Source organism: Onychostoma macrolepis, chromosome 03 (assembly GCF_012432095.1).
Source record: "Onychostoma macrolepis isolate SWU-2019 chromosome 03, ASM1243209v1, whole genome shotgun sequence".
Lineage (NCBI taxonomy): Eukaryota > Metazoa > Chordata > Actinopteri > Cypriniformes > Cyprinidae > Onychostoma > Onychostoma macrolepis.
In genome coordinates, this window is record NC_081157.1 from 1992751 (window position 1) to 2064839 (window position 72089).

A 72089-nucleotide genomic window follows, 5' to 3' on the forward strand; every position below is an offset into this window, starting at 1 on the left:
AAACAGCGCTAGTGTAACAGTGAATTTAGCTAACAATGAATGCAGTGGAATAAAAACAACATGTAGTCTCTTCACTGCAACTTCAAAGGAGGCAAGGCAATGTTGTTGAAACTAGCGCTGGATAACTGATGTAATTTTATGTTTTATGTTACTCTCTTTGCCTTGTAGAGCTTTTTTAGTGTTTTTTAATTTTGTTGATTTTGCATTGATTGCATTAATCTCATTTAAGTATACAACATATAATCTTTCAACATATGTCTGTTGCGTGTAATCATTAACCAGTAATGAAATATACAATAATCAAGATAATGTATAGTCCATAGGGACATTGAGTCCTTTTAGGCTGAAAAACAACATTTAAGAGGAAAATGTGTACCAGGGACAGGCAGTTCTGAAAATAACTAGACATCTACATTAACAGGCAGTACCATGGGACGATGTGCATGTGTTGTGCATGCAACATGTTAAAACATGCATATACTCTTCTTTGACAGCTTAGGTCATTAGGACCTCTCGTGTATATGACCAACTTACAGTTTACTTTATTTTTCATATTTCAAAATATTAAACAAACTTTTGTCTGAAACCTGTAGTAGAATAAAAGTACTTAATATCTGAATGTTTGGGGAAAGTTACTTATTAGAGCTTGGATTTAAACAACCCAGCCTTGAAGAAGTTGCATTTTTCTCTATGTATGTATGTGTCTTATCTGTCTGTGCAGGACCTGTCTCCTGTTTCCTATTTCCTGCCATTATGAATGTGCTACATAAATAAACTTGCCTTGCCTGTGAATTATTAAATAACAGAACTTTTGAACCACAGTTTTTGTCTTTGTTGTATTTTTTGAATACTACAAATTTTTATAGTAAAACCCAGTGAAAGTTACCACAGACAGAGTCTTGTGTGCCCTGATGAAGAATGAATAGAAATTTTCATGTCAACTCTGAAGGAATTTGAATAATGCCTGTATAAATGTTAAGGAATGGTCAGTGCTAAAATGCATTGTGACAGACTTTGCCATTCATTTGCTGTAAAATTCAACAGTAAAACCCAAGGGAAGTTGACACAGATAGAAACATTGTCATTCTGAAAAATAATTTATTGAAATTTTCATGTTAATTTTCATAAAATACTTACAGTATGAATGCTTTATAATTGTGCAGGTTATTACCCCCTTATTCCCCAAACATTGAATATTGTTCCCTTATAGCTATGAGTAGGTACTGTGTAGGTACTCTATAGTTCCAAATAGGTACGCTGTAAATTCTGTTTAATTACGTCGTATATTGCGGGCTGTAATCTAAAGCATTACCGAAAGTGTTACAGAGGTTTCTGTATTAATTTTTCACTAGCATTTTACCTGTATTTTAAATTACACATTGCGTTTTGATAGATAGATAAAGATACATTTTTGAGATCATAAGATCAACAGTGTATGTAATTGATTAACAATGATAGGAACAAACTAACAACTAAGGTGTATCAAAAATGAAAAATTATTATTGAACAAGTGCAACTAACAACTTGATTCACATGTGATGTGTGTGCTGCTAGGCACCTCTCTCCAATTCGCTACCAGTTAGGTTGCTAGGGTAGTCTGAAAAGTTGCTAAATCTAGCAAAATAATTGCTAATTTGGCAACTCTGTTTCTAGGCTGGACTACTGCAATGCCCTTCCGGCTGGACTTTCATCAGGTGCAATCAAACCTCTACAAATGATTCAATATGTAGCAGCACAAATTAAATTCAGTGAGATCAAGAGCGTGCACATCACGGTATTTTTCTGCATTGGCTTCCGGCTGTGGCTCACATCAAGTACAGGACTTTGATGCTTGCTTTCAGCTAAGCAGCCACAGACTCTGCACCATCCTGCTTCTTCTCACTCTTATAAGTCTACATTCTCTACAGGAACCTGAGGTTGGTATGTGAGTGATGCCTTGTGGTACCATCACAGAAAGGCACAAAATCACTTTCCAGAACACTTTCCAAAACATTTCGACAGATAATCATACTTCATTCAAATTAAAAGGGCTTGTGCATTTAACACTCCTCCCTTTTAATAATTATTATTAAAATTATTACATTTTAATAATTTAAGGGTGGGTTGCACCAATAAGGATTAAATTAAGCCAAGATTAGAGCTAATCAAGGATTTGTTGATCTTGGTTTTATTTTAAATCGAGTTGTGTTGCACCACTTAATTTTAAACACAGACAAATCTGCGATTAAAACATTAACCTGTGATTAAAACTTTCACTTGCGATTAATTCTGATTCAGTGTAGCCTCACTAAACTGCAATAATGTTACTTGAGTGACTAAAAAAGGGCTTGTGAAAGTAATGGAACTTTAAATTTTAAAAAATATAAAATAACTGCCGTTATTAACTGCTATCAGATCATTCAAATGGCGCAGCATATTAGAAGTTCAAACTTTACAAGCCATGAAAAAAATTTATTATATCAATTAATGGAGCAATATGGGACAATAATCGAAGAGAAAAAGACAGATAACACGACAATTAAAAAGAAAGAAGACGCCTGGGTCCAGCTAACCGCTGATTTCAATGCTTCTGTGGGGATTAAGGACAAGCACGATGTAAATAGTCTGAAAGCCTGCTGGAAAAACCTCAGAGCAAAAGCGAAAAAAAGATGCAGCACAGGAGAGAAGGGACACATTTCTCACTGGTGGTGGCCCCCCTACTGGAGAAATAGATTCATTGTCACAAAAAATTATCGAGATGATTCCGCAACAGATAACCCTGTTGCCGACATCGTCCCACAAAAGTATGTTAGCTGCATTTCATTTTCACATTTCTTTGCTCTGGACATTGTTGGTTTGATAATGCGGAACTTACAATATTTATCCTAGATGCGAATGATGAAAGGACCGGTTCCTGCATGCCTGCTGCGCCTAATAAACGCGTCAGCGATGGAGCAGCTCAGGCACAAGATCAAGCTCAATGCTCAGAGCCCCCAAAGAGCAAAAGACAAAAAAGTGATTTCAGCGAAAACGTCTCAGGTTACATATGTAACCATGGTTCCCTGAGTAGGGAACGAGACACTGCGTCCTCTAGGGGTCGCTATGGATAGTTGATATCTTTACAGAAATAACAGCCTATTGTTTACTAGTCATATATTTAACAAATAAATAAATAAATTGTTTTTCGTAATGTTTCCTTCATTTTCAATCTATTTCCTTGCTACAACTCACTAAAAACTATTTGTACTTGTTGTAGTTCTGTAGTAAGTTTTTCTTTTTACATCTGTAATACTTCCTTTTGTAAAAGAAGCACCTCTCTCTGTAACTTGGCATTTTCAATTTGAATTACATTCTTTCTTTTCTTTCTCTAATTGTAGTAATTCAAGATGATTCCCTTTCGAGGGAACTTCGAACTGCGTCCTCTAGGGGTCGCTATGGGGGACGCCGTCAGCGTGACCCGTGTCTGAAGCATATATACAAAAACACCACATGTTGGCCGGTGACAGCCTATGACGTCACTACCGGCACGACTGCAGTATAAAGGGGCGCCGGGAAAATACGTCATTCACTTCGTCGTCTGAAGCTTGCGTCCGAAGCATGGCACCGAGCCTAGAGGACGCAGTGTCTCGTTCCCTACTCAGGGAACCATGGTTACATATGTAACCTGAGACGTTCCCGTCCTCTAGGGGTCGCTATGGGGAATGGAATACCCACGCCACCATGCTGAGGGGAGTGCAAGCCAAGCACAAAAAGGCGAGCACTAAGTACCAACTCTACCCGGCTAAGGGAGTTGCCCCTGGGACGGTTCAACGGCTGTCAGTGACATTATCCCCTTCGGCCAAAAACCTGAGCTGCATACCCCAGAACTTACCTGTTAGGGGCCAGGCTCAAAGGCTTGGAATCAGAAGCAGAGATTCCTTTAAGGGGATACGACCAAGCGCCTAGGATAGTAACTAGGTCTTGGCCTGTCACCCAGGGGCTACTGCTTGCTCTGCATGAGTTCGCTGAAGGAATTGCCTCAACAGATCCTTGGTAGAAACACCCTGTTCAAGTCAGTATCACTGGGGATACATAGGTAGAGTGGGGACCAAGGTGAAAACCGGGACCTGACCGACTCAAAGAAAGGGCACAAAGCCGCAGCGCGTAACCCATACCATACAGGATTTTAGAAAGATCGCAAAACACTTGGTTTGCGATCTTACCACAACGTGGCTTTCAGAAAGTGCACAGAGACTAGCGTGTGCACTTACCATAACATGGATTTGAAACACCATTCTGAAGAGCGGAGAACCCAACTCTCAAGGTAACCCTTTATGGTGAGGGGAGCAATGCTAGCTTGACCAACTAACATAGCTCTGGAGAGCGGAGAACCCAACTCTCAGTATGACAGGGAACTCAGACGCTTAGAAGGGAGCGGCTTGCTCATAGGTGACCCTCATGGTGAGGGGAGCAACGCCAGCTTGACCAACAAGGAGAGCATAGGATCACAGAGCTCTGAGGGAGCGGAGAACCCAACTCTCAGCATGAGAGGGAACTCAGACACTAAGAAGGGAGCTGCATGCTTATAGGTGACCCTCTATGATGAGGGGAGCAATGCTAACTCTACCAACAAGGAGAGCAACCCAACAGGGAGGCATAGAGAGGCCTAACAACCTGAGGCTGCTGATGACAGAGCTCTGGAGAGCGGAGAACTCAACTCTCAGCATGAAAGGAATCTCAGACGCTCAGATGGGAGCAGCATGCTCATAGGTGACCCTCTATGGTAAGGGGAGCAATGCTAGCTCGACCAACAACATAGCTCTGAATAGCGGAGAACTCAACTCTCAGCATGAGAGGAATCTCAGACGCTCAGATGGGAGCAGCATGCTCATAGGTGACCCTCTATGGTAAGGGGAGCAATGCTAGATCGACCACTGACTCACAGAACTCTAGGAAGCAGAGTGCTCTGCTCTCAGAATGAGAGGGAACTCAGATGCTCGGAAGGGAGCGGCATGCTCAAAGGTGACCCTCTATGGTGAGAGGAGCCATGCTAGCTCGACCAACCAGGGGGAGGGTTCTATGACAGAGCTCTGGGGAACGGAGAACTCAACTCTCAGAAAGAGAGGGAACTCAGATGCTCAGAAGGGAGCGGCATGCTCAAAGGTGACCCTCTAACGTGAGGGGAGCAAAGCTAGCTCGACCACTGGCCTAAAAAACCAGTAAGCCCTCCAGAGAAGCGGCCACAAAACTTTTGGGCTATATACTTAAACCCTAGCAGGGGAGACGCACACTTTAGGAAAGGGCTCAGGGATATTGCTACTTAAAAACCCTCAGAAGGGGAGCAGTCCCTAAGCTAGCACATAGATATCCTCAGATAGCCATGCACCTTCTCAAACCAAAGAAACCGAAGTAAAAAGACCGGTAACACTTTATTTCGATAGTCCACTTTAGACATTATACTAACAGTAAGTAACTTTGCAACTACATGTCGACTAGCAGTCATTACAGTATTAGTAGACTGTCTGTTTAATATCTTCTAACACTTTATTTTGATGGGTTCACAACATACAACATACTGACTATAAGAAACTTTGCAAGTATATGTCAACTTATTCTACTAACCCTAAACCTACCCTACTGAGAGTTAGTAGACATGTAGTTGCTAATTAATGAGAATTAGTTGACATGTAGTTGACACATAGTTACAAAGTTATTTATGGTTAGTAGAATGTCTAAACTGGACTATCAAAATAAAGTGTAACCAAAAGACCATGAGTTCTGGAACTGCAGTGTTGCAAGAGTGGAACACATAAATACCAGTAAACCGTAGAACTGGATCGTACTCACCCATCCATGGTTCCTGCGCATGAGGATCAGTCCCGGACCATCAGTAAGGTAGTTTCTATGAAACATAGAACTTAACCAAAAAATCATAAGTCCAGCATAGAGACTGCAATGATTTTAAAGCGCAGGTTTCTATCTTGGTCCCCACCCAACCTCGGTCAGGTGGAATAAAACGGTGGTTGCAGGGGAATTAGAGAGGGGAAGATAAGGGCAGATGACAGGCACCCCGAGGAAAGGGAGTAGATGTTCAATCCTTACTCTGATCTCGTTGAGAACGCTTCGTCTGGATCACCTCCCTCAGGTCTTGCCTACCTCTCTTTGACCCGCGCCTCCCTCTAGCCCTACCCGCAGGTGGCGGAGGGGCACGAGTCGCGACACTAGCCTTCTGTGCCCATCTCGACGGAGGTACCGAAAAGCTTGGAAGGCGAGACTGGAGCATCGAGAAGAAAGCCCTTCTCTTTCTTCCCAACATCTGCCAGATTCACCCACAGATGTCTCTCCGTTACCACCATGGCCGCCATAGACCTGCCCATAGCAGTGGCGGCCTGCTTAGTGGCACGGAGAGCCAAATCCGTGGTGCGGTGCAGCGCAGCTCAGCTACTTCATCAGGTGACAAGCCCTGACCCTTATCCAGGTCCTTCAGCAGATCAGCCTGGTATGCCAGAAGCACCGCCATCGTGTGCAACGAAGCGACAGCCTGACCTGCTGCTGCGTATGCCCTGCCATTTAAGCGAGATGTTTCCTGAAGGGGCTTAGATGGCAAGGAGGGAGCCTTGAGAGAGGATGTCTCGCCCACAGAGAGATAGCTGGCCAGCGTCTCTTCCACAGGGGGCATCCCCTCAATGTTAGTATAACTGGTATGCTGAAACCTATGAATGCGAGAGGAAAACGGCTTTTTCCATTCCCTCTCAACCTCCGCATGGAGATCAGGAAGAAATGGAAGGCTCACTCGAGCTGGGGGGCTATGACCAGAAAGATAACGCTCATCGAGACGACCCCGCGGCGCCATCATCTTGGCCCGCTTCCACGGCAAGTCAAGCCTCGCGCGTTCCATAACCTCCAACAGTTCGTCATACGCAGGGCAGGAGGATTGAGAGGGCTCAGTCTCAACTTCTTCGCCCTCAGACATCTCCTGCTTTTCCCGGGCATAACCCAGCAGAGCACTAGCCACTGGATCAGATGATGTCAGAGATCGCATCATCGTCATCCAGCGACTCACTCGTTCGCGGCCGACGGCGTGAGAAGGAAAGCCCCTCTCTAACTCATGAGCCAGCTCTGCCTGCGAGCCCCACGAGCTCATTATCTTCCGTGCCTCAGTAGCAGTGGGTCTTGAGCCGCGGGAAGCAGACAGCTGTCCCTCCTTCCTCGAAAAGAGAGACAGACGAGAGCAGAGATTTCTCATAGAAAAAAGCTCACAGTGAACGCAGATTGCCCCCTCGAGGACATCGCGTGCGTGCTCCTCGCCCAAACAAAAGATGCAAAGATCGTGTGTGTCATCAGGTGTCAAATAACGAGGACACGGATGCACACATCTCTTAAACGCCTTGCTAGTGCTCGGCATAGAAGAAAATAGTTTCTTACCTGTAGAATACACGCTTCAAACAAAACAGTCACTGAAGACGAAGAAGAGGATGACGTATTTTCCCAGCGCCCCTTTATACTGTGGTCATGCCGGTAGTGACGTCATAGGCTGTCACCGGCCAACATGTGGTGTTTTTGTATATATGCTTCAGACACGGGTCACGCTGACGGCGTCCCCCATAGCGACCCCTAGAGGACGCAGTTCGAAGTTCCCTCGAAAGGGAATCATCTTGAATTACTACAATTAGAGAAAGAAAAGAAAGAATGTAATTCAAATTGAAAATGCCAAGTTACAGAGAGAGGTGCTTCTTTTACAAAAGGAAGTATTACAGATGTAAAAAGAAAAACTTACTACAGAACTACAACAAGTACAAATAGTTTTTAGTGAGTTGTAGCAAGGAAATAGATTGAAAATGAAGGAAACATTACGAAAAACAATTTATTTGTTAAATATATGACTAGTAAACAATAGGCTGTTATTTCTGTAAAGATATCAACTATCCATTTATTTATTTATATATTTGTTTGTTTGATTAAATATATAACTTGTAAATTGTTAGTTCTGTAATATCATAAATGCATGTTACTGTCGTATTACTGTAATAAAAGAAAAGGTGAAACTTTTGAAAAGGTGATTTTTTTTTTTAGAAAAAGGGCAGTATTGACTAAATACAAAAAAATGGGTTTTTAATTAATAATTAATGTAAGGTAAGGAATGTGTGCTACATAAAAGTTACCACTTTTAAAGTAGCATACATGCATAAATATATAAACTACATACTATAGACCCTTTTTCTGTTAGTAAACAATGTGACGTTTTCTGTGGGCGGGGCTTAGCTGGAGGCAGAAAGATTCCACTGACCGCTTCACTAACGCTAACTATAAAGTTTGGTTACCTTGTTTTTTAACAATGGCTGGAGAAAATCCGATTTTACCTGCATATGTAAGGTCACTCACTGTACAGGACCATGACTGTTATTTAAATAAGTTAACTTTAACGGACAAAGTCAGATTGGCCGACCCTATGCTCATGGATGGACGATCTGACAGGATTAAGTTACCTCCGATTGAGTGACTCGAGTCGCATATAACGTTAGAGAAACCTAACGAGTAGTAAAGAGAAACTCATCTAGTCATGAAGATGTACATATATTTAAACTTCAGCAGCTAGGCTATTTTTACAGCTAACATTACGTGAGAGTGAACCGCATGGGCCAAAATACAAAAAGTTAAACATTCAATGTGATGATATTATTTGAAGATGTATGTATCATGGCCAAATATTTATTTTAAAGTATATACATCCTGTAAATTATGTAAGTTAAGTTTACAATACTTTACATACAGTACATTTAAAGGAAGATGTTAATAGTTTCTAGAAATGAAAAATCCAGAAATTAATTTTGAACTTTCTGTATTTCATTATTATTTCTTACTAAGTTCTTAGAAAGACCAGCCACTATCAATCACAACAATTACAGATGATTAAGCATATGCATCGTCAGTTTGTTGTTTTACACACATGCACAGACATTATTTCATAGTTGTGAGATGCATAAGAAATCTTTAGACACGTAACACAAACCATAATAACAACAAAAGACAATACTTTATTTAACCTTTTCTGATAAGAAGTGAGGGGTGCAAACGCGAGCGACGATAGTTTCTGTCCAGTCCGCTTTTTTTTTCTCGTTTAAACACAGCTGTTGTCATTTTTTTTGTCTGGGAGTGGCAGCAGGTATGCGTTAAAATTTCAAATTGGAGCCTGTACTACGTCGATTCTTGCATCCAACCTCACAACAAGATGATATTTTAAGCTCCTTATGTAGCCGAATCTGCGCTGGTTTGAATGGGCCGCCTCCAGTTCTCCCTTTGTTTTGCCTCCAGCTAGTGCGGTGACGTGAACCGCTTTTTCCAAACACCCTCTCGACAAGACCTCTTGCTGCAATGTGACAGGCGTTTCTCAGCTGGCTTTGAAGGGTTCAGGATAGGTGGCAGTAGGTAGGCGCAACAGGGGTATCCATTGTCACCTACTAGGTGGCCCTGAAATGCATGGCTTTCAAGCAGAGTGCAAAGGTGGCTGTTATCAAAGATCCTGCTATCATGTGTAGATCCTGGCCATCGAGCTACAATGTTGGTGATTTGGGCCTTCTCATCACACACAACTTGAACATTGATGGAACAGTAGCCCTTCCTGCTGCGAAACAGCTCTCCATTTCCTCCACCTGGATTTTGAATGGGAATGTGAGTACAGTCAATTGCTCCTATAACTCCTGGAGAACCAGCTCTTCTGTAAAATCCAGCAGATGTTTCTCCTGTTGAGGCAAATCTTATATACTGATTTTTCAAGGCTGCAATTGCCTGTGAGACTCTTCCAACAATTCTGCTCACTGTTGACTTGTGTACTCCAAAAAGGTCCCCATCCACCATTTGGAAACAACCAGTAGCATAAAAGCGCAAGGCTGTTAAAAGCTGGAGCATGGGAGGTATGGCTGCATTTCGGTCATTGCCATGTCTAATTGCAGGTTCAATTTTTTTATTTAATGTCATCACAGATTCCTAGCTGAATCGGTACCGCTTTGAAAATTCATCACCATCATAAATCTCAACAGGATTGAGATGGTCCCTTATTTTTCTGCGAGGAACTCTTTCATTTTCTCCAATCCACCAAATAAGTGCTGCCATTTTGAGAATTTAAACCTCCTCAACAGCAAGTTTAAAGTTAATCCTTAACTGAAATTTAAATCTGAGTTTAAAGTGATGGAGCAACAAGATTATAGTTAATCCAGATTTATTGTGAAATTAAATCCAGGATCAAAATGATGGTTTAAATGTAAGCCTGCTTATTTTTAAACAAGGTTTACAGTTTGGTGCAACGGAATTATTAGATAAACCTTGATTTAATCTAGATTTAAGCTTAATCCTTGTTGGTGCAACCCACCCTAACTGGTACCCACTCTTATATTTGATTATATGTGAAAAATAAGAAACTTTCTTATCTTACCTTCAGGTTGCATCATCTCGTAACATGGACAATGACCTGCTTTAAACCCTTTTACTCAACAGCATGTAAAGCTTACTTATTACTCTTCTTCAGTAGAACTACTGCAGGTGTCAGATTTCTGCATCTCTTTGGCTTCACAATTTTCATCAAACGTTCCCTCCTGGTGGAATGATCTGCCCAGCTCAATCTGAGCAGCTGAATCCTTATCCATCTTCAAGAAATGACTAAAACACATCTCTTCCATCTTCATTTGACCCTCTAACACTTGCACTCTCTGTTCTATTTCTATTCTAACTACTTGTTTTCTTTAAAAAAAAAAAAAGCCTCTAACACTAGCATTCTCTATTCTATTGATTATCAACGTTGGAAACAGTTGTGAACCAGTGATACTTTTTTTCAGGATTCTTTGACTAATAAACAGTTAAAAAGAACAGCATTTATTTAAAATAGAAATCTTTTCTAACAATATACACTACTGTTCAAAATTTTGGGGTCACTAATTTTTTTTCCCTTTATTTTTGACCAGAGTCGGCGGGAAATGGGCAAAGATAGGAGTTTTCCTTCAGACAGATGGCAAGGAGATTTTGACATGGCACAGGTGGGACATTCTTGGACATAGTGATGGACATCCTGAGACATACTGGGCCACCAGTGAAGGTTATAGAGGACCAAAAAGGATTTGCTGACTGCCAGGGTGACCAAAGTGTAGGACCTCAACAGACGGACACACCAAAATTAGTGCGAAAACAGCACAGTCCTTAAAAGAAGTCCTCTGTTAGCCATCTGCGGTCATGAGACAAGTTAACGATTAATCTCAGACCACGGTTTGAGCCGTTTCCTGTCAGCGTTTTCTCATCGGTGATAATGACTAGCTTAATCAGGAAAAACAAAGCTCCTTTGTTTTAAAGAACTGCAAGAGTCTTTCTTGCAACCCGTGGAGCAACCGCATGATTCAGTCAAGATATAAAGATCCATACATTTCGAACAGGAAAAGGACCATTAAAGGAACTTAAAGCCCTCAGGCCGTCAAAACCACGAGATCTGTAACATGACTGTCAAATGAATCCCGCGTGCTTTGTCTCCAACTTCTCTTGCAACAAAAGAAACACTAACTTACACAAATTATCTCTAAGGACAATCATTTATTTCCCTTGCCATTGATGCAAGTGTATGAACAAATAACATGTTTGACGTCTTACATATATGCTTTATGCTTACATACATGTTTTATGTTATGCGTGGTGTGCTACATTTCGATCTTTACCTTATAACTTTCTTTTGAATAGATTGCCATGTGTAGTATCATATTAGAGCGTATTTCAAATGCAGGAAGTTGGAATTAATGTTATGTCGATGTTCCGCTTCATATGAAGGGTGAATACTTTTATAACCATTTATTAGAAATATCACTCACATGATGGACGAAGCATTATTTTAATATATGCACGGAAAGAAGCCGTGCGGGGCGTGGCTTCGCCCTGTACAGACAATCTGGTTGGAAGATACCTTTAGTGGATGGACAGAATCTAGCCTGTTAAAACTACGTGACACAAAGCTCACGAGAGCTTCTAAAATGAACTGAGCAAAAAGAACTGTGCTGCTGCTGCTGACAACTGGGCCGCTGGAAGAACTTTGCTGCTGGAAAGCCTACAGCCTTAACATCAGGTCGACCATCCAAGACTTCAACACTATCAACTTCTGACAAAGGAACTTGCAAAGCCTGCAGCATAAGGACTTCAAAGCCTTGCCAGTTGCGCGCGGCCAGGAAGCCACCAATCCAAAAGGATTCCCCCGAGTGATGTCACGCAACAGAGACACCGTAATAGAAAAATCAGCTCCGGGATTCCCTCCAGCAACCATACAGAGAGCCAGCTCAGCCTTCAAGTCAACTTAACGCAAGTAACCAAACAAAAACATCTCTGTTCGCTGAAGCTGATGTGCATTAATCTTTAAGAGTAAAGTCAAAGCCTCTGTTTGTGACTCCATCAGGTCTGAGAACCTTAAACTTTCTTCAAATCGCAACCCTCTTGCCCGAACGTGTGTGTGTGTGTATGTTTTGTGTTAGTATTGTATCATAGAATAGTAAATAAACTCTCGTTTCATTTATGATGAATGGTTTGGTGCTGTGTTTTTCAAAGTTTGAAACTATTTGCCGAAGATCTTGTTACCTGTTGCTCAAAATTACCCAACGAATTCTGTATTATTATCGTGGCCACGAAATAAACAGAATTGCTAAAATATACTGGTTTAATGCTCGCTGGCTCGAGTCGTTAAGAAAGTATAAATTATATGTTTTGATTAATACCAATTAATCAGATCCAGCGAATCTCTATGATTCGATTCCCTAAAGCTAAAATTCAAATTAAAAGCTTCAATAAAGGATAAAACCTTACAAAAGCCTAGGGAAGAGTGTACTGAGTCCATGAGGGACAGGCAGAGGGTGGATGGTATGTAGAGTCATCCCACAAGACCTCACAATGGAGCAGGTTCAGAGCAATTAGCCCTGGCGATTTTGATCATCCGGCGGCTGAATGGGACTGACTATGGTGGCTAGAAGGAGAATGCAATCGGGAATACCTGTGGTGATTTCGGTAGCATGAATAGGAGATAGGGCATTAGCTTTCAGGGCCCGTATTTATCAAGCCTCTAAGAATTACTCTCAACACTGCAAAAAATTGACTTAAGTGTAAAAAAAAATATTGGCTCAAAGCTGCACTTAAAGTTAGTTATCAATCATCTCAGTCGTAATTTAAGCAAAGTGTAGGACTAAATCTTAAGTGTCAGTCTTAGAGATGATTCACGACACTTTGCTGTGCCACAAACGGGATTTTGGATGACAACATACGCATGGACCAATCACTGAATAGATTTCCTTAATGAAGAATATTCTCAGATAAATTCACAGTGAATGGTTAAATTCCTAATAGGAGTTTACATTCAACACACATTTGACAATAAAGAATCTTCAAGAGAATACATTATGGCAAGGAAAACGAAGTGTCATCACAACTCAATTTAGGGTGACGATAGATGATAGTACAGAGTATCAATGATAGTCAAAGATATCGCCTGTTGCTGATGCCTTTGACGACAGCGAGACGATTATTATTATTATTATCCATCAAAAATAGACTAGGTGTCACAAACAGAGTCGGGAACAACAGGTGAGTGAAACAACAGAATGATTTATTGACAGGTAGAATGCAGATCATGAGGAGTGAATAGCAGGTGAGAATCTTGGAGATTTGAACAGTTCAATGGGTCTTAGCTGTCAACTGATGAGAGTATTCTTTTGCAGGATCGAGGGAGAGCAGGAACCAGGAACAAAGGGAATCTTCGAAGGAGTGTCACAGGAGGATCGTAGGAGATCTAAAAGTTAAGTATGCACAGGTAAGTGCACACTGGGTCTGGTGTCAGTTTGGGGTAGTGTACGGTAGACCGAATGATGAGTGTCTGAGTGAAGCATGTATTTGAAGTTGTCAAGTGATTGTGATCTGGTGAATGTTGTGGCCGGTGACTGAGGTGACTGAGGTGACTGTGACTGTGAATCCCTGACACTACCCCCTTCTCCAGGGGCAGCTCCTGGCGGCGACAGGGGCGACCACGGCCTCTGGGTGCGGGACGATCAGGGTGGAAACGATGAAATTCCTCCAGTTGCATGGGATCAAGGATGTCGTCCCGGACCACCCAGGAACGTTCTTCTGGACCACAGCCTTCCCAGGTCACTTTAACGTTCTGGTTTTGTTACATGCTCTGTGAGCAATGTATCAGTAAGGAAATTATTTTTCGTGGCCAGAGAAATAATTTTTCCTTAGAGTCAATAGACGATTAAAACTGTCTGTACTGCGGATGAACAAATCATTTTATTGTAGGCCTACTATTAATGCTACAGTTAATTCCTGAACCCATATTATTAATTATGTTAATCTCACTTTGAGCTAATTTGCTACAGCTCATTAATAATTTTGGTAACACTTTATTTTAAGGTCTCTTAACTAGTTGCTAATTAGCATGCATATTACTAGAATATTAGCCATTTATTAGTAGTAATTAAGCACATATTAATGCCTTATTCTACATGATTTTATTCTACATCCCTAATCCTACCCAATACCTAAATTTAACAACTACCGCACTAACTATTAATAAGCAGCAAATTAGGAATTTATTGAGGGAAAAGTCGTAGTTAATAGTGAATAAGTGTTCCCTATTCTAAAGTGTTACCATAATTTGTATTATATATGGTGGATTAGGGTAATGTGGGACACTTTTTACAATTCTGATTTTTTCGCCATATTTCCATATGAAGCCAAAACAATATATGTATACCTTATATCATTATAAAATCCCCCATATGTTCCCTTATTAAAAGGATGATAGTTTTCATGCTCACACTTTATTTTAAGGTTCAATTCTCCCATTAGCAAACCATTAACTAGGTCTTTTGCCTCAATAAACTCCTAATGTGCTGCTTATCAATAGTTAGTAAGGTAGTTGGTAGGATTAGATATGTAGAATATTATAATGTTGAATAAATGCTTTATAAGTACTAATAAACAGCCAATGTGTTAATTATAGGCATGCTAATAATCAACTAGTTAATAGTGAGATTTGGTCCCTATACTAAAGTGTTACTGTTTTCAAATATCGTATTCAAAGACAAAATGGCACAAATATCAGTGTCCCTTGTGTCGAATCATTTAAGAGTTTGTGGATTTTCTAATCTGGAATATCTACTGCTGAAATCTGGGACAATATTTTTTGTTTTAGAAATAGTTTACTTTTTACAATGAAAACTTATCTGCAAAAAACAAGTCTGGTTAAATGTGCATAACACATGTAATATCAAAATAATTTCATAAAAGTCTTCACTAAGTAGGCAAGCATATATGTGTACAAAAACTTTGAAATGAGACCTGCATGGACAGAAGGCAACAACATGGAATGTCTTTAAAATGAAGTTCACAACGCAGGTTCGGGAGGAGCCTAATCATCCAGTCCTGCCAATCATCGTTTCGACCGTATATAAGCAGCAGTCATTGTTCCATCCAAGCGACTATTCTTCCGGCATTTGTCCCCGCCCTGTCTCGTGAACAGCAGCCCAACCTGATGGCCTCCAGCGAACAATGTTCTGCAAAGACCCTCTTAATCCAGCTCCACTTCCAGCTCATAACAAAGGAAATCAAGCCTGTCAATGACCTCCTGCAGATTTGCCCAAACACCTCCATCGAATGCGCTTCTCGCCTTCTCCCGCCCGGGAACGCAGACATTGAACTGATTGAAGCACGCTTGCCGCTTCAAACATCCGTCCCCACAAAGACAAACAGATATTCTGCTCTGCTCACCTGTGCGCCCAGGCGCTGCTCCGAGCGATTTCCCTTCACATCCCGAAAGCATCTAACGATCCGATGCCTATGCGGTAACGTTATTCCTAAATGTTTAATCCATTTTCTTATTGAATAACAAATCCTGAACTTGATGTTTCCGCATTGTGCGCTTCTACTCTACAGTGTACGGTAAATGCTAGGCATGTCAATCCGAGCGAACGACCCAATCCAAACGCGCTCCATCTGTTAAACAGTGCCATTAAGCCATTGATTAGGAGTGAACAGACACTCCTTGTCTAAAACTTTGCTCCTACTGTTGTTTTACTTTGCCTTGCCCAACACACACCCATCTTCGCTCCGTTCCATTTTTCTCCTCCTTAGTTTTCTCCAAAGTGGCCCCCAGCGTGAGGCTGCCTCTGTAACAAGGAACCGCTCTGGCTGCTCCTTTGCCTACCTCTCTCTTTTCTTCCTGTGACCTTTTTCTCAGAAGTGCCCTAGCGTGAGGCTGCCTCCGCAAAGGTGCCTGCCTCTTCTCTCCCCTTACTAGCTATCCACCACCTACATCAGCCAAACGTCCATCTTGCACCCTCTTTACAGCCACCCAAATAGCAACCCCAACCCACACCGCTGCTATGAAACTTCCGCTGGTCTGGGTGTTTTTTCACACTCCGTCATTTTAAAAAGTCTGAACATGTTCCACTAGATTTGGCCTGTACGTCAGCACCCAAAAAAATATTGTAGATCTTCGTAAACCAAGTCCTTCTTGGGAGGTGGTCTGAGTCTGGTTCGCTTTCAGCTATCAGTATGGTTCCGTAAACTGTGCATTGTGAACAAAAATTGCTCAAGGCTTGCTTAATGTTTGTGAATTTCAATTTAGCTGGTAATCAGATGCTTCTGTTCAATGTGATTTTTCCATGGCTGTTGCTTCCGGCAGATTTCTACAAAGTATATTCACAACAAACATTTTTGTGTTAAGCTCACAACACGATATTTCATGATATTATTAATCCACCGCATGAATATTTATGTGGATGTAAGAATTGCTTTGTCAAAAAAAAGGTATCTATAAAAAATTTGATATCTTTTTCAAACCATAGTAAATTAGCAAGTAAAATCAGTGCTATTGCATCTCTCTCAGATGTTTGCATAGTGGGCCATGCGTATAGTCTACAATGCTATAAAATTCAGATTTTAAAGGAGGATACTTTAAACGGCCTGTATTATCAGTACTTGATATCTCACGTTACTTTACCGCATTACATCACTTCATTACTCCGTTCTACAGCAGCTTTTATGATTAAACCGTGTCACTTAACTGCCGCAGCAGACATTTCTCCCTCTACTCGTCATGCCCACTATCCAGTAATCGGGCCTCCAAAGAATTTTTCTTCCATCGGGACAACTTCACTGTAGTCTGTTGTTTCATCAAATGCAAATCAAGTTCTGCCGATCTAATGCAGTTCCTCAAGTTTTTGTTCTGGTTTTCCATTTGCATTATATTTAAACTTATAACTGGATTTAAAATTCTAATTGCTGTCTTTTCCACTTTCTCCCTTTAGATGATTAACTCCATATGAAATCTGATGTTCCAGTAAATCATTCCAATGTTTCTATAAACTAATCTTCGCTCAACGTTGCCCTGCTATTAACTTAACATCCAAAAACCTCTACCCAGTCGTCTAAATTCTCATTTGCCATTCCCCAGCAATAGCAGGATTTCCACCCTGCAGCTCATATCGTGTCAGTGCTGAGAGCCTTCCACCCAGCAAGGGATTTCCCTCAGGCAACTGTACGTCTTGGACCCCCTCCTCCTTTTTGTAAGGTCTGCCACACAGCAAAACTTCAGTATGTCACTGCTGCAGCAGTAACATTTTTACACTGTTCTCAAATTGGCAATGTTATTTCTTACTGCCACAGCAGTGAAAAGGATTAAATTCTTTTAAATTTCTCTACCACCAAATTGTTTGCAATCGGTCGCCAGCTTGCTGTCTTTTATAAGCCTTTTTTGGGGGGTTCTTACTCAGAGCTCGAGCCGAGCCTCGGGTTCGAGCCTCCTTCGCAGACAGCAAGCCAAGTTTGTTTACCATTATCTGGTAGGGCTGAATGGGCAGGCGAACTCGTGAAATGAAGTTCACAACGCAGGTTCGGGAGGAGCCTAATCATCCAGTCCTGCCAATCATCGTTTCGACCGTATATAAGCAGCAGTCATTGTGCCATCCAAGCGACTATTCTTCCGGCATCCCTCCACCACCCCTTCTCCTCCATTAAATCCCTTCTCTTTCATCCACACCGTATCACATTTTTTGCTCGGTCTCTGTATCCTTTAAAAATACTGGAATTGTTTAAACTCATTGGTTAAATTCCAAGTTGGAGGCTTGTCCCTTAGTGGCTGGTGGTGGGTCACTCCCTCACTGGCAACGTAACAAGACTTTTGAATGACACTGTTTCTGGTTGGAGTGCAAAAGGTGGTGGGGTTACAAATGGCGCTTTTCCACTGTGTGGTACGACTCATCTCGGCACGGCTCAGAACGGGACAGCCCAGCTCGGTTTGCGTTTCCACTGCAGTTTAGTACCGCTTTAGAGTGGGCAGGATTATACACATGTGGTTATAGTTGCGCCACCTCTACTGCTGTGACTCCTGAAAAACTTTTTAATTCTGCGTCTCTCTATCAAGCTCTCGCTGGATCCACTCCTTGGCTATCAACGAGAGGAATGTCTGTACTTCCTCAACAGACAACGAAACAGACATTTTTTGGTTATTAAAAGAAAGGTGCACTCATTCAAAACAGTCGCGTTCGATCCTTCGCTGGCTGTGCTGATTTAAATCTAACGGGTCTGTTCTGTTTCGTGCCGCAAGTTCAATGACGCAGGCAGTGACTATTTTCTCCGGCCAATCAGTGATCAGCAGAGTTTACACGTCACATTTTGATAACGGTACGGCTCGCTTGGAACCTCAACCGAGGTGGTACTGAAGTAGTAGCAGGTACCAGGCACTGTACCCAGTGGAAAACCCCTCAAAGTGAATCGTACCGAATTGTACCGTACCATGCAGTGGACAAGTGCCAAAAGTGGGAGAACAGAGGCCTGGGTGGAATTTAATAAGGAGGTGGAAATACTGGCTGAACGGATGGGGGGAGATCTCCACAAAACCTGCTTTGGGTGGAAGCCCAAATGGTGAGAAGTTGATGCTGCAGGGAACAGTGTGTCTTCTTCCAGGTGCTCTGTCGTCTGCTGGAGGGGTTGTCTCACTAGGAGCAAAGAGGCTCGCCTTGATCTGTGGTGGATTGAATGGAAAAATGCCACATCTTGGGCATTTGATGGTGTCACTGATTTTTCCCAGGCCTTGGAGAACAAAGGCATAAATGCCCGTTTCAATCTTTTGCTTCCACTCTGCCTGCACTGTTAAAATTGAATGTGCAGTGGTTGCTTTAAGAAGGTATTTCAACCTGATTCTACCTATAAATTCTAGTTTTGTTGTTGTAACCTACCTCAATCAGATTTATGCAACATAAAACCAGGGAATACTGTTTTAACTTATGTGTGTTACATTGACCCAACATACAATTTCCAATAAAGCTCAGTATGTTAACATTTGACACATGTGCACCTGATCCTTGTTGATAAACAAATTTTGCCTCAGTGAAAAATTGTGATTTGGGGTCATTATTAGGGTTGGGTACTGAACTCAGTACTTTTAAGGGTACGGACCGAATTGCGTCGGTACTACAGAGTATCGATTCACATTAAATCATTCGGTACCTGAGAACGCATTTGGGCGCATATGAGAGAGAGAGAGAGAGACCCTGTGACTCTTTAAAACACAACACACAGGGCAAACCGAAATATTCAAGTGTGCTTACATTTCTAGGGTCATATGGTTTCCGCGAAGACGCGGACAGGATGGTGGAGACCATTCATATAAATGGAATTTACTCTATAGCGCGGAATGCTATGGAATTCGTCAAGTTTTGGATGAATAAAAGAAGGTCTGTCACTTAATTCGAATCGCGATATGAACTAGTGTATGTGAATATTAAAACGCAAAAAGACGGTTTAAATATGAATCCTGCATGTTCAGTTACCTTCAGTATGTTTGAATGGTGGAGACGCGGTTTTGTTTACTACACAAATACTGAAGCACACGTGAACTCGCGGTGATTTTCAGACTCTGCATCTCACAACATGAACACATGAACTTACGAGCCTGTCCTCCAACAAAAAACGACCCTATAGGTCGTTTCTGCAAGCCCTTATTACGACCTATATTTACGTTTTAAAGTTAAGCGCCCTCTAGCACGCGTGAAAATAATGACAGTCTCGTGTTGCGTCTGTCGTCATGAAATGACGTATGACTGTCATTACCAATCAAAATGTGTGTTTATTTAAATGCAATATGTGTACTTTTTACACCGATCTCACAGTATTCGTACATATTTTACTAGGTGGCTAATTCTTACGAATGACCACACCTAACCCTACCCCTGAACCTACCCCTTACAGGAATCATGCAAAATCATGATTTTTAGTGCACATTTTATGAGCGCGTGCGTTCTCTGGGATCGAACCCATGATCGCGTAATTACATATCGTCGTATAACGCAATGCTCTACCAACCGAGCTACACGAAACCCGAACTATGACCCAGATAAAAGAATACAAAACATTAATACGAAAATGTCCTGTTGCTGATAGGGGCAATTGTAGCATACGCTCTGATGGGTCGTATTTCAGGGATTTGGACAAACGACCTATACGGGCGTATTGGTTGGAGGACAGGTTGGAACTTACAGGCTGTGAGAGTCACTTCATGAGAATTGTACCGTTTCATTTGAGAAAACCAGCATCATATCATACTGTATACACAGAAACTTCACGCCAACCTGTCAAAATAAAAGTGCGGTTTAACATGTAACAGAAATATATTACTGTATTTATATATATATATATATATATATATATATATATATTCCATTTACTGACAAATTTAAATAAAACAATTAAATGACTAAAATAATTATTACAACCACATTAACGACTTAATTGTAGAAAAAATACAATTATTATTAAAACTTTTTTAAAGGAATATTCACACAATTTTTCTACCATGTATTAATTTTAACAGTAAACCTGTTTGTTTGCCAAAAAATAAAAGGGTTTCATTTTCATTTGATTAAAAATAAATAAATGTTTCATGCCTTCATTTGATTATCAGAAAAAAATAAAACAAGAATTTCTGGAAGAAAAAAAAAAGATTTTGTAGGGCCCTATTGTTCAAAATGTTGAAATTGAGAGTTTTGGACTTATTTTTTCACTGAAATAAATGTTTTGTTATTACACAGAGAGTAAAGTACCGAAAAAAGGTACCGTTGGGTACCAGTACCGAATTTCAGGTACCGATACCGGTTCAAATGTGAACGGTACCCAACCCTAGTCATTATACACAGCAAAGTGAAAATCACAATAGACAGCACTACTCTTCAGCACAATGGTAATCACAGCTTTTGATAACAGAAACTGCTCTCAATGTTCAACAATGTTCAACCAGCATGCTGACACTAGTGTTTTCTTAGTGGTTCATTATAAATTGTGCATGATGAAGAATTGCACTGTTGACCCAACTAAACTGATTTATTTTGAATAAACAAAATTATGTTGTGTGTAAAATGTCTTCAGTTAAGTAAGGGTAATTAATTATTTGTTGAGTGTATTTACATTAAGATGGAAAAAGACGTTCATCATATAAAAAGATTATATCAAACTTAAGTAATTTTACCAAGCTGGGGAAATCAGGTTACATCTACTGGGAGTTATGCTTAAGGAAAACTTGTTTTTTCAGAATACAGTAGGTTGAATTCAGTTATAATTAGTCAAATTAAATAATTTATTTCATTTCAACAAAAAAAAAATTATTGTAGATTTTACCACATGATGTACATTTTCTAAGTTAAACTGACTATACTTTTTTTTTCAGTGCGTTGATGATCCTCCTCTCTAGCCTGTAGTGATGTTTAAGTCTCTTAAACAGAACTCGGTAACACTTTATTTTAAGGTCTCTTAACTAGCTGCTTATTAACATGCATATTAATAGAATATTAGCCATTTATTAGTAGTAATTAAGCACATATTAATGCCTTATTCTACATGACCTTATTCTACATCTCTAATCCTACCCAACACCTAAACTTAACAACTACCTTACTAACTATTAATAAGCAGCAAATTAGGAATTTATTGAGGGAAAAGTCATAGTTAATAGTTAATAAGTGTTCCCTATTCTAAAGTGTTACCCAGAACTCTCTCTCCTGGCTACAGATAAAGTAATGTGTGGTGTGGGATGGTAGGCTAAAAACAAAGATTCATTGGTCACCTTGTGGGAGATGCAGCAGAAATTCCAGGAACAGATCACTGCTGATCCACCCATTATCTGACATTTTTACTGTTGTGTTTGGTGGTGTCACAGATTCTACCATCACAACCTCTGCACCAGGTCTTATAAGTCCACCCATATGATTCACAATCACCCGAGTATTGATCCGCTCCACCTGTTTACCATCATCATGAACTGGTTAAATACCCACTACTCCCACACTACTTCATCTGGTCTCGTCTTCTCGGATATTGTTCATGCCTGACTACTCACCTTGTGCATCGACCTACCTTTTTCATCTATTTGTGTATTCAGGTATTACACCTGCTACAAGGCTGCCATTAGTTAAATCTGTCCATCTATTATAACATATTGTCCTTATCTTCCCTCACTCCTCATTCTGTGGCATCTACATACCTGTGAATAAATCTGTCTGTCACACTGCAATCCATGGGTCAAACAGAAAATATGCGCTGTGTTAATCGTGCGTTAAAAAAATGAGTGCCGTTAAAATGAATTTGCGTTAACGTGTTATTAACGCATTAACTTTGACAGCACTACTATAAATTACTAAAAGGCTCAAGAGCCCAACTAAAGCAAACACTGACCGCAATTATGGTGGTGTGTGTGGTTTTTTTTTCATTTCCATTTCCATCCAAGGCTATGGCTGAAGTCAGTTGTAGTTCTGGTGTTTCTCTTTTCTTCAATGATGCTGCTTTTTAACAGAAGGTGTTCATCACTAATGCACAATCATCATTTAATTAGTCACTTAATTATGTCATTAACTTTAACTCTTTGAGGACTTGGGATTTGACTTGAGACTTGCTTGTGACTTGAAAGGAATGACTTGGTTCCTCCTCTGGTGAAATCAGCTGCGGAGTTCATGGGTAGAATAAACATATGGCAGGTCTTTTACTTTCTGACCCCTGGACTTTACACTTCTGAGTGGAGGAGGGCTAAACAATTCCACAAACAGCATTACCAGCTTCACTCATTACGGTAACTCTTTACAATAACAGTACATGAATTATCATGTACTAATACCTTAATTAATAATTACTTGACTATGAACTAATGAAGAGTTAAGACATGTATTAATCAAGAACTAACTTAACTACGACATGAGTCATATGAATTACCTCATGAATAACACCACCTTAATTACATGTTAGTTCCTGCATGTTAGTTAATGTATTAATTAACACTTTGGGGTAAACTAAATCAAACATGCTCTAGAAGAAAGATTCATGAAAATGGCACACTGCAAAATTGTTTATAAATGTTCCACCTGCAGCTATGTCACAAACATCAGTGAATGATAGTGGATTTCTTGCAATATTTACGTTTAACCAACTCATCCAACGCACAATGATGCATTCATAATTAAAAACAACTTCATCTCATCCTGTTTGGAGTGATTCCACTGCTGCCCTCCTACAATAACGTATTCATTAAGCAGATGCGATTTTCCAAATTAAAATCAGTGTTAGCATAGAGATGATGGTTATGTTATGGATTGGTTTACTGTCTTTATATCATAATAATGCAATGAAATCAGACGTTTGTCTTGAGTTCTTGCTCTTCTTTTGGGCCACTATTGCTCCTTCAAAATGTTAACCTTCCTCCTACCGTTCAGTTCCTTCTCCATCCAAATGCAGCCACAGGACCTCTGCTCTTCCACTTTCTTACAAACCACCAAAAAACACCAAATATCTGATTTAGATGAGCTGAATATGTATAAAATATGTGTAATTGATAACTTTTTAAAGATGTGCCCCTCCAAGACAAGTCATGACATGATACATTGACAACTCATGAATTCATGTTAAGTTATAAGTAATTAATGATGAGTTAATAATATTGTGCCCCCCCAAGTAAAGTCATGACATTATGATACATTAGCAAGTCATGAATTAATGTTAAGTTAATGATGAGTTAATAATATTGTGCCCCCCCCCCCCCAAGTAAAGTCATGACATTATGATACATTAACAAGTCATGAATTAATGTTAAGTTAATGATGAGTTAGGACGAGTTTTAGACTTTTAGACCTCTTAACCTACCTCCAAACCTAAACCTACCCATTTTATAAACATGCAAGAAAATAACCATTTTAGTAACAATATAGCATTAAAAGTTTTTATAATCGCTAATCCCACTCCTACATCTACACCTAAACATAGCTATTTCTGTACAGTAGAAGAAAAACATGACAGACAGATAAATGCAATTACAATCATTTATTTACAATAGTCTAACCTTGAGGTCATAAACGCATGAATTAGTATTTCTGCATTTGACGTTGAGAGCATAGGTCGCAATTTAGATATGTTTTTGAGATGGAAAAACGCAGTTTTACAGATGCTAGAAACATGGCTGTCAAATGAAAGATTGATATCTTCATTTGAGCAGAATTTATGTTGTTAATCGCTGAAAATATTATCCAGATTATTTTCCTGATCCTCTCCCTCTCAGTGAACTCGTGAAGGCGTGCTGCTAGCATCATTCAAATACACACCTCACCAGAAACACGGCATGTCGCAATCTGTGACGAAGGCAGGCGAGAGCCAATGAGCGTTCGATTATCCTGCCGTAAAACCTGTTGTTTGAAGCGGCAACATCTGAATTTGTAACGAGCGCGTCAGTCAGCGCGGGCTTTGCTGTTTACGGTTGCTGGACTCGCTGCTCGGGATGGAGATGAAGATCGTCGAATAAAGGCTTGGATTTGGGTCTTCCTTGCAGTCGTATGGATTCTGAAGATCTGGATTACAGCGCACGAATAAAATTGTTTCATTTCGTAATTATGTTGCGGTTTTGGTGTTTTTTATAGTTCTATTGTCAGTCACAGCATGTCGGAGAATACGCCTTTTGTGGCCCATGGCAAACAAAGTAAACATTTCATGACAAGTAAAGGTTAAAATGTTATTTATTTTAAGGTTTAAAGTTAAGTCTTGTTTAACTTTTAGTCCTATTATTGGAAATGAGCTGGCAGCAGAAATCACACAATAAAACGAAATCTTATCATTTCATATTAAGTAAACGAGAATTTATATGACAACTAATAATAATTAATTCCGCGATTTCAATATTCATAAGGATTCCTTTTTGTCAATGCGTAAGTATTTGTACATTTAGATGCTGAAAATACGTTAGTATTGTACATTTTAAGTCGTGACATATTGTCAAGTATGGTGACCCATACTCGAAATGTAACCCATCCAAGTGCACACACACAGTGGGCAGCCTTGCTCCAGCGTCCGGGGAGCAATTAGGGGTTAGGTGCCTTAGTCATGGTATCGAAGGTGGAGAGAGTGCTGTTCATTCACAATCCCCACCTTCAATTCCTGCCGGCGCGAGAATCGAACCGGCAACCTTCAGGTTACAAGCCCAAATCCCTAACCATTAGGCCACGACTACCCCTTAGTTTTAGTGCCTGTAAAAACGTAAGTAAATGTACATTTTATAGAACCACATTTTACGTAATATACATATGAATTATCATGAGATCACGTTGGACTTTACTTGACTGTACACATTATTAATAAATCATTAACAACTCATAGACTAACTAACATAAACTCATGCCTTGTTAATGTATCATAATGTCATGACTTTACTTGGGGGGGCACAATATTATTAACTCATCATTAATTACTTATAACTTAACATGAATTCATGAGTTGTCAATGTATCATGTCATGACTTGTCTTGAGGGCACATCTTTAAAAGTTATCAATTACACATGTTTTATACATATTCAGCTCATCTAAATCAGATATTTGTTTTTTTTTGGTGGTTTGTAAAAAAGTGGAGGAGCAGAGGTCATGTGACTGCATTTGGATGGAGAAGGAACTGAACGGTAGGAGGAAGGTTAACATTTTGAAGGAGCAATAGTGGCCCAAAAGAAGAGCAAGAACACAAGACAAACGTCTGATTTCAGTGCATTATTATGATATAAAGACATTAAACCAATCCATAACATAACCATCATCTCTATGCTAACACTGATTTTAATTTGGAAAATCGCATCTGCTTAATGAATACGTTATTGTAGGAGGGCAGCAGTGGAATCACTCCAAACACGATGAGATGAAGTTGTTTTTAATTATGAATGCATCATTGTGCGTTGGATGAGTTGGTTAAACGTAAATATTGCAAGAAATCCACTGTCATTCACTGATGTTTGTGACATAGCTGCAGGTGGAAAATTTATAAACAATTTTGCACTGTGCCATTTTCATGAATCTTTCTTCTAGAGCATGTTTGATTTAGTTTACCCCAAAGTGTTAATTAATACATTAACTAACATGCAGGAACTAACATGTAATTAAGGTGGTGTTATTCATGAGGTAATTCATATGACTCATGTCGTAGTTAAGTTAGTTCTTCATTAGTTCTTGATTAATACATGTCTTAACTCTTCATTAGTTCATAGTCAAGTAATTATTAATTAAGGTATTAGTACATGATAATTCATGTACTGTTATTGTAAAGTGTTACCCTCATTACTAACCACATTAACTTTGAAGTTCTTATTGAGAATTAACAGGTTTAGATATTGAATTTTTATTGAGAAAAATAAAGTTTGATGTTACCATGATGGAGATCAGTGTTTGCTTTAGTTGGGCTCTTGAAGCCTCGACTTTGTATCACAAGTTTGAGCTTTTGCTACTATAACTCTGAAATGTGTTTCTGAAGCACACTAGTTTTGGCAAAAAAAGCAGAAGAAACTCAAGTCATGTAGATCATCATGTAGTGGTTGCTTCATAGTCCAGTCTCTGAGTATTTAATATTAGTTATTAATTCTACACAGCTGTGATGTTTTAAAAAATGTATAATGCCATTATTCAGAAAATCTTTTGGCGGGGTCATTCAGACACAGACATCAGGAATCATCATATCAATGAATCTCAACAATGGTGACAAAATATTCAGATAATCAGATCAACTCTGAATGTCACAAAACAACCTACTAAATTCACAAAAGAAGCTTTTTGTTGATTGTCAGCACTGTTGAGATTAATACACTGATTATTCATGACCCTGTGCATCTAAAACATACAGCTCAAAGCATTTTCTTTATATTGAGTTTACAAAAAATCTGTTAAGAGTTTAATATTCTGTTGTTGCAAGTCATTTGATTTTATTTATTTGTTTGCTTGTTTATTTATACAGGGAAGGTGTTTTAAACAACAGTGTTTTAAAGTTCACTGTAAAAAATTGCTGTAGTTTCTACAGCAAAATTTTACAGAATTTTATTGTTTAAACATTTTACAAGATGTAGCTGTAATTCACAATGCATTATGGGTCAAACAAGGTTTTACAGTTGTTAACTGTATATTTCCATGTCAACTGTAATTAATTTACAAGAAGCAGGTGTTATCACTGTAGCTCCTGCTTTTTACAGTACTTTACTGTAGTGTGGCATTATGGGATTGCGCGCGCATCATTCTAATCTGAAATCCAGCGACTGGAGCAGTGCCAGAACGATTGAAGATTAGAGGTTTTATTCATAATTCCTGGTAAATTCACTTAATTTTACTTAAGAAATATATCCTTTTATATTTATTTAAGTTAATGTATAAGTGATATCATGTCACAATAGCCTGCTATCGCACATTTAGACAAGCGGCCTTGGCATGTGCAGTAAGATGGAAATTGCTATCATAGCATTGTTTGCCAAAATGAGAAAAATGCAGCATTTAGCCTGTTTAATTTTCTTATTGAGAGCATTTAAAGTAGTGTTTACCCAACTTTTAACGTAATGCCCAGTGTGAACGATTGTCATAGTAACGTCAACTTCTATCTGTCGAAATAACTGCCGAACAGCAAAATATGTGAAATTTCATTTGTTTATATGTTTCCAACTGTCCCATATTGACGTGACATCTTACTATAATTAGAAACTACATGTAAATGAGAAATTGTGTCTATTGCCACTGTAGTTGTACTCAACATTAAAGCTTGTCCGGGGCAATTTTTTTGTGAAATACATCTTTACATGCCTGATTGGACAAGTTAGCCTGATTAAAACCTGAGTGAAAAAAAAATAACTAGGGAAGCATCGAAATGCAAGACTGATTCTGATTTTATTACATTCAACATCAAAACAAATAACCTTAACAGCACACAGAAACATGAGGTAAATGTTCAAACTGTTGAGTTTATTTATAACACATGATATTATTAAGTAGCATAACAAGTGATCTGTTGCTGATTATCACGATTGCAAATGTCACGTAGTTCAATAAACAATTAGTTAACATTATACTTTTTAGGCACAACATTGACTGTTGTTCTATTTCGAAAATCGTTCCAAACAAAGATCAAAGCAAAACTCAGCTGTGTTTTTACTGAATGATTCAGCATTCTGAACGAATCGGTTCAATGAATGACTCAATTGACTCACTCATTAAGTTATTTGCTGCCACCTAATGGTGGTTTAGTTTCACGTTTAAAAATATCATTGCATTTTTACAACTTTTCTTGTTTTTTTTTAATATATTTTTTTATTTTTATTATTGCATTTTAACAGTACACATGTACATATAAATTTCCATGTAACAGAGAAAACATACACACACACACACACACAAAAAAAACCTTCTCAGTATTTTACATTAATATACAATATCAATTTTTTTTATTTTAGTCTCTTTCAACATATTTCCAACTCCACCACATTTTAAAAACATTTTGAAAGGTCCCCAAACTCCATCAAAAATTATGTATTTATCTCTTAATATATGTTATCTTTCCATTAACATATTTGATACCATTTCTTTCAGCCATCGTTCTATATTTGGTGCAAATATACTTTTCAGTTTAAAGAAATAAGCTCTCCAGTTTCGCTTGAAGAATACATATATTTATAAATATATACTCCGTCTTTTTTAGCTTGATCTCCTTAGGATATAAATTAAATAAAAAGATTAAAGGTGACAGTGGTATGTTAACATCAAGGATCTTTTCTATCATTCCTTTCACTTCTTTCCAAAAATTCCTAACTTCTTCACACTCCCATATACAGTGATATAGCGTTCCTTTAAAGTTGCTGCATCTTAAGCAAGTATCTGGGATATTTTCATTAAATTTATGCAATACAACTGGAGTTATATAAATCCTCATCAGCCATTTATATTGTAGAAGTTTCATTCGTGTGTTCATTGTTAGTGATTGAGCTTCCTTGCATGCTTCCATCCAGTCCTCCATCTGAATATCGTCCTTAACATCCGATCTCCAAGCTTCCAATTTACTGTTTGAAGAGTCCTTTGATCCTGACACCAGCATATTATATAATGAAGAAATTAAACCTTTACTAAAACAATTTCTTGTCACTTCTTTTTCCAAAATAGACAATGGTGGCATATCGAGGGAATTATTTTGTGATTTGAGGATAAAATTTCTTATTTGTAAATACATAAAGAAATGTTTTGTAAGAATATCGTATGTATTAACTATTTCCTCAAATGACATAAGAGTATTGTTAATAAATAGATCTGCTATCTTTCGAATGCCCTTGTCAGCTCAAATCTTGAAACATGCATCTGATCTGCCTGGTTTAAATTTTTCATTGCCCCAAATGGGACTAAAACAAGATAAAGGGTAGAAGGCACCTAGATATTTTTTCACATCAAACCATACGGCTATCATATTAATAACTGTAGGATTGGAAAACATTTTTTTAAGATCTTTCAATTCTGAGGAATATAAACACAAATTTAAAGGCAGGCCAGAATTAATGGCAGCCGATTCCATATCCACCCAAGACGGGCAGTCCTGAGATAAAAATAAAACATAATTGTTCTAAGTTGCACAGCCAAATAATACCAATGAAAATTAGGACACTGTAGACCTCCTCTATCATATGGCAAATACAGAAGTGTTAGACGGAGTCTGGAACATCTGTTATTCCAAATGAATTTAGTGAACATTTTTTTAAGTCATTGAAATAGATGTTTAGGGGGAGGCAGAGGAATGTTCTGGAATAAATATAAAAATTTTGGCAAAATATTCATTTTAAAATATTTATTATACCAATTAAAGATATGGGTAAGGACATCCATCTTTCAATAGAGGTACTGACATTCTCAAGAAGTGGATCATAGTTTACTTGCATAACATCTAGCTTTGATCTGATTTTTATACCCAAGTATGTAAAATGGTCAACTATATTGAAGGTTGCAACACAATTACTAGATTGCTGTCTGTCAATCTCATTTAGATATTGAATAGAACGTTTAGAATTGTTCATTTTATATCCAGAAATTTTTCCAAATGTACCGATAAGATCTAATAAAGCAGGCATTGATGTATCAAGATGCTTTAGGAAAAGAATGACATCATCAGCGAATAACGCAATTTTATGTTCTATCTGTCCAATCTTAATGCCTGTTAATTCCACATGTTTTTTTACTGCTATTGCAAAAGGGTCGATGGAGATGGCAAAGAGAAGAGGAGAAAAGGGAGAACCTTGCCTACACCCTCTTGATACGCTAAATGGTTTTGAAACAATATTATTTGTCAACACTTCTGCTGTAGAACTATTATAAAGTAATTAACCTGGTGGTCATTACACGGAATTCTGTGAGACCAGGTTGAAAGTAATCTAACCCACCTACAGTACCTTTCACCAAAACCAAATCTGACCAATAAATCAAACAAATAAGACCATTCAACCCGATCAAAGGCCTTTTCGGCGTCCAATGATAGTACAGCAGTATCTCGTTCACCCCTCTGTTCATAAAGAATATTTAGGACTCTTCGAACATTGTGAAATCCTTGCCTACGTTGTATAAAACCATTTTGATCCTCTCCTATTAAATTTGATAATGTACCTTCTAACCTCTTAGCCATAACTTTACTTAATATTTTTGTGTCTGAATTTAACAAGCTAATTGGCCGCATATTTTCACACTTTGTTTTCCTGGTTTTGGTAATAATGTAATTAAAGCTCCTCTCATTGATGCAGGCAAAAGGTCTTGATGATACGCCTCTACTATCATTTCCATAAAAGGAGTTTGCAGCTTTTCTTTAAATGTTTTATAGATTTCTATAGGAAGCCCATCTGGGCCCGCAGCTTTTCCTGATTTCATAGTCAATGGCTTCTCCAATTTCTTGTAATGTTAGGTCTTCATCTAATTTGTTCTTTTCTTCAATTGAAATCTGAGGTATATTTAGACTATCTAAAAATTGCATCTGGATATCTACATTTAGTGAGCACTCTGAGCTATAGTTTTTCATAATAAGTTCTAAATGTTTCATTGAGCTCTACTGGGTCAACTATATTTCCAGTTTAACTCTCAATTATTGTGATAGTACGTTCCGTTTGTTGTTGTCGAATTTGCAAAGCAAGCAACCGTCCTGTTTTGTCTCAACCTTAAAACTTTTGAAGCTGCTCTACTTGCTGACAATTCATTATATCGAGACCTGAGTAATAATAATTTCTCTTTTGCTTCCACTATATCTGTAGTTTTCTGGAAAATATTATTTTCAAATTTTTTTATTTGATCTTCTAATTGTTTCATTTCTTGTCTAGACTTCCTAGCTTTTGAACTGCAAAACCCAATTATATGTCCTCGAATAAAAGCTTTGAATGCTTCCCATCTAATACAAGCAGATGTTTCAGATTTATTAATTTCAAAAAACAAATCAATTTGTTTGCCCACATATTCTACAAATTCTGGGTCATGAAGCCATCCTATCTGAAAACGTCAAAAAAAGTCATTACTCCTTTCGCATTAGAAGTGTGACAAGCAGCAAAAACTTGCCCTTGCCATCTCCGACGAATCCTAATTGTCTCACTTTTTACCATCTGCGTTTCCTGAAGAAAAACTACTTGTGCTTGTAATTGTTTGATCATTACCTGCTTTATTTTTTAATATTGCCCAATCCTCTGCAATTCCAGGTTACAAATGCCACATTCCCTGTTTCCCCCATGATCTTTTACATTTCCAATTAAGAGGTATTTTGCCTTTTACAAACTCAACTATCTTAAATACTGAGAAGCAAAAAATAAAACTATAAACAATCATGAACAACACACTTAAAGAACATTTAACAACAGCCCCGATTTCCCCAGTAGAGTCCATACTACTGCGTTTGATCCCCCCCCACCCCTTTCACTCCGTATATGGCGCTGATTGGTCCACACACCCGTGAGGAACTATCAGGTACTTCTGCGTCTATATTTATCATCACAACCCTATTTGTAACATTACTCTCACATATTATATTAAACTATAAACACACTTTTTAACATTTTCAGAGAACAATAATATCTGAACATACTTATTTTCAAATTGGTCTCGATTCACTATCGAGTTTCCGCAACAAAAGGGATAGTTTATGGTTATTTTAAACCTACATTCAGGATTTTAATAGTCCAGCTGGATTGAGCCCACCTGTATTCTGTCTCTAATCCTTCAATGAAGCTTTCGACCGCCTCCGGTGTGTAAAAAACACCCTTGATTTCTCCTGGTGAGTAAGAAGCAGACAAGCGGGGTATATGATCCTGTGTTTACCGATTCCTCTCTCTCGCAGCTTCTGTCTCACTCCATCATAAGCTCTTTGTTTCCTGTGAACTTCAGCCGAAACATCTGGATGAAAGCGAAGAGTGTGTTCCTTGTATGAAATAACCCCCTTGGACCTGGCCACTCTAAGCACCGCTTCTTTTTGTTTGAAGTTTAGGAACTTCATTATTAGTGTTCTTGGTGGTACACTGGCATCCCGTCTTGTGTTCCGAACATCCTTATTTCGTTGTGGGCCCACTCTATGTGCGCGTTCCAAAACTAACGATGTGCTCGAATCCATTTCCAATATTTTTGGAATCCAGGCCTCTAAAAACGCACACGCATCGCTTCCTTCTTTTTTTTCCCGGTAAACCCACCAGCCTCAGGTTGTTCCGTCTGTTTCTGTTTTCCATGTCGTCAACCTTTTCTGTCAGTTTTTTAACTTGTGATTCAAGGGAGTTTGCACGAGCACTAAGTTGAACGATTTCATCTTCTGCTCCAGAAATGCGTTCCTCGGCCTCCTTCACGCGTTCCTTTACCTCTTTGACCGCTGACATAACATCGTCAATTTTACTCGTAACTCGTTTGTCCATTTCTTTAATGGCTTGTAACACATCTGCATTGCTGGGGTTCAACTCGGTTCCTTTAGTAGATTCGCTGTCGTCATCTTCCTCTACCTCCTTTAGTTCGTCTGCGTAGTCAGAATCCTGCGACATCTCTTGAGCCTCGTTATTCACTTTTTCTTGAGTTCTGTTCTTTTTCGATGTATAAAAATTTTAAGTGAGCTTGAAGGATTTATATTCAAAATTATAGGAGGGACGTTAACTCGCATCTTCTCAGTACCACTCCATAACCGGAAGTCCACAACGTTTCTTATTTGTAATTTCAAAAATTTATGTACAACATTAATGTCATAACACAGTTGTAATTATGCATTATAAATTATTTAATTTGATTGGTGGTACAGTTCTACAATGTATTGTTATAATTGAATTTATTAATCAAATGTAAAAGTTAATTTTAAAATATATGCCTTTTTGGGTGTTCATTTTGGTCTCATTTATGTAAATGCATTTTTTTTTTTTTTTAAATCACAAGATAATTTTCATTATTTCTTGTAGGTGCAAAGAATAGCAGCTGATGTGGAGAAATGTTTGATGCTTCAAGACTCTCTAAAGCTGATTATATTATGTAATGTATTAATTCTTATTAATTCTGTTGTAAATCATTTGATAAACTTGTATTTTAGATTACATTTTATATTGAAATACTGTAGGTAAATACTGTACTTTAGCGAGATTACAAAATATTGCTGTAATATAAACTACAAGTTTAATTCAATGTTACTGTAAAAAATACTACATATTACTGTATTTCACATACAGCAATTAACTGTGATTTGCTTTGCAGTATTATACTGTAATCCATTTTACAGCAGTTAACATCATTTTACAAGATTTTATTGGCAAATTTTTTGCCAGTAACATCCTGTAAATTCTACGGTACATTTTTTACAGTGTTTAATAAAGTTGTAAATAAAGGTTTTGCATCCTAACTTAAATAAAGTTAAGATATTTTTCTTAGATTTTACAATTTTTTTAGGAAGCCGTTGCTGCCAATCATTTGACCTTTTTTGTGCCTTATCTCACAAAGTAAAGCATTGGTTATATGAATTATTATAGCTCTAGTGACGAACAGATAGTCTGAAGGATTTTATGCACAAAAAACAAAAAATTCCATTTAGACAAACACAAACATCAAGACTCTATGAAACATGACAATGGTAACAATCAACAAAATATTCAGATAAAACTCTGAACATAATAAAACAAGCTACTAAAAAGTCACAACAAAAACAACAGCAAAAATAAAAACAGATAGTAAGAATAAAAGAAAATACTAAGGCAATTCAGCTGCATAATTTATACCATACATTATACATATCCCCGCCCCCCCTTAGTTCATCATCAATACATTATCAATAACACCTGATTACTTTGCTCTCTAATTGTTTGAATCAGCAAATGCTGCTTTAAATTCAGAAAAACCTCCTTTGACTGCTGCTTTACTACCTTCAGTGATGTATTTGGTATAAGAACATGCTTCTTGGCCCCAAATATTTTCTACAAAAGCTACTAGAAGTTCTGAAATGAATAGTTGACAAACACCCAGAAAAGCACTGACCACTACCCCTTTTGCTACTTTTTCCAAGAGCCACTGAAGTTGACAAACAGTGTTCTTTGCTTTTTCTTGTTTCTCTTCTGAAGACATTTTGTCCTTTGGCAACTGTGCATTCTTCTTGCTCTTTTCTTGAATTTGTTTCTCCACAATTTGAAGCAGCTTATTGCTGTAGTAGCCATTCTTTTGCACCATATTGTCGATGGTTTTCAGCAATTTTGTCACCTCCGCTTTTTTTATTTTCTCATTCCCGTTCTTGTTGATCATGTGACAGTGACCTTCACATTTATTGACAAGCTCCTGTAGTTGTGAATTGGTCATCACAAATGTTTCAATGGTCTGGCCATCTAGTTGCTCACCATGAGTGAATAATATCACTGTGTGTTTTAAGACGTCCTCATTCAGTGTGTTCCGAAGTTCCTGCACTAACTTTTTTTCTTGTGTAGAGTATTTTCCAACCTTTAGAACAATGACAAAAGCATGAATGCCTTTAGGGCATTCAGCCAAAGCTCTGACGATCTCAGATTTAATCTTTTCATCATGATCATCGATGTCAATGAAATCAGGTGTGTCGATAACTGTGATTTTTTTATTATTAACCATGTTCTCCTCTCTCTGACATTTAGTTGTAACTGCTGAAGCAGAAAGTTTAGTTTCGAATACTTCTTTTCCAAGAATCATATTCCCGGTGCTGCTTTTGCCATTTCCTGTGTTCCCAATAAGAGCAATATTTATCTTAGGCCTTAAACCCACTATCAAAAAAGAAACATGTTAAAATATGAGTCTTTAATTTAATATTTTTGAAGCTTTTAAACATCTTGTGATTGATTGACCTATAGCTCTAATCAGCATTGTAGATAACATTTTACACAGCAAATTTGACTATGTAATTATCATAACTTACAGATATTTCCCATGATCTTTGTCTGTTGATGATTTCAGTGCCTGTAAGGTAAATGACATTCAGTTATTTCTTGACTCGGGGCACTCCTTCATACCTAGAAACAGATATTAGTAATTTATGATGTTCCCTCAACCACCAGTTTGTCTGAGCACATTCAAATGCATTTTTACCCATTAGTTAAGAAACCGGAGAGTGAAATCTCTTATTTAAATATGTTAAGTTTTTGGACTTATTTTTATGTTTATACAAAATCTGTGTCAGCAGATGATACATGAAACTACCATTTACAATATGGTACATATTTGAAAGAGATGTCATAGAAGGAAATGCCACATTGTTTATTTCTTTGAGACACCATTTTACTGAGTATATATATACACATACACACACATACAGTATATATATATATATATATATATATATACTGTATATATATTGTTACGTTCCACGTGTGTTTTGTTTTGTTTTCACTATCTGTATACGTGGGGTAATTTGCACGTGTTGGCCATTATGTTCATTTGCTTCTCTTTCGTCCCTAGCTCATTATCTCTGCTCGCAGGATTGCTGTGATTGGCTGAGCCGGACGTCAGTCATCATTGAGGCGACGTTCCAGAACCAATGGGAGGCCGTTCAGCTGGTTTTAAGAGGATGGCGCGTTCATTCGTTGGTGTTGTTTTTGTTTTGTCTTCTGTGTAGCGAACTGAGTATTGAGCTCTGTGGAGCGATCTGAGTGGTGTGCTATGTGTTAGTGTGTTTTGTTTTACATCACGGGAAGACGAACGGTAGGTTAGTATGCCGCGGTATACACTGCCCGTAGGTCTGTCTCTGTTAAGCACACTAGGTTAGTCGTGAGCGCCACTCTTTGTACTTTTGTTATTTAGTTAGGTTAGTCAGCGCCGCGTGCGTGAAGATTTCGATGTCTTTATTACATTTTGCTTTGAGTAGGATTAGGGTTAGTTAAGGATTATTTTTGTTATATTATGTTTTTTCCTTTGGCGCCACTTTTTTCTTGTTTGTCTTCCCAACTTTTTTTTTGTCTTTATTATTGCATTGCACATAACTCATCAATATATTACTGGAACTAGTGGCTTTGGCTTTTATGTGAATAAACCCAGTAATTTTCTCTTGCAAAGATTCTGTCATGTTCTTCCAGCCTACTTCACATCATAGCAGCATTTTAATATGTTGATGTTACGATATATTCCCTGGGCCGTTTAAAGATCGTAACATTAAATGGGGGCTCGTCGTTTTTTTTTCGTTTTTTTTTCAAGATATTGATTGCTGCTGATGTGAGTGGTGGAATGACCATGTTCAGTGTTTTCTTGTAGAGTATTAGTGTTCGCGAGGTAGTGTTTAGCAGATGGGCTGGAGGATTATATGGTTAGTGATTCTGACAGGAGTAATTATGGCTGATTTTGATTTAGATACCTTTGTTAGTGCACCTACGGTGGAGCAATTTGATAAGTGTAGGAAAGACGATTTGATGTGTATCGCTGCTCATTTCAAGATCGCTGTTTCGAAGCAGCGGCTAAAGAAAGAGATTAAGTCTACTGTATCCCAAAGGTTGGTGGAATTAGGTGTTTTGGAGTTGCCTATCGGTGTCGGTGATGTTGCCTCTGGTGCGGATGGTCGCCCTGATGAGGAGGAGCTGAGCGAAACGGCTGAGGTGGAGGGTTCTGAAGCCAAAGCTGTTTTGCCGCCCTATCCATCTTCTCCTGGCTCAGATGAGTCTGGTGCGCGAGGGAAGGTCCGTTTAGCACGATTGCAAATGGAGTCACGCGAACGGGCAGAAAGCCGTCGAATGGAGGCAGATATGAAATTTCGACTTGAAATTCGCAGAATTGAGGCGGAGACGCAGGTGAGGCTGCGTGAGCTTGAATTGAGTGCAGGCAACATGACACCTGTTCCAGTTACGCAACCTTTACAGCCCGCTGATGCTGGTTTGGGGGGAACCACCTTTGAGGTCAGTAGACATATTTCTCTTGTGCCGCAGTTTCGAGAAACAGAGGTTGATTCGTATTTTAATGTATTTGAGCGGATTGCGTCTACACTTCAGTGGCCCAAAGATGTCTGGTCGTTACTGTTGCAGTGCAAATTAACTGGGAAAGCCCAAGATGTTTGCGCTACATTGTCGTTAGAGGATAGCATGAAGTATGAAGCAGTAAAAGCTGCAATTTTGCGTGCTTATGAGCTGGTACCCGAAGCTTACAGGCAGCGGTTTAGAAGCCATAAGAAGAATTCTAATCAGTCATTTGTTGAATTTGCGAGAGAAAAAAGCGTTTTGTTTGATAAGTGGTGCATATCGAGTAAGGCGAATGATTTTAAAGACATGCGAGAATTAATTCTTCTAGAGGAATTTAAGAATTGTTTATCTGAGCGTGTTGTCACTTACTTAAATGAACAGAAAGTGTCATCTTTGTCGCAAGCTTCTGTTTTGGCAGATGAATTTGCATTGACGCATAAAAATGTGTTCACTTTTGCGCGTTCTGAGAGAGCTGTATCATTTCAAGGGGAGTTGAATAGTTCATCACGTCCGAAACCAGCAATTGTGAGAGTGAAAGAGGATCGCGAATGTTTTTATTGTCACAAACCTGGTCATTTAATTGCTGACTGTGTTGTGTTAAAATGAAAACAGTCGAATTATGTACATAAGAGCGCTGGTTTTGTTAAAGTGGTTGATCCTGTTAAAATTGAGCGTAGTGACAAGCCTGATCCTAGTTACGCTCCTTTTCTGCTGGAAGGGTTAATTTCCATTACAGGAAGTTCTGAGGAGCAGATATGCATAAAAATGTTGCGGGATACTGGGGCAATGCAGTCTTTTATTAGTGCAGATGTACTGCCGTTTTCTGAGCAAACCTATTGTGGCAGTAATGTGCTGGTACAGGGCATTGAGATGGGTTTTGTCCAGGTTCCGTTGCATCAGGTTCATTTGGAGTCAGAATTGTGTACAGGGTTTGTGAAGGTGGCCGTTCGTGAGAGTTTGCCTGTTGGAGGAGTACAATTCATCCTTAGCAATGATTTAGCCGGTGGGAAAGTCATGCCTTTGCTGGAAGTGTTTGATAACCCAGTTCTGTCAGATCAGCCTGATGAACTGTTGAGGTCCTATCCTGAAACTTTTCCAGTTTGTGCAGTTACGCAAGCTCAGTCTCGTAAAATGGATGCTGAAGATTTGGCTGAAACATTTATGGCACCTGTTTTTATAAGTGATGTGTTACCCCATGATGAGAGTAAAATTGTTGAAAATTCACCTGTTCTGAGGACTTTGAATGTAAAATTGCGTGTGACGCGCGATGGGGTTATTGCTGCTCAAAAAGAGGATGAAAGTCTTCGAAAGTGTTTTGATGCGGTTGTCCCTCTAGAGAAAATTCAAGAGAGAAAAACTGCTTATTTTGTTGAGAACGGGTTACTGATGCGTAAGTGGTGTTCTGATAGTGCAGATGATGCTGAATGGAATAGTGTGTATCAGATTGTGATTCCTTCTTGTTATCGACCACAAGTTTTATCTTTAGCTCATGATCATGATTTGTCAGGACATCTAGGAATCAAGAAAACCTATCATCGAGTTTTAAAACACTTCTTTTGGCCGAGAGTAAAAACTGATGTCACACGTTTTTGCCGCACCTGTTGCACCTGTCAGATTACTGGTAAACCGAATCAGGTAATTCCGTGTGCTCCTCTTGTTCCTATTCCTGTGATAGGAGAACCGTTTGAACACGTTATTGTTGATTGTGTCGGTCCCTTGCCTAAATCCAAGTCCGGTAATCAATTCCTTTTGACAATGATGTGCACGGCGACTAGATTTCCAGAGGCAATACCCTTGAGAAGGATTACAGCGCCTGTTGTCACTAGAGCCCTTGTGAAGTTCTTTTCACGTTCGGTTTACCCAAAATTGTGCAGTCAGATCAAGGCACTAATTTTCTTTCGAAAATCTTTACTCAAGTGTTATCCAGTTTAAGTATATCTCATAGGGTTGCCAGTGCCTATCACGCTGAAAGCCAGGGAGCGCTTGAGCGATTCCATCAAACGCTTAAGGCAATGCTGAGGAAGTATTGTATGGATACGGGTAACGAATGGGATGAGGGGGTACCATTACTTTTATTTGCGATTAGAGAAGCAGTCCAGGAAAGCCTTGGATTCAGTCCTGCTGAATTAATTTTTGGTCATACTGTCAGAGGACCCTTGAAAATGCTTAAGGAAAACCTATTGTCGTTTGAGTCTAGCCCGAAAGTGAGCGTGTTAGACTATGTGAGTAAGTTCCGTGAACGCTTACATAAAGCTTGTTCAGTGGCGAGAGAGTCACTTGAAGATGCACAGAAAAAGATGAAGAGTCATTATGATCGTAAGTCTGTACAGCGTTCCTTTAACGAAGGCGATTCGGTGTTGGTTTTGTTGCCTATGGTAGGGTCTGCCCTATCAGCACGGTTTTCTGGGCCATATGAGGTGGTGAGAAAACTTAGTAACACCGATTACGTAATTGGGACTCCTGATAGGAAACGAAAGACTCGTGTGTGTCATGTGAACATGTTAAAAACTTTTCACCACAGAGAAGGTGTCCAGAGTGATGTTTTACCCGCAGACGAAACTGCCGTTCTTGTGGCATCTCCTGTGTTGATCGCTTGTGCTGCTGTCGAGGTTGGTGATCCGGAGGATGATGGAGTGATCCTGCGTCATACTCATCAACAGTGTGCTCGTCTTAAAAACTCGGAGGTATTATCCGATTTTTCATCCTATGTATCTCATTTATCTGAACAACAGGGATATGATGTTATGCAGTTGATTAATGATTTTAATGTTCTGTTTAATGATGTACCTTCTCGCACTACAGTTCTAGAGCACGACATTAATGTGGGTGAGGCTGCTCCGATCAAACAGCATGCATATCGTGTGAACGCAGTGAAAAGAGATATTATGCTGAATGAGGTTGAGTATCTATTAGAGCATGGACTTGCTCAGTTCAGTTGTAGTCCCTGGAGCTCTCCATGCTTATTAGTGCCGAAGAGCGACGGTACTGCGCGATTCTGCACTGACTACCGGAAAGTAAATGCAGTAACCGTACCCGACTGTTTTCCATTGCCGCGCATGGAGGACTGTGTGGACAACATTGGTTCAGCTCGTTATGTCAGTAAGTTAGACTTGTTAAAAGGATATTGGCAAGTTCCGCTTACGACTCGTGCTTCTAACATCTCAGCTTTCGTGACACCTGATAGTTTTCTTCAATATTCTGTTATGGCTTTCGGCATGCGTAATGCCCCAGCCACTTTTCAGCGATTGATCAATATTGTGTTGGCTGGAGTGCCTAAGTGTAACGCATATTTAGATGACCTGGTGATTTATTCGTCTGACTGGCCAGAACATATTTCCTCGTTACGTACGGTTTTTGAACGACTTGAGAAAGCTTCGTTGACTTTAAACTTGGCTAAATGTGAGTTTGGCCGGGCCACTATTACGTATCTTGGGAAAGAAGTTGGTCAAGGTCAAGTGCGCCCGTTAGAAGCTAAAGTTATCGCGATAGCTGAGTTCCCTATTCCAACCACCCGACGTGAGCTCCGTCGATTTTTGGGGATGGCAGGCTATTATCGTAGCTTCTGCAAAAATTTCTCGACAATTGCACAGCCGCTGACTTCGCTTCTTAGTCCCTCCCGCACGTTTTTATGGTCTGACGACTGTCAGCATGCTTTTAACTCGATTAAAGCGTTTTTGTGTAACGCTCCTGTTTTAGCCGCACCAGATTGTGCTGCTGCGTTTAAACTTGACGTGGATGCGAGTGCCGTTGGTGCTGGGGCAGTGTTAATACAGGAGGGTAAAGATGGCATTGATCATCCCATCTGTTACTTCTCGCGTAAGTTTAATAAACATCAGTTAAACTACTCGACGATCGAGAAGGAGGCTTTAGCACTTCTGATGGCTCTCCAGTATTTTGACGTGTATCTTGGCTCGAGTAACATTCCGGTAATCGTGTTTACCGATCATAACCCTTTAGTTTTTCTATCACGTATGTATAACCAGAATCAGCGTTTAATGCGCTGGGCTCTGATTGTACAGGGATATAATCTGGTAATTAATCACAAGAAAGGCGTCGAGAATGTGATAGCTGACGCATTATCTAGAGTTGCGTATAACTGTGGTTGAGCACTACTGTTTGAACAACTATTTGGTCGATTTTGTCCCATATAGTTGGTTCCTCAGGGGGGGAAGTGTTACGTTCCACGTGTGTTTTGTTTTGTTTTCACTATCTGTATACGTGGGGTAATTTGCACGTGTTGGCCATTATGTTCATTTGCTTCTCTTTCGTCCCTAGCTCATTATCTCTGCTCGCAGGATTGCTGTGATTGGCTGAGCCGGACGTCAGTCATCATTGAGGCGACGTTCCAGAACCAATGGGAGGCCGTTCAGCTGGTTTTAAGAGGATGGCGCGTTCATTCGTTGGTGTTGTTTTTGTCTTCTGTGTAGCGAACTGAGTATTGAGCTCTGTGTAGTGAATGGAGGATTGAGCTCTGTGGAGCGATCTGAGTGGTGTGCTATGTGTTAGTGTGTTTTGTTTTACATCACGGGAAGGCGAGCGGTAGGTCAGTATGCCGCGGTATACACTGCCCGTAGGTCTGTCTCTGTTAAGCACACTAGGTTAGTGGTGAGCGCCACCCTTTGTACTTTTGTTATTTAGTTAGGTTAGTTAGCGCCGCGTGCGTGAAGATTTCGGCTTCTTTTTCACATTTTGCTTTGAGTAGGATTAGGGTTAGTTTAAGGATTATTTTTGTTATATTATGTTTTTTTCTTTGGCGCCACTTTTTCTTGTTTGTCTTCCCAATTTTTTTTTCTTTATTATTCCATTGTACATCGCTCATCAATATATTACTGGAACTAGTGGCTTCGGCTTTTATGTGAATAAACCCAGTAATTTTCTCTTGCAAAGATTGTCTGTCATGTTCTTCCAGCCTACTTTACATCATAGCAGCATTTTAATATGTTGATGTTACGATATATTCCTGAGCCGTTTAAAGATCGTAACAATATATATATATATATATATATATATATATATATATATATATATATATATATATACTTATACAGGGCTCTAGACTCATTCCTCCCACTGGTCACATCATTTGGTCACAATTTTTATGTATTTATTTATTTGATACAACATTTAATTAATCAATGTATGCTGATGAACTTTTATCATAGTTTATAGTTATATGGTAACGATAGTGTTCAACATTCAACCTGTTCTTTTTCATCAGTATTATTCATAAGTGATTTAAATTTTGTGAACAGGAATTCCTTTTTTCGTGCGCTTTCGCTTTCACTTTCAAATTCACGATCTTGGTGTCAGGCTTTACAAGAAAAGATAATTGTTTTGCTTATCTATACACCTTTCACTTTTTAAGACTAAAACAAAACATGGATTCATTGTTATTCTTAATTAAGAAGCACAACAACAATAAAACAGTAGGCTACAATGACAAACTAGCTTACATAACATTTATTAACTAAAACTAATAAGACGAGGCATGGCATAGGATACATCACATGCTGTATTATATACCAACTAATAAATTACAGAATGTTTAGCAAACACTGAGGAATCAAATAATAATAATATTTAAAAATTAAGGAAAGCCTCCATAGCGTAACTTGAGGTAAACAGCAAAGATAACATGCTTTTCAAAACGAAAACAAAAAGAAAAGTAAAACTAAACTGTCTGTCGGTGACAAGACTTGCATGTTTTTTTTTCTACAAGAATACCAACATGTTCACCTTCTCTGGTTTAAGAAGCGGTCTTTTACTTTAGCTTGAAAACCAAATCCTCCGTTGCGCTCCATCCGTGGCGCGCACCTTCGCGCTCGTGCTGATGCAGCGAGTATAAACCAGGCTCTACCCACGAAGCGATCGCGCTGAAAACCCTCTCTTCATGTGATCGGTGAAATCTGACTCCTGCTACAATGTGCCGCGGATCTGCAGCACGCACTGTGTGAAGCAGACGCTTTGGAGCTGCACAGACCATGCACTCGCACACGTGCGACCACGTCAAATTTTTACTCACACACTCTCAAAAAATGGTCGCAGTCTAGAGCCCTGTTAAATGTGTGTATATATATATTTATACTACGGGGCTGTTGAATGCTTGAATCTGATTGGTTGATGAACGTTCTGAGGTGTGCAATTATTTTCAGGGAAACGCACGGCGAACGTAGTTCCAGACATCTCTTGACCGCATTACATGACCATATCATTTCACCAAATGATTTCTGTTATTTCAAAGGTCTTACAACAGCAGTGACCACGATGACACTGGCCAAATAAATAAATATAGTAAACTATATGATAAAAACGACAGATCATGTCCATGTTTTTGCCACAAAATTTTACTTTATTATGTACGGAAAGCACATACTCTATCTCTCCCGCTCTCTCTCCCTCACAGACCGCACATACATAACAGTTACAGTTTTCACACACACTAACATACATTGCGCTAATGTTGTTAGCGCTACTCTGACGATTTTATCAGTAAACAACTTAAAAACTACATGATTTCTCATAAGCGAGGAAACAACAACGGCGCTGTTCGTGAACAAAAGGAACTAAGTTTCACTATAACTAGAGACATTGCTGCCGAACACTATTGAGAGACGCACAGAGGTAATCTCTCTCTCTCTCTCTCTCTCTCTCTCATAACTTAGTTATTAACTGTATTAACTGCATTAATCTGTTATCAACGGCTCAAGCCTCCGTTACTAGGTTTAAAATGACGTTTTGGAATTAGCAACGGAGGCGTTGGTGTAGCAGACTTCAAATGGTAACCTCCGGACACCACAGAAACACGACTACACCAATAGTGGGATGATGGATTCACTGAATTTATTCCTTAACAGGGTAGTGAGGCAAAATTAGTATACACTGACATCAGAAGGCCTACTCTCACATCCCTGCATGGAGAAATACATGTGCGAATGAAGCGCTAAAATTTGACACGGTTAAAAGCGCTACTTTCAATGAAAATAAGTTAATCACACTGATACACGTTATGACAGAACCTCTTAACAATGCTTTAACATCATAAATGCAGTGACTACGATTACAAAGAGACAGTAAATGCAAGATAAATATGAGAGAGTAAAACTACCTCTGCTTCTCCGTTCGCATACGTTATGCGTCTGAGCGCGAACGCTTAAAGGAGAAGTGATATATTTTCCTTCGGTGTCCCACTAATTAAGGCCCCACCTACAACAATTGATAGGAACTCCCAATTGGAACCATTGAAAAATAGAACATTAAATGCAAGTTTTGCTGAAGTTAACTCATTTATAGAACATTTCTCCTTACATATCTGAGTTAATTAGTTTTTTTTTTATATGTCTCAATCCATCGGCTACATTGGCTGAGATGCGGAAGAAATAATCCTAATCACATTAGCGATTTAAGTAGAAATACCAGACGAATGCCTTGAAATATATCATCTGATCGATGTCTTGAGGTGTGGCAACCGTAGTATAAGCGGTTTCCATTAAAATACCATTATAAACCATTAGCTTTTTCCAGTAAAACCATTACAAAATTCCTTTTTGTAGTGTGTTTTGGGCATTTTTCCAATAGGATTTAACATCCCACCAATAGAATCCATCACATACCAGTAGACACCATTATAGTTTCCATTAAAACCAATACAATTCCCATTATAACCATTAAAACCATTACATTTTCTATTGTGTTTTTGGGCAGGGTTCTATTGTTTTTTTCAGCAGAGCTCTCTCAAACACACGCACACAATCATTTTGAATTATCAATGTTTTTAAAAACTCAGTTGATGATTGTTGTTTAATGGACCTCTACTTCCACCTGAGGCAACAGTCCTCCTTATAAAATAAAATGTTAAAAATAATAAAATAAAAAGTAATCAAGATAAAAACAAGTTTTTATATTTTTACATTTACATTTTACATAATCCATATTCCATCTGCTACTCACTATGTCTTTTCAGCTGTGCCTATTCATAAGTTTTATTTCAGAAAGCCTTCTTTAGAAATGTAATATGTCAATTTTATGTATCTGTATATAAAGGCAGGGGCTGGACTGGTCTTGGGAATTAAACTACTGGGCTGAAAATTATTATTATTATTATTATTATTATTATTATTATGATGTTGAAAACAGCGGAGTCTAATTTTTTCAGGATTCTTTGATGAATAGAAAGTTCAGAACAGCATCTTTTGTAGCATTATAAATGTCTTTATCATCACTTTTGATCAATTTAAAGCATCCTTGCTAAGTAAAAGTATTAATCCCCAATATAGGGTTATTGACGTATAAGGATTTGACAGGCCAATTTTAAAATACAAAAATAATAATATCTGTTGTAATTGTTCAAACATTAAGAATGTTGTGTACATATAAATTCATATTAAATTTTAAAATTAAGTGATTTTAAGGCCGTAGCCTTAGCTAGCTTGTTTTGTTTAGATGGCCAATTCTGTGCAAAATTGTAAATTTTGACTGAATTTGAAAATATCACGTGGTGCGACCACTGCAGAGTGTTTTCCATTATAGATATATTTCCCAGATTGGTAGTTTTTGTGCTTTTATATTCAGTTGATGGTTTATATACATAAAATTTTATATTTTAATACTTTATTTAAATATAACTTGGAATAGATTTTTATGCAATTTGGGTCATTTCAGACGGTTTGTTTAATCTTTGTACAATATGAGAAAACAAAACAAAAAAAATGTTCAGAGCATATAATTTTAGTTTGGTAATTATGCATTTATTAGTAATTTATTATTTATTTATTTATTGGGCAATTCCACCTTTACGTACGTGACATTTGCAGTCAAAACCTGAAATATAAATTCTATTAGATTATATTTATTAACAATATATTGAACCATCTCTTTATATTTTTCTAAACCCCTTAAAATAGAGTCCAGACAACAGAAAAGCATGAGTCTATAAACCTGTTTTATATTTTAAATGAGTGAAAAACACATGCGTTACGGACATGACAAAAAAAGACAAGTTTCTGGGAGACAACATATTTTGTAGACATTCTGCGATTTTACATTGCACAAACCAGAAGCAACAATATCTGTAGAGTGGAGAAGGGTTGGCTATTAACAAAGCATAAAATATCAATTTTGTTTAAATTTTAGTTTTTGTGTTTCACAGGAAAAACGTCTCTGGTTACCTATGTAACCATGGTTCCCTGAGAGGGAATGAGACGCTGCGTCCTAGTGGACACTTTTTTAATGATTATTAATATACAGAAAAAGGAGACATTTTAATTATTTATTGATAAACAAATGTTTTCTAGTCAGCTGCAAGATGAAATTCACAGTTCTGACTCTCATCTCCACAGCAGCCTATGGCTACTGGTGTTTATATTTAACACTTACTTTAAGACTCGTGATGATTATCATCGAAAAGTTAAGTGCACAGATCCAACTTGCGGCAGAGATCGGTTGATTCCCGCCTTCACCACACGGTGGCTTCTTCTTTTTTAGTTTTCGTGCGTGTTTGGCAAACCAGCGCGTGAAGTGCATTACCGCCACCTGCTGCTTTGAAATTTGATCGGAGTAATATATTCTATTAATTCTGTTAATCTCAAAACTCACATCAGTCGCTCTCACTAATGTTGAAACAATTAAAAAAGTAAGTACAGTGAAATTATACATTTAAGTGGTGCTTGATTCATCAAGTAGTTCAAATGAATTAAACAAATACGTTTTATCAACTCCAAAAAGTCGCAGAAACTCAAAAAATCTAAGTTAGTAGAACTTTTTGTTTTAAAAATTAAGTTTACTCTACTTACTCTATTTAATCATTTTGAACATTTGGGTTTACAGTGTAGAATTGCCCTATTAATAACTATTTTAATCTATTCTACAGGATTACACTGCCAAGCAAAGTAAAATAAACACTCACCATAGCATGTTAATTCTGACCCTGCAGTCTAGCACAAACTCCAGATGTCATTTTTTAACTATAAGAAAGATGTTCATGTTGTCATCTCAGAACCTGAGCCAGCAACCTCCTCCTACTCTAAATGGACCCTTCGCAAAGACCTGCCCTTAGTTACTGTTGCTACATCCAACAAACCATGGCACTTTTATGCCACGCATCATGTTCTCACGCAGTGAAAAATACATCACGGAGCAAAGATGACACTGACAATGCACCGACAGACAAAACAGAGCTGGTTACTTTTATTATAAAACAAAGTCTCTGTGTTCAAATTTAGCCATTTTCTAAAAAGAAATTCAAACAACAAATACTGTTTTGTGGCTCTTTAATGTGTCATGACAGATCGCTGTAGCACCTCAGTTCAAGCGGCATGTGAACCGATCATCTCTTCATCTTTACTAGTCATAGCACAAAATAAACATGAATGAACATAAGAAGGTATCTTGGTTCAACCGTGAAAAGATGTCAATACACACCATTTTTCAAGTTCAAGCCCACCGACGTTAATCTACTCTCCTGTCTGGTTTGTTTGTCGGACAAAAATGGCGGATTCGGCGTTATAATATGTCAAATCGCCTGTTAATCAAACTCCCGGCTAAGGGTCAATTGAGCAGCCAAGATTGGGCAAAGTACAGAAATAACTGAAATACAGAAATAAATGTCTCTAAGTAGATTTTTAATGATATAAGGTATTTTTGTCATTTGGAGTGACCACTCATGTGGTGCGACCAATAATACCAATAACTGTATTAACCCTCTGGGGTCGACAAACGCATATACGCGTTTTGAGGCAGATTTTCCTGATAAGGCCGAAATTAGCTTGAATTACTCTGCCATTTTTGATCGTACAGATAAAAGCAATACACCATTCGAATCTGTAAGGGGTCTACTTTTATTTGTATACACTCATAAAAACAACTAAACTTTGTGCTTCTGAAGAATAAAGAAAACAAACAGGGTGTGCTCTCTGTCTTCTCCGTCTCCGCGAACTGTTTTTAGAAACGCGTCACTAAAATGAACTGTAACTCAGCAAATACTTCACACAGAGACATGAGAAATATATCTATAGAAAGCTTGAAGTGTCTACTTTGAAATGAAGCAAGTCTTATCGAAAACAAACATTCTGTGATGAAGTAATCCGTATGAAACCAACACGATGTTCAATCTTTCCCGTCTGACTCATTATCTCTAATGTGATCCCGCCCTCGCGCGGCTCGCACTGTTCATATGTAAATAGCCGCGTGGTAAGTGCGCGCGTGCAAACGCCCAACACAAACAAAGAGGAGGTCCTTCATCGCGGCTACTGTTCGTTTCTGGAAGACGCGCCGAGTAAAAGCAGGATTTCCCTCGAAAGAAGAACACGATTTCATCCAGCAGAGGAGATGAGTAAGTAATGTTTCTTTTTTACATTAGTTACCGTTTTATTGTGACATAAACTTGAACAGATTTACTAACAGTTAGCTGGGTTTTCCCCCAAACGACAACATGATGAATGCGACACATCTAAGAATGTTTAGACCATGTTTATTATTAATACTCTGTTCACAAATAGATTTTAATAGCGTGCTAAACAATAATAATTAGTTTCTCAGATATAAAATATCATTTTTATAGTACAAAGTACATCCTTTTATTGTACAAAGCATGTTTGAGTCTGTGGCTACAGAATCATATCATAGACTACTATAAAATCATACATACTAGACTATACAGTATTGTTCAAAATAATAGCAGTACAATGTGACTAACCAGAATAATCAAGGTTTTTAGTATATTTTTTATTGCTACGTGGCAAACAAGTTACCAGTAGGTGCAGTAGATTCTCAGAAAACAAACAAGACCCAGCATTCATAATATGCACGCTCTTAAGGCTGTGCAATTGGGCAATTAGTTGAAAGGGGTGTGTTCAAAAAAATAGCAGTGTCTGCCTTTGACTGTACAAACTCAAAACTATTTTGTACAAGCGTTTTTGTTTCTAGGATTTAGCAATCCTGTGAATCACTAAACTAATATTTAGTTGTATGACCACAGTTTTTTTAAAAACTGCTTCACATCTGTGTGGCATGGAGTCAACCAACTTGTGGCACCTCTCAGCTGTTATTCCACTCCATGATTCTTTAACAACATTCCACAATTCATTCACATTTCTTGGTTTTGCTTCAGAAACAGCATTTTGATATCACCCCACAAGTTCTCGATTGGATTAAGGTCCGGAGATTGGGCTGGCCACTCCATAACATTAATTTTGTTGGTTTGGAACCAAGACTTTGCTCGTTTACTAGTGTGTTTGGGGTCATTGTCTTGTTGAAACAACCATTTCAAGGGCATGTCCTCTTCAGCATAGGGCAACATGACCTCTTCAAGTATTTTAACATATGCAAACTGATCCATGATCCCTGGTATGCGATAAATAGGCCCAACACCATAGTAGGAGAAACATGCCCATATCATGATGCTTGCACCACCATGCTTCACTGTCTTCACTGTGTACTGTGGCTTGAATTCAGAGTTTGGGGGTCGTCTCACAAACTGCCTGTGGCCCTTGGACCCAAAAAGAACAATTTTACTCTCATCAGTCCACAAAATGTTCCTCCATTTCTCTTTAGGCCAGTTGATGTGTTCTTTGGCAAATTGTAACCTCTTCTGCACATGCCTTTTTAACAGAGGGACTTTGATGGGGATTCTTGAAAATAGATTAGCTTCACACAGACGTCTTCTAACTGTCACAGTACTTACAGGTAACTCCAGACTGTCTTTGATCATCCTGGAGGTGATCATTGGCTGAGCCTTTGCCATTCTGGTTATTCTTCGATCCATTTTGATGGTTGTCTTCCATTTTCTTCCACGTTTCTCTGGTTTTGCTCTCCATTTTAAGGCATTGGAGATCATTTTAGCTGAACAGCCTATAAGTTTTGCACCTCTTTATAGGTTTTCCCTCTCCAATCAACTTTTTAATCAAAGTACGCTGTTCTTCTGAACAATGTCTTGAACGACCCATTTTCCTCAGGCTTTCAAATGCATGTTTAGCAAGTGCTGGCTTCATCCTTAAATAGGGGCCACCTGATTCACACCTGTTTCTTCACAAAATTGATGACCTCAGTGATTGAATGTCACACTGCTATTTTTTTGAACACACCCCTTTCAACTAATTCAACTAATTGCCCAATTGCACAGCCTTAAGAGAGTCCATATCATGAATGCTGGGTCTTGTTTGTTTTCTGAGAATCTACTGCACCTACTGGTAACTTGTTTGCCACGTAGCAATAAAAAATATACTAAAAACCTTGATTATTCTGGTTAGTCACATTGTACTGCTATTATTTTGAACAATACTGTATGACTACAAAATCATAGTTGGGTTTTTCCCAAACTATAATTCCTGACTACAATGTTTGAAATCGTGTAAAACATTTTGAATATGATAGGCAATTCACTGTATTTAAATTTCTTACGGCGCGATGATGTTTTCATGCTCTATATAAAACAATAAAGTAATATGAGTGTACACTGTAACATGATGAATGCTACGAGTCTAAGTATGTTTAGTACATGTTTATTATTAATAGCCTACTCTGTTCAGAAATAGATTTTAATAACGTGCTAAACAATAATAATTAGTTTCTCAGATATAAGATTTCTTTCTCTTTTTATGATAGTGATATATATGATATTTATGATATATATACAGATGTTCCTGATATTAACATGCTCACAAATGTTTTTTGTTTGTATTTTATTGAATCAGATACCAGCACCAGATGTATCCTGATGTCTCTTCAAACTGTTTTCCTCTGAGAGCGCTGCACCAACATCAGATGTTCAACTACACTGATATTCTATGTCAAAACAAGCTCCTTCTCTACTGATTATGTTTTTTCTTCTTGAATCCATGGAAAGAAGTAGAAACATAAATAACACACGTAAATATCAGGTATGATTTACTTGTTTCACTTGTTGAACAGAATCTGTTGCAGGAATGACTCAAAGTCTGTTCACATCTCTGTGGTTAGATCAGTGTGCACAATAATGTGTCTTTGACCTTCATTATGTATGTTTTGATTATACTGTGTTGTAAATAAAATACAAATAATTTAAAAAACCCTTTTTTTCAATCTCCTCACATTCTCTCTTACCTGCCTCACAGTCACAGTCACACTGATGGGCCATTAGGGGCCATTAGGGGAGGGCCCTTTGTCTCGGGTGAAAATCACTTAATATTCATGGCCATTGCCACTCCCTCGCATATAGACCCTCGATCACAAAACATGTCTTGAAAATTTTAAATCAATATATTGTTTTCTGTGAATGAGTAAGCAGAATGATTTTCACATAATTCTGAAGTAAATATTCTAGCCTATAAGACTGATTACTCAAAAGTCTTGTTCAGGACTATTTAGTGTGGGTTTTATGGCCTTATTTCAGCTACATTTTTTTCCCCAAAACTTACAAACCACGCATAATATTTTTTTTCTATAAAATGCAAACATGTACATCCATCTTGGTCACATATTATTGTAGCACAGTTTGTGCTGAATACAAAAAAAATTACATGTTGGTCAATAGTATGTTTTAAGTAGCTGAAATAAGCACAAATATCAGGGCATGTCAAAACATCTCAAGGGCCCCAAAATGACCTCGGACCCCAGAGGGTTAAATAAAAAATAAAATATCTAATTTCTGTGGTTGAAATATGAATCACTGCTGCTGTCACGAATCTGGTCTGCACTCCCGGTCACTCACCACTAGAGGTCACCCGCTCACCACATGGACTTTCACACCACACATCACATGGACTCCAATTCCCATCATCCAACACTGATCACAGCTGTCATCAATCACTCATTGCACCAATCACACGCACACCTGATCACACAGCATCACAAATCACACACACTATTTCAACCCTGGACATTCTCTCCCTCGTTGCCGAGTATTGTATGCATTATCGCTGCCCTACAGAGCCCCGTTAGTTTTCCTTGCCTTTGTTTAATCGTGTTTTCCCCTGCCTGGACAATCGCTGACATTTTGGACTACCTCTCCTGTCTCGCCCCTTTGGATACTGTTCGCTGATCATCGACCCACGCTTGTCTCTGTTTACTCTTTGTCTCGCCCTTGTTATACCTGATTGCCATTGTTTGACCCTGCCTGTACGACCACGTCTCTGCATAATAAAGTCTGCATATGGATCCGTACGTCTCACGTCTCGTCAGCCCCGTAACAGCTGCAGTATGCTTAAGTGAATGGTATTTTTAAAATATTTTTATCAGTTTTATGCAATTTACAGGAAAAATAAGTCTGTCAACTACATTTAAAAAGGCAACTCTGAAATTATAGAACAAAAATAAGAGATAATTTACAAAAACTCAAATTAAATACAAATACTTTGTTTCTAAACACTTTAATTATTGAGAACATTTAAAAAATGTTAAGGAAATTATTTATTTTGTGGCTTTCTGAAATAAAACTTATGAATAGGCACAGCTGAAAAGACATAGTGAGTAGCAGATGGAATATGGATCATGTAAAATGTAAATGTAAAAATATAAAAACTTGTTTTTATCTTGATTACTTTTTTATTTTATTATTTTTTAACATTTTATTTTATAAGGAGGACTGTTGCCTCAGGTGGAAGTAGAGGTCCATTAAACAACAATCATCAACTGAGTTTTTAAAAACATTGATAATTCAAAATGATTGTGTGCGTGTGTTTGAGAGAGCCCTGCTGAAAAAACCAATAGAACCCTGCCCAAAAACACAATAGAAAATGTAATGGTTTTAATGGTTATGATGGGAATTGTATTGGTTTTAATGGAAACTATAATGGTGTCTACTGGTATGTGATGGATTCTATTGGTGGGATGTTAAATGCTATTGGAAAAATGCCCAAAACACACTACAAAAAGGAATTTTGTAATGGTTTTACTGGAAAAAGCTAATGGTTTATAATGGTATTTTAATGGAAACCATTGGAATTTCTGAGATGGTTTCTATTGGGCTTCTATTGTTTTTTTTTTAGCAGGGAGAGCATCTCTCTGTCAAGTGTCCTGAAAAAACAGCACTTTCTAATGGACAGCATAAGCACCTGGCTGTTTTAAATGCAAAGTAAAGATGTGTGATTTGTTATTTTAGTTATCAGTCACGTAAAAATGTAACACATCCTTTTTCTGCGTGTGTGTGAAGTAGGTATACGGAAGCGGGGAAGAAAACGTGGCTCACGCGTGCGGAGACCACTGCCAAAACTGCCTGTGTCGCACAGATAATGAACTTGCCACTTTATTGTGCTTTCCGTGTCCCGTGTGAACATTTTAAATCAAGACGGCCACCCCAGGTCTGCTTCATCATAGGCTACTAATTTTAGATACTCCTACAATATTTCATTATCTGAAAAAAAGGAATGTATGTGATATGCTATGTGAACCAAAACATTTAAATTACTTTTGGTTATATTATTAAGATACCGAATTACATTAAAGAATGTATGTTGGAGTTTAGCTGTCTAACTGACCGCTAAGAATTAGACCCAGAAAAAAACCCTTTCGATTTCTCACTACATGTGCTCTGCAGAGTTATTGAAATTATCTGAAATGATAAACGCAGACTAAATGAAATAAGCATGGGGTGGGAAGGATCATTATTCATTTTAATAAGCTCAATGTTTAACATGTGTGATCATCAAACGATTCACGTAATTTCCAGCTGCATCTAGGTCGTCAGATAACAGTACGCCAGGAACAAGCATAGCCTATAAACTCAAATTTAAATCATACTTATGTATGAAATCCCTTCATACTCCAAGTAACTATAATAATTTTTGTTAACTATAAAGCTTATTAAAACTTACTTGCAGTAGTAAAATGGTCTTGTGCACCAGGAACAGAAGTCTTTGAAACACTTTCGATTTGTGATCAGACAGATTGTTCTGCTTTTTTTCCCCACCCTGTTGCTGGTCACATGGTATGATTCCATCTTGAGGAAAATCAGTGGCTGTGTTCAAAATGCCATACTATCATACTACTCTTACTATTTCTGCAGTATCCAGTATGTATGCTGCGCATAGTATGCAAATTTTCTGTATGCATGGAATACCCGGATGACCTACTATATTTGCCAGAATCTGCTAAATATAACTCAAGTACACTGAAATCAGTACAGAAGCTGTGTTCTGAATGGCATACTACCACACAACTCCTACTATACTGCAGTATGCTGTGTGAATACTGTGAATAGTATGTGAATTTTCTGTATGCATGGGATGCCCGGATTAGCTGCTACATTTGCTGATATTTGATGTATGCATCTGAAGACACTGCGTGGGATACTGTTTCCCAGAAAGCAACGCGCTCCATGTGACGTTTCATCTTCAAACGCGTGAGTGAACTGGAGGCGGGAAATAGTTATAAATGTAAGACTTGTATATATACGTATATACATATACGTGTAAACTGCAAACTATCGCTGTGTATCTAAAAACAATAGTAGGACATAAATTGTACTTTAATCTCTACGGCACATTTCCGATCAAGTCAAATGACGTCACCTTTATCTCTAGCGCTTATATTGTTTCAAAGATAATAATATGTGACAACACTGAAGCATACTACTCTGAAACATTTGTTGCTTATTGTATACTGGTTCTCACACTATTCGTTAAAAAATAGTAGGCAGTATGCTCTGTGTACTGAGCAGTAGGCAAGTATGCCTTTATTTTTTAAGTCTTTATTTATTTTTATTTATTGACTGGTTCTTCTGATTTCCTCATTTGCCACACGCGAGGCGGAGTGAATGAGGCTGAGCACGCATTACAAAAACATTCTCAAGATGAGCTGTCGTGTTCGATTTTGTAGTCTGTGTTAACTTCAGAGCTGTGAAATATATTCTGGGACCTGGTATAAATCAAGGCCAACGTTTGGAATAGTTTTTTATTTAATTCTCACATTACTTTCACTTTCCTCTTCTTCTGGGGGTTTTACTGGTTTAACAGCTGAACAGTTTCACCACCTTCTGGACTGGAGAGTGGAGAGAATCGAGTCTACTGTATATAATTTACTTTTTCTCAATCGATTTTAACCTAACAACTTTAAACACTGCGTAATTTGCCTGTAATTGCCTGACATCCTGGGTGTTGTATTCTTTCTGGTTTCATATTTACTGTACATTTTACTCTTGCCAAATTCTAAGAAATAAGTCATATTTCATTTCATAAAAATATTATTAAATATTTTACAACAGCCGATTTAAGATTTCCTCTTCCCTTAAAGTGAATGAAACACACTTCTAAACCTTGAATAAATATATCCTGAATGGTCATTTCTGTAATTGCTCTTCTGAAGATAGAACATATATTTTTCATGGTATAATCAAAGACTGCCGTGTTTGTTTCATGTGAATAATAACATTATAATACATTTACATTTAGTCATTTAGCAGATGCTTTTATCCAAAGTGACTTACGAAGTAGAAGCAACCAGACCAACAAGAGAGCAACAATATACAAATGTTGTGACAAGTCTCAGTTAGTCTAGCACAGTGCACATAGCAAGGCAAAGTGCATAGTATATAGTATAATATAATATTGGCCAAATATTTACACAGAAATGTGCATTCCTTATATGCCCACTCCTTTCATTATATTCAGAAATTAATTAAAAGATTTCTCAGAAGCACTTCAAACTATGATCTCCTTGTAACAATTTACTGTAGAAATTAAGACCTATAAACCTTAAATCAAATTGTATCCATGCCTCTTTTTTTCAGTAAAACATGTTTGCTCACATCATTTGGACCTTCTGCATCCACGACCACCTAAGAGATAACTTCTCATTGGACTACGGGTTGACCCTCACCATCACACCCAATCCTAAGGTTTATAAAAATTCCTCCAGATCTCTGGATGCAACAGCAGTGGCCGAAACAAAGAAAGGCCACACAGATCTATCGAAATCCATTCGTACCCATGAGATACGACGTTACAAAGGACCCCGTGAAGACCCATCTGCCCGGTCCATGCTCTAAGGACCCTTTGTGGCACAACAGCAGTTCAGCATCCTCCAGGTCAGCGCATCGACAGCTACTGGAACGTAACTCTGTGCCCTCCCCACTGCACGCAGTCTGCATCACCAGTGGAAGACGTCTCTACCCCCGGACTAATCACCCGCCTGTGGAACGTAATTATAAACTTACCAAACCTCTTTCCTAAAGACCTTGGCTTAGTTTATACCTGCAGCCTATGTTTCGCTAACCTGTTTAGATAACATTTACTTGGGGTCAGCATTACGAATAATAGCTATACGGAAACACCAGAGCCAGAGCCCCGCTCACCAGACACACTATCCCTCTCTCCAGAATCTCCACTTCTAAGCTTCTCACAGAAAATGGAGGAACTAGTGTATGCTGGGACCAAACTCTCCCACTCTTTCGCTGCAAGCCCCCAGATATCAACTAAAAAACGGCGGGCCCCACAACCACCAAAGACAGCAGGCCCAGCTCTCCCTCCTCCTCTTGTGAGAGCTCTCCGTCCGCTGCCACAACGCCAGGGACCAAACCCTCCTCCATCGGCTGTAGGTGACCCAAAAACAACTGATAACAGGTCTCAGTGATATGTGTCGGGTCCCCGCTATATGAGCAGCAACACTCACAAATGTTCACAGAACAAGCGGGAACCCAGTGTGCCTGTAGCTTTTTATATTTCTGTTTTATCACATGATAGAAAATCTAAGGCCTTCTCAAGCCGTACGGCTGACCCATCTAATCTGCGGCCTGTAATGCGTCAATCTAAGATTGCTGTAGAGACAAAATGTAATTCCATCAAGTTAGCATTTTTAAACATTCACTCACTAAAAAATAAATCATTTCTGATCAATGACTTAATAACCACAAACAACCTGGATTTTATGTTTCTAAATGAAACATGGCTTGAAGACAGCTGCAGTGCAACAGTCCTCAATGAAACAGCCCCTCCTAACTTTAACTTTACAAGAGTCTGCAGGACTGTTAGGAGAGGTGGAGGTGTAGCTGCTCTATTTAAAGATGTTTATCAATGCAAGCAAGTGTCATTTGGTCAGTATTTGTCCTTTGAATATCTAGGTATTGTGTTGAAAGGTGCTCCACGCACTCTGTTTATCATTATTTACAGGCCTCCAAAATACTCTCCAGCCTTTGTTGAAGAGTTTACAGAACTGTTATCAATGATTTCCTCAGAGTTTGACTGTTTTACTATTGCAGGGGATTTTAATATTCACATAGATAATGCAGAAATCAAAACTGCAAAATAAATTATAACTGTTTTAAACACTTTTGACCTGATTCAGCATGTGCATGAACCCACACACAATCGTGGACACACTCTAGATTTACTCATCAGTAGAGGTCTAAATATTTCATCCATTGTTGTTAAGGATGTAGCACTATCTGATCACTTCTGTATTTTCTTTGATATATTGATCTCTGTTACCACTGAATCTAGATCTGTCTCTGTCAGAAAGAGATGCATTAATGAGAAAACTAGTGCGCTATTTATGAAGGCTATATCTTTAACACCAAGCATTTCTGCAGACTCTGTTGATCTTGTCCTGGATTCTTTTAACTCAAAAGTTGAGAATGTTATTGATGATATTGCTCCGACAAGGGTCTGCCAGAAGAATGGCAGACAAAAATCACCATGGAGAAAATCAACAGCAGTTCAGAGTATGAAAAGACAATGCAGAAAAGCTGAGCGGATGTGGCGGAAGACAAAACTTGAAATTCACTATAGCATCTATAAAGACAGCCTTCATGCTTTCAATGTGGAACTAGCCACAGCTAGACAGACCTTCTTCTCAAACCTTATAAACAGTAACTTAAACAACTCTCGCACTCTTTTTGCTACTGTTGAGAGACTAACAAACCCACCAAGTCAGATTCCCAGTGAAATGCTCTCCGACAGTAAATGCAATGAGTTTGCTTCCTTCTTTTCTGAGAAGATCAATAATATCAGAAAGGAGATTGGCATATCTACTTTTGCAGAGGTCACACAGATTCGACCGCAATTTCAAAAAGAAGTGACTATGTCACTGTTTAGAAGCAGATCTCTTAGAAGTGGTGAACGCTTCACTTCTTTCTGGGACTTTTCCAAACTCCCTGAAAACTGCAGTTGTTAAGCCCCTTCTGAAAAAGCGCAATCTTGATAACACAATGTTGAACAACTATAGACCAATATCAAATCTTCCGTTCATAGGTAAGATTATTGAAAAGGTAGTTTTTAATCAGCTGAACAACTACTTAAACTCAAATGGATACCTGGACAATTTTCAATCTGGTTTCCGAGCACATCATAGCACAGAGACCGCACTCATTAAGATAATAAATGATATTCGCTTCAATTCTGATTCAGGCAAAATATCAGTGCTGGTATTACTAGATCTTAGTGCTGCGTTTGACACTGTTGATCATAACATACTTCTAGAGAGACTGGAAAACTGGGTTGGGCTTTCTGGGATGGTACTTGAATGGTTCAGGTCATACTTAGAAGGGAGAGGTTATTATGTGAGTATAGGAGAGCATAAGTCTAAGTGGACATCCATGACATGCGGAGTCCCACAAGGCTCAATTCTTGCACCGCTCTTGTTTAGCCTGTATATGCTCCCACTAAGTCAATGAGAAAGAACCAAATTGCCTATCACAGCTATGCTGATGATACGCAGATTTACCTAGCCTTATCTCCAAATAACTACAGCCCCATTGACTCCCCTCTGCCAATGCATTGATGAAATAAACTGTTGGATGTCCCAGAACTTTCTTCAGTTAAACAAGGAGAAAACTGAAGTCATTGCATTTGGAAACAAAGATGAAGTTATCAAGGTGAATGCATACCTTGACTCTAGGGGTCAAACAACTAAAAACCAGGTGTTTCTGGAGACAGACCTTAGTTTTAGTAGTCATGTCAAAGCAGTAACTAAATCAGCATACTATCATCACAAAAACATTGCAAGAATTAGATGTTTTGTTTCCAGTCAAGACTTGGAGAAACTGGTTCATGCTTTTATCACCAGCAGGGTGGATTATTGTAATGATCTCCTCACCAACCTTCCAAAGAAGACCATTAGACAGCTGCAGCTCATCCAGAACGCTGCTGCCAGGATTCTGACTAGAACCAGAAAATCTGAGCATATTACACCAGTCCTCAGGTCCTTACACTGGCTTCCAGTTACATTTAGGATTGATTTTATAGTACTTTTACTCGTTTATAAATCTCTAAATGGCCTAGGACCTAAATACATTGGAGATGCGCTCACTGAATATAAACCTAACAGACCACTCAGATCATTAGGATCGAGTCAGTTAGAAATACCAAGGGTTCACACAAAACAAGGGGAGTCTGCTTTTAGCTATTATGCCGCCCGCAGTTGGAACCAGCTTCCAGAAGAGATCAGATGTGCTAAAACATTAGCCACTTTTAAATCCAGACTCAAAACTCATCTGTTTAGCTGTGCATTTGTTGAATGAGCACTGTGCTACGTCCGAACTGATTGCACTATGTAGAATTACTTTCTATTATTAAATGTTTTAAATTCTTTTTAAATCAATTTTTAAATCACTTTGTTTTTATTGTTGTGATTTTTATTATTTTTAATTTCTTGTTATTATTATTTTTAATGACTATTTCACTTCCTTCTATGTAAAGCACTTTGAATTACCACTGTGTATGAAATGTGCTATATAAATAAACTTGCCTTGCCTTGCCTATATTATTTGTTCAGAGATAAATAAGCAGTTATTTATCGTTAATTCCAACAGAGCCATTAAGTGGTTCCCATAAGCAACATTTCCATAGAAATCTCTTCCATTGCTACATTCAGCTCAACAGCATTGCATTCAGCCGTTCTGTGTTCATTCCATTTATTTGTTTCTGCAATTTACTCAGTATCCTCCTTCATATTTAGTTGTCTATTATTCTCTATTAGCAGTGCATATTCACTTATTAGTATCATCACTAGTTGTTGTATTTACTCTTGTATATCTATTGTTAATAAATTTCATTTATCGTATTACAATTGTGTCTTCTTTGTGTTGATGATCTAAGGCTCTACTAGCTAGCTAAATCACCAATCTTTCAGATAAATCAGCTGATCAGCTCCCTCCAATGTGTGCAATTCAAATTATTGAACAGCTTGTGGGAAATATTGCCAAATTACCAGTCTTTGATTGGTGCACTAAACTAAGTGAGGTGGGAACTGGTCATCTGATATACTCATAACCGCACCTTGAGTGACGTGTGACCCAAAAATCACGTCTTAGGTGACGTGAGTCCCACATACTACATTTCCTATTCTACTTTTTCCTATTTTTGTATTATTTTTCTTCCAGATTTTTGTACTCTGAATTTCTGTTCTGGGTACAATATTTTTATTTCCCTCTCTCTGTCTGGTTTGAAAATGAGTAATGTATGGTTTTCTCTCACTCATTCTGCTATTCTGCATTTTTGGAGAATTAACTTTCTGCTGTTTTTGCATATTATTATTTTGAGGTTCTTTTTTCCTTACAACTCTTATATGTTGGGAATTTAAATCATACTCAGCAAGTCTCTCCTCTATTTGTTTTTTAGTTACGGTATTTAGAATTGCTATTAATTTATATCCCCCTGGAATGTTTCGTCCTACATCCCTTAACAGTCTAACCTTATCTGTCATAGGTATCTCTTCTTCTATTGATAACCATACACTTAACAATGGAACGTGATCTTTAGACACATTGATTAGTCAAGTCAAGTCACCTTTATTTATATAGCGCTTTTAACAATACAGATTGTGTCAAAGCACTTAACAGTATCAAATTGGAGTATAGAGTGTCAGTAATGTATAATGATAAGATTAAACACTCAATTTTCAGTTAAAGGCATTTCATTACTGAATTCAGAGATGTCATTTTCTAGCTCAGTTTAGTTTAAATAGTATCTGTGCAATCAAATCGACGATAATCTCTAGAAATTAAGTGTCCCCAACTGAGCAAGCCAGAGGCGACAGCAGCAAGGAACCATAACTCCCTCTGTGAAAGAATGGAGAAAAAAAAAAAAAATTGGGAGAAACCAGGCTCAGTCGTGGGTAGGGTTGGGTACCGTTCACATTTGAACTGGTATCGGTACCGGTACCTGAAATTCGGTACTGGTACCCAACGGTACCTTTTTTCGGTACTTTACTCTCTGTGTAATAACAAAGACATTTATTTCAGTGAAAAAATAAGTCCAAAACTCTCAATTTCAACATTTTTAACAATAGGGCCCTAGAATTTTTTTTTCTTCCAGACATTTTTTTGTTTTATTTTTTCTGATAATCAAATGAAGGCATTAAACATTTATTTATTTTTAATCAAATGAAAATGAAACCCTTTTATTTTTTGGCAAACAAACAGAGGTTTACTGTTAAAATTAATACATGGTAGAAAAATTGTGTGAATATTCCTTTAAAAAAAGTTCTAATAATAATTGTATTTTTTTTTCTTCACAATTAAGTTATTAATGTGGTTGTAATAATTATTTTTTTCATTTAATTGTTTTATTTAATTTTTTCAGTAAGTGGAATATATAAAGATGTACATTATACTGTACAAAAGTAATACAAGAGCAATATATTTCTGTTACATGTTAAACCGCACTTTTATTTTGACAGGTTGCCGTGAAGTGTGTGTACACAATATGATATGCTGGTTTTCTCAAATGTAACGGTAAAATTCTCATGAAGTGACTCTCACAGCCTGTAAGTTCATGTGTTCATGTTGTGAGATGCAGAGGCTGAAAATCACCGCGAGTTCACGTGTGCTTCAGTATTTGTGTAGTAAACACAACCGCGTCTCCGCCATTCATACATACCGAGGCTAACGGAACATGCAGGATTCATATTTAAACCGTCTTTTTGCGTTTTAATATTCACATACACTAGTTCATATCGCGAATCGAATTAAGTGACAGACATTCTTTTATTCATCCAAAACTTGACGAATTCCGTGGCATTCCGCGCTATAGAGTAAATTCCGTTTTTATGAATGGACACCACCACCAAAACATTTCGGTTTACTATGTGTTGTGTTTTAAAGAGTTGTAGTGGTGACATCATGTCTCTCTCTCTCTCTCTCTCATGCGCCCAAATGCGTTCTCAGGTACCGAAATTTGGTACCGAATGATTTAGTGTGAATCAATACTCGGTAGTACCGACGCAATTCGGTCGGTACCCTTAAAAGTACCGAGTTCGGTACCCAACCCTAGTCGGGGGGCCAGATCTCCTCTGACCAGACGAAACCCCGCAGTTCAAAAGTTTATATTTCTATTTTAATTTTGTTGCAATTTCTAACAATAGTAGTATTATGTAGTTAGGTATTTTATTATATTTTAGTTATTTTGTTATTTTGGTTGATATATCTAGGGATATATCTCTGGGGGTCATCTGGGTGTCCTGGTCTCCGCTGACGATCAGGGCTGTAGACATCATCTCTTGGTGCTGATCCACCATCTGATCGGATACGGATTGAGAAACAGAATAGGAAAGAAACAGACAAATATTAGCGTAGATGCCATTCTACTTACGATGTAACGGGTACGATTAACATGTCTTTCCACTGAGAATATTTGTCCTCCGTTCCTGTTAAGTTTCTAACCTTTTCTATAGCTTCTGCAGATATTGCATGGCCTGTGCATGTATGAACTAGGCGAGTTACGGCTTCGCAACTTAAACTTGCATTTTCTGCAGCTTTAATTATACGATCCGTATAAGCACTATGATCTTCTCCTTTCTTTTTGGGTCCTATCTGTTTTCTTACTGCATCTGTTAGTTGTAGTTCTAATAATTTCGCTTGTATATCTTGCTCTTCTCTACTCCGCTTCGGAGTTGTAAATTCTAACTGTCTCACTGGAAAATCACTAATTCCAGCACTAGGAGTATTAGGACCTCTTCTCCTCTCTCTCTCCTGATCTGTGTCATCTCTCTCCCAGCTCTCAGATGTTTCAGATCCTAATCTCGCTATAGCTTGCTGACCCTTTACTGTGTCTAACTCTCTCCTCAACTGCTTCACTTCTGTTTTTAAATCCTTTATTATTTTCTCCAGTTCTCTAACTATTTTCCTACAGACATTTGTCTTTGTATTATGTATTTACTACATTTTTATACAATATTTCTTAGTTATTGTAGCTAATATCTGTATTTTAACAGAAAATGATTGTAGGTAGACATCCATTTCATAAAATAACTACTAAATACCTTTTAATTAACAGATTGGATGAAGTTGTGAGCTTGCTTATGTAAAAGGAAGGATTAATCCTGTAAATATACAAAAATTTAGCAATTTTGCAATTTTTAAAGTTATTTCTTAGTTATTGTACATGGAAAAACCTTAATTTAAAAGTAAATTACTGTAGATGGACAGAGCAGTTTTATAAAATAACTAATTAAAACCCCAAATTTACAGAGATTAACCTGAAAGTTGGTTGTTTTTCTTTGTAATTTGACATAATTTGTCAGTTTTTCCATAGTTTAAAAACATATTATCAACAGTAATATACTGTAATTTAATTAATTTTGACTAAAGTCTATTCTGTATTTTTACAGGTTTTGCATGTATTTTTGTGAAATGGATATTTTCTGTAATTTAACGGAAACTGTCTGGAAACTCTGCTGCCAGAATTTTTGCAGTTTTTTTATAGTGTGGCTCGCCTAGTTGGACTTATGTAGCACATGCCGTAATGACAGATTGTGAAGCAAAATTATGTACAATCAAACGCTCGGAGTTAGAAGCTAAAACAATGTCGTCCTTGATTCAGATAGCAATCAGTAGAGGAGTTAAAATAATACATTTAACCTTAATGGGGACAGGACCGTTTGGGCATTCAGAAATAGCAGTTATGAGAGGAATATTGACAGGAATAATAAAGAACTCAGAGATCGAATCTTTAAAAATAAACTTACTAATGAATGACAGGAATAGAGGAAAATTTAACCAAATTTACAATGAGAGAAAGGGAGCAATAGAGCCTTACGGAGCAGCAGTTTCTGCCGCAGAAAAAGAGGAGATCGTTCATCAAAGTCAGTCAGAAGTAGAACTGAGCAGTGCAGATGAAGAACTAGAAAGTGAGGACTCATATTCATCAACACCAAGTACAGAAAGTGAGAATAGTGTGATGGAATTAGCAATAAAAAAGTGAGATACGAGATTAAAATATAAGAAAAGGAGGAATATTACTGTTACAAAGTGTAACAAAACAAATTCAGAATGATTGGAAGTAGAAATTAAAGGAATTAAATATAAAAATCCCACCAGTAAGAATAGGGGAAGAGAGTTAACAAGAAAATGGGATAGAAAGATTATTCCTAATAATAACTCAACTTATGGACAGATGAGAACAGCTAGCCAGTCACCTCCTGCTTCCCAAATAGCTAAATTTTAAATTTTATTTTAATCGTTCATTTTCCATAAGTATTATAGTTTAAAATGTTTGTTGGACAGAAAAACAAGTGTAGTACTTAGAAATACATAAAAATAGCAACATTTACAGCCAATTTCTGTAAAATTAATCTATTCTGTACTTATGCATAATTTTAAAGAAACCTGCACATTTACGTCAAGTTACATGAAGAATAAAATGATAGGAAATACATCATTTAGAACATTCAAAAATACCTACATTAAGAGGAAATTGCTGTATACCTTTACAATTACATTTTATCCAACGCAACATACAAAGTCCCATTTTTCTTTTTTTTTTAATAAACAGAGAGAGTTAGTATTAATGGGTCAAGTGTTCATGAAAAGATGCATTTTTAGCCATTTCTTGAAAACGGGTGGAGTTAGGCAGTTTATCTCAACAGCAGGGAACAGTCAAAGTAAAGGTCCATGAAAGTGATTTTGTGTGTCTATGGGATGGCACCACAAGGCGTGAGTCACTTGCAGAACGCAAACTTCTGGAGGACACAGGTCTGAAGTAGTGAGTTTATGTATAGGGGTGCAGAGCCAGTGGTTGTTCTGCAGACAAACATCTGTGCCTCCAATTTGATGTGAGCGGCAATTGGCAGCCAGTACAAACTGATGAAGAGAGGTGTGACGTGTGCTCTATTCGGCTAGTTAAAGATCACTCTTGCTGCAGCATTCTAGATCAGCTGCAGAGGTCTGACAGTGCATGCTGGAAGGCCTGCCAAGAGAACATTACAACAGTCCAGTCTGGATAGAACAAAAGCTTGGACAAGGAGTTGTGTAGCATGCTCCAAAAGGAAGAGCCTGATCTTCCTAATGTTGTACAAGGTATATCCACAGGATCAGGCAGTGCAATGTGGTTGGTGAAGTTTATACGTGTTGGGTTGGCTGAAAACATGAGCAGTTTGACATGGTTGAGTTGAAGGTCATTCATCATCCATCAAGAAATTTCCATCCAGCAGGCTGAGATGCAAGCAGCAACCGTCGGAACATCCAGCTGGAATGAAAGGTAAAGATGCATGTCATTAGGATAGAAATACTGTTGTCAAAAGTACAGACTTTGGTATCAAGTCAGTGAAATACCGGGATGCCAGGGGAAATGCTGGTATCGTCACATTTTTAAAATTTCAGTACCGACTTGGTACCGAAGTTAGTACTTTTGACAACACTAGATAGCAGTGATATGAAAAGCCATATTACTGAATGACAGACCCATAGCCATGACATGTACACGGAGAGGAGAAGTGTTCCAAGCACTGAGCCCTGAGGTACTCCAGAAGCTATGTTACGAATTGGACACCTCACCCCTCCACAACACCCTGAAGGACCTACCTGTGAGGGAAGACTTGAACCACTGGAGTGCAGTTCCTTAGACACCCTTACATGTTTTCATGATTTCTAGAAACCAGAACTTGTCCAAGCACCTTGGTTTAACTAAAAACGTTTGCTTCCATTTAAAATGACAATGACTGTTGGCATAGTGCCAGAGATTTCACACATTACATAATGTAGATTTCTTTAAAAGTGCTTCTCCTCATACAATAAAATTCACAGACATCTTTTCATGCAGCTGTTTTACACTGATTTTGGTTTTAAATGGTCCTTGGTTTGTTTATTCACCCCTTACCACATTATACACAAACAAGAAGCGCTTGCACAAAACCCCCAAAAATGGCTGCATGAAAATAAAATAAAGAATATGTTGCATTATCATATGGCATGAGAACACTTGTCCATGCTGATTTCAGATAAAAATAAAATAAAATAAATAAGTTAGAATTTCACTGTTTCACACCTGGATTGCCATGCTCATCTGCTGTAGATCTCCAGTCTTTCCACCTGACCTGAAACCACAATTTAAAATAAATAAATAAATATTCAAATACTTTGTATTACATTCACACATTACAGTATATGTTTCACTGAGACAATGGTCTGGAAGCTGAGAAGTAAAGGCTAACAGTGATGTCTTGGACTGCCATGTGGTAGCTAAATCTATATAAACATTTAGAGAAATTTATATTATTTACTTTGACTTAGCTGCATCATATTACTACATAGGGGGGTAACTGTCCATTCATCTGGATAAGTGCAATTTTTATAACTAACGATCCAATATGTAATGACAATTTAACATCAGACATTAGCCACGTTCAGCGTTTCAAAATGTCCCGCCATTAAATAGTTTCAAAACTTGGCGGGTAAGTTACTGCCATATGAGCAAAGAATTCATGCACTTGAACGGACTTTAATATGAATAACAAGTTTACTAAAGCTTGTTTTGAGGTCAACTGATCTTTCTTGCATTAAAACAAATGGACAACAAATTTGAAAGACGCGTGCTGCGCGATATTTTCTTACACAGCTCCTAATGATTAGCCTGAAATTAATTCAAATCATCCGCGCGCCCTTCCGGTACCGTCAATGAGTAGAGAGCAGTTTTGCAGCTTGCATTGTGGGCGGGACTAAACGGAGAAGTTTTGGCGGCCGATTTGAAACTGCGTCATCACTTGTGCGCACACACACATAAACAAATCTGTTTTTATACAGTCTATGAAACAAATACCTATGCCTCTGAATAAATTTTGTTGAATAAAAGTTTGGATGTTGTTAACTGTTTTATTGAGTTGAAATAAAGCTGTTTCAGTTATGCTGTGTACATATTTGCTGGTATTTGTTAAAATGCACAAATCTTTATTTGAATAGGCAACATTATACTACTGCTTAAAATATTCCATAATTTATTTTAGATTCCTTTGAATATAGTGTAAATGATTTCAAGTAAATAGGAAAGGGTACGCTGTAACCTCACTATTCATTTTTAATGCAGTGATTTATAATAAAGAATGCCCATAGATGCTGCTGCAATACTATACTTTTTGGCATGAAACTTCAAGCAAATCAAATGTTTCCCGAAGCATCAAAATAAAATTTTGTCGAAATAATTGGACAGTACACAGTGACTGACTGTTGATTTGTGGGTATACCTTTTTTTCCTATTTTTACAGGAAAAATCTGTAAATATTATATAACATTTTATGTAAAATAACACATTACTCTGTAAAAATACAGAAAATGTCATTTTAAAAGCGGAAAATTGTTGTAATACCAAAATACAAGCAATTATCTGTAAATATAATGGTAGAACTTTAAAATAACAGGTATATATTGTATAATGAAAAAACGGGAAAATTCTGTAAAAAAAAAATACAGACCATTACCTGTAAAATTACATTTATTTTTAACAGTGCAGAGGTTAATCTTACTAATCCTGAACTCTGCATACCCAGTTGTTCTCGTGTATTTTCTATTTCTGCTAACGCCTGATCTCCTGTATCTTAAAAATGGCACCTGCAGTGCCTTCTCCTGTCTGCATTAACTGGTTCCCATTAAGAAATACCATTCAAACCATCATAAATTATCATTTATTTTCCCTATTTTTAGTCTCTGTTTATTTAGTTCATATAATAATTCTTGTTCTGCCCTTATTAATTCTTCTCTAACATTGTTTTCATCTTCCTGTTGTGCTGAAAGATTTCCCTCACCATGCTCAAAATGTTTGTGTATTTTCTTCGTATTACGTTTAATACTTTTATACTAAAATTCCTACTATATTTGTTCCATTGAACTTTTACTACTCTTTATTTGTCTCTGGATGGAGCCTAATTTAACTCAGTATTACTTTAAACCGACATATTAGTTCGTATAAAACTACTCTCACATACACGTATTTAAAGGATCTCTCTCCCTATATACTCTCGTATGTTTCTGGGCTTTACTGCTCCTAAGCAGGGCGTCCCCCACATGACAGATTTATAGCCCTCTTCAGCCTTTTCTAGGCTTTTCTAACCTCAGTAAGCTTTCGCCTCTAATTTACGAGATTTTCACTTCTTGTGTGCACACACAAACCCTTTCTGGGTTTACTAAATAATTCTCCTTGAATTATTTTTTAGTCTACTCGAGTTCTTTACAGGATTTCTTCCTGTCAAACTCTGTACTCTCGTGTCTATAACGTATTGTCAAGGCTGAGCAATTAGTCATTGATCCTGGCCAGTAATCAATGATCAATATGCCCCCGACACGTTGGGCGCCATGTTTTGTGGTGCGAAATTCCATACACCTTCTACCTAATTTTATTTATTCTCAGGTAAGGTAAAGAAAGTCGAATCTGTCCTATCCTATAAGTATGTAAATTTCATACTCACAAAATAGGTCTCAGAAGACTTCTCCGTGGTCTGTTCTTGCTCAAGTCTATAAATCAGACTCTTCAGGCAGGCGAGCTTCTTAGTTATTATTAAATATAGTTTTATTGTATATAGGTTAAATACATTACAAATAAAAACTAAGGTTGGCAAGCTCGGTTGTTCTTGAGGCATCTCTGGCAAGGCCGCCGGCACCAGAGAGCTGTCACGTAGAACCAGCATCTGATTCTCTTCGTCGTACTTCAGTCCTTTATAGACAGCAGGTGGATTCCAATGTCTTGACTCATCATGAGGTCTGGGAATTTCTCTAAGAAGACTCCTATATAAAGTCCTCCGTTTTCTCATTTTTCTTCTCCGAGACTTTCTTCTCAGATGCCTTCTTCGCTGCGTCTGCAACACATCATTCAACGGTAACATTCCTTTCCTTAAAGCTCTGGCTAATACATGTTTCTTTCCTGGCTATATTCCTTTTGATTCAAGAGGAGGCGGCGTATCATTGAATGAATGAATGAATGAGGCATTTATATAGCGCTTACATGTGTATTACAATACACCCAAAGCGCTTTACAATCATGTGGGGGGTCTCTCCTCAACCACCACCAGTGTGCAGCATCCACTTGGATGATGCGACGGCAGCCACAGGACAACGGCACCAGTGCGCTCACCACACACCAGCTACAGGTGGAGAGGAGAGAGAGATAGAGCCAATCAAGTGGATGGGGATTATTGGGAAGCCATGATTGACAAGGGCTAGTGGAGGGAATTTGGCCAGGACACCGGGGTTACACCCCTACTCTTTACAATGAGTGTCATGGGATTTTTAATGACCACAGAGAGTCAGGACCTCGGTTTAACTTCTCATCCCCGTCACTATACTGGGGCATTAGGACCCACACAGACCACAGGGTGAGCGCCCCCTGCTGGCCTCACTAACACCTCTTCCAGCAGAAACCTAGGAGGTCTCCCATCCAGGTACTGACCAGGCTCAGCCCTGCTTAGCTTCCATGGGCAACCGGTCTTGGGCTGCAGGGTGATATGGCTGTGGCCTTATCATTGTTTTCTTTATTTTATAAAATTATTTTCTATATTTTATAAAACGTTTTGTTGATATTGTGAGTGCACACAAATAAAAGTAGACCCTTTACAGTTACGAATGATGTATTACTCTTACCTTTATGAGCAATAATTAATTACAGTGTAGATTGTTTCCATTGAAAAAAAAAATGCAATTGATTGCGCTGGTGCCTCCATGTCCTGCGCTTTAGCTTCGACTCTCCTCACAAACTACTGATGCAGCGCACATTTATCTAGGTTTAACGTTTAAACATTGTTATATGCTTGAACTGTTTTAGTATATCTATTAGGGCTGGGCGGTAGGGTTGGGTATCGTTTGGGTTTTTTTCGATACCGGTGCCAAATCGATACTTTTAAAACGGTGCCGGTGCCTAAACGGTGCCTGAACCGATACTTGTTATATATGTATATACTGTATATGCAACTCATGAAGCTCCAGGAAATCCCCAATATGGACAAAGGCATTGCTGTTGCTGTAACTGAGTAAACAGAAGATATAAACGTTTTGAATGATAAAACAAATACATTAAACACTCCACTACAACAATATATAATTTATCTGTGTTATTCAAGCCATCGCTGGTATTTTCATAATTAAGTATATTTATAATCCATTGCTAATCGATGCATTAGTAGCCTATGGAACATATTTTCTGCCTCATTCTGTGACAAGAAGAAGCTACATCAGATCACAAATTGAAGCATTTAACTGCTGTGGACTAAAAAGGTTATAGTGTTCTCTTTTGTTGGACAACAGGTTTAAAAACGTGAATACAAGATAATTTTAGTTTTAGGCATTTTAATTTAAGCTAGGGCTGGGCGGTATATTGAGTTACTATGATATATCAATATATTCTTTATAAGCTTGATACGAGCGCAGCTGAAAAAATATCTAGGGAGGACACAGACTGAACTGCTGCAGAGAAAGTGCATAATACAATTTGTTCTAAACGTGACAAGCTTTATATGAAGGGCTTTAAAAAAAAACTTGTACGATATAGAAGCCTATAGTTTATAGTTTGAGTTTAAAGCGGCTCTGACAGAAAGGCTGCGTGTGCCGCTGACAGAGACATGCTGTTTTCCCTTAATGCATACTTACATTTCACAGGTAATGTGAACTTACATATTCTCCATCTGTAAATGTTAGAAAGCCATGGAAATATTTCCATTTTGCTGTCAGAAGTGTGTGAGCTTTTGCTTTGCGATTCTCCGCTAAACTTCACAGACTTCATTTAGAACGAGCGCCACCACACACATATGCGCCAAACAGACGGAGCTCAATAACTCTGACTAAAATATACATTTTGCTGAAATATTTGTAGTTGGACAATAAATGTGATATGTGCAGAATTTTAAACCGACAAGTAAGTGTATTTGTATGATAGCACTAACTGTAAAGTAATGGGGTAATCAAGTCTGTGCTTTATTTTCATTTTTAGTTTAGTAAATTTAACTTCTGCTTTAAAAGCATTATTTTTGTTTTTAGATGTTAGAATGTAATGTGATTTTAACCCTTTTTGCACATAATATATGCCTACATGCTTACATTCACTTTATGTTTAATCCGAATGCAAAATACCGAGATATATACCATATACAACACATCAGCCAAAAATATGAATTTTTGCTCATATCGCCCAGCCCTAATTTAAGCATGTTTAGCTTAGCTAGTTAATGACGGGCTACCTGCTGCCGTCAGAGCAAGTGTGATTTCTGCATTCACGCGCTGCTCGGATGCTCTCATTTACC

At 38.1% G+C, this 72089-nt stretch overlaps 1 protein-coding gene across 1 annotated transcript; it reads right to left on the reverse strand.

Annotated features, from left to right (window-relative positions):
• Nucleotides 1–32209: 32209 nt before the first annotated feature.
• Nucleotides 32210–54560, reverse strand: LOC131537388 (GTPase IMAP family member 7-like). The gene is made up of 3 exons (XM_058770764.1): nucleotides 54479–54560; nucleotides 35675–35715; nucleotides 32210–35522 (listed from the first exon to the last, which is right to left on the reverse strand). The coding sequence occupies exons 2-3, from the start codon at nucleotides 35685–35687 to the stop codon at nucleotides 34597–34599; spliced, it is 939 nt and encodes a 312-aa protein (XP_058626747.1). The 5' UTR covers nucleotides 35688–35715; nucleotides 54479–54560; the 3' UTR covers nucleotides 32210–34596.
• Between the last annotated feature and the right edge of the window lie 17529 nt (nucleotides 54561–72089).